The sequence below is a fragment of the Cyphomyrmex costatus genome, unplaced genomic scaffold (assembly GCF_001594065.2).
Source record: "Cyphomyrmex costatus isolate MS0001 unplaced genomic scaffold, Ccosl1.0 scaffold146, whole genome shotgun sequence".
NCBI lineage: Eukaryota > Metazoa > Arthropoda > Insecta > Hymenoptera > Formicidae > Cyphomyrmex > Cyphomyrmex costatus.
In genome coordinates this window covers 59,140-131,228 of record NW_017275457.1, presented here as the reverse complement: position 1 = coordinate 131,228, position 72,089 = coordinate 59,140, and the positions used below count along the sequence as shown (strand labels likewise).

Below are 72,089 nucleotides of genomic sequence, written 5' to 3'. Positions count from 1 at the left end.
GAAGTAACAATTAGCCACATATAACTCAACTTTATGCTCCTTCGATCACAATCTTTATCTATGCATTTATCACGCTGATACGCGCGGTATACAAAAGTATAGGTATGACGAGCGTAATTTGCGGGTGAACTATTAATCCATTTTCTTGACGCATCAAGATTTCTTGCGCGCGCCGCCGAGAGCTACTGTCGAGCGAATGGAAGGTGTGGGAAACTCGCAGACCAATTCTCATACGGAGTTGTTCCAGATTCGAATGTGATTCGCGTCGTCCTGTTACCGCGGCCGACGAATTTCGCGGATGCATCCTCTTGTCACCGATAATTTCCTTCGCACGCTTTCTCTTCCACTGCTTTGATCTTCCTTCGATCAAACGGAAGAAATATTCAACTTCCCCTTCGGAGATTAAATCTGTAGATCGTTTATGTAAAATAATTTTTGAATGACAGAAATTATATTACAATTTACAATAATCCAATTTATAATTTCGCAACCCACTTATATGATAGTTTTATACATACAATAACGAATAACTTTTTAGCGCGATAGTACATTGTAACTAAAATTTCACAGAAATTGTGTAAAGACTGAATTTATATTCGCAACATTTGACTGTCGCATTCCAGCTGACAACACAAAGTCCAAAATTGGGACATAAGAGACGTTTTAATCCTGAAATACAATTGGTATAATAAAGCCTTAAACCGTAAAAAATTAATCAATCATAGTCATTATTCTTCTCACATTCGACTGTGATTGGCCAATATCTTACGGCTTAAAGCTTACTGCACCTATTGTGTTTCAGAATTTAAAGATCAGTATTCATAATCGATTCTTATTTCAAGATCGTTAAGTATTAAGATGTTAATACGGCTTTATGGTCGCTATTCATAGTCCGTTCTTATTTCAGGACCGTCTTAAGTAATGTCTTAACATGCTACAGCTCTCTGATTGGTTCGTGATATTTTAAGACTATATACTTAAGACAGTTTTTTTCAAATTATAAGAATCGACTATAAATATTAGCTAAGGAAATATTTGCGAGAATCATCTAAAAGACTTCTTAAAGACATTTTAATGATATCTTATGGTCCGACTTTACATTATCTAAGATCTTTCTCGTCGCATGACACGCGATGCTGCGTGAAAAGTACAATTTCGGAATGGTGATTCAACGTTCTTCTATCTCGAGGATCGATGTGCAATCTAGCGACATATAAGGCGTCGACCTCTTCAGCCTTAAGATTGCAACTAATTGCTGCGATTAAAACGATGTCTCTCTTTTTTCACAATCTGTATAATAATCACTGCCCACACCGCCTACTGCCATAACACCTGTTATATCCCTGACGCGCCATTTTAATGCGTTTATTGCACCTTCACGACACCTCGGCACGAACGACCCTACCTCATTTCTCATAGCGCTGTACTTTAAATAAATCTTTAAAGAAATCTTATGGAAACACGCACGTGTAGAAAAATTTGTTCAGAAATCGTGTAAAAGATCGCGGGACGTTACGACGACTAAGGGACTAAGAGTCGTGCGTATTGTAGCAGAAACTCTCTCTTTTTTTTTTTCAAAATATTGTCGCTTTGTAAATATACACACCATAAGGAAATACGCGAACCTCAAAATGCTGACAACGTGACTGGAAATGAAATTTTCTGAAAGTTTTGAGAGGTTTTTAAAAAATCTGAAGAAAACTTGAATCGAAATTTTTATTCGCAACATATTGAGATTTATCTTGATATATTATGAAATATCTCGTAAAGGAATCTTGATACGTAAAAATATTAAAATAAAACAATCTTATACTATTTAGATTTATAAATTCTGTAGAAAACATGAAATAAAATAAAAATAGAACGAAACTGGATTTGGATGCAAATTAGTTATGATGAAATTTTGAAACAAATAATACTTCTGCATTCTTGCTCGATTATTGCATCTTCTTTTTCCACGCTTTGTCTCGTTTCCCTTCGATCGTTCACTCTAGCAAAAAAAAAACTAAATCTTAATAAATATTTGTATGAATAGTTCTAAGTAAATATTTACTAAATGCAAACGTGTATTATTTGAAACAAAGCCATTAATTTTATTTAACTGTTATTTATTTATTGAGTAAATATTTATTTACTATAAGTATATTTTTACTGTTCAAAGAAATACGTATTAAGAGATCTAGTCAACTTTTTTTTAGTACAATTTTATATTAATTTCGCTCGATTCTCTCTGGAAGAACCTGGCTTCTTATTATTGTCGTATTAGATGTCTCAAAACATCCGACAGGATCGATACGCTTTTCCATACGACAGTAAACAGAGGATAGCCATTATGTGTAAACCTAACGACAGTCGGGCAGCAACCAATAGCGTTCGTACCCTGTTGCGTAGTGCTCGCATGTACCGGGTGTCTGCTCTCGTACGGCATATCGCGGACGTCTACATCTCTTCCGCGACGATGTTTCGCGACACAGACGGCCGTGTGACGTCACGATGCCGATGCAAGCGAGTGCCGGAGCGTCGTCCGGATCACGCGCGATTCGATTCTCGCAATGCCGGCGTGCGACTACGTGAAAGTAATTTATTACCGCGAGAGAACCGGCCGGTTAAACGCCGCGTGTTTCAGCACGCAGAGACGCGTGTGCGTGCGGAGATTACTGGGTGTCTTGCGCCCAAGAGGAGTAAAGGCCGCGTCACGCGTATCTAATAGCAGGGATCGAAAGGATATAACGGAAGCATATGTGAGATGAAAGTCCGAAGGTAACAAGCCGAGAGCCGATCCTCTCTATTACGACGGTCGTTACATCAAACGTATTTGTTTTCTTTTTAAACGCGATATGCCTAACGTGCAATTCCATGTAGGAAAATTCCGTATAAAAGTATTACCTTACCTTACAATTATAATAGTTCACGGGAACGTTCTTTAGATTTTTTATGCGTTCGATCTAATGAAATGTGACTCATGTGTTAACATTAAAACTATCGATGATTAATTTCTGTTATTTAAGTATATTACATTATATTATATATACTAGAAATTAATCGTCGATAGTTACAATTATTAGTATCAATTACCTACTCAGTATTAGAGATCAATATTTTTGACAATCAAGATTAGAAAGATAATTCATAATTATTTTTAATATATATATATATGTATATATACATTCTTAAATAAATATATTTCTTATTCTTAAAAGAAAGAAGGACATTAAATTTAACAATTTTATATATGCAATAAAATCATGAACAATCTTAAAAAAACGAACTGTTAATAAATTTGAGTAATTTTTATAAAAACTTACAAACCTCCTCCTCCTCTACTTGCTACTTTGATTCGAGTGTTAAAATGACTAACGAATTTGCTATTTTTATGAGAAGGAATAAATTCAGTAAATTTCATATGCTCCAGTTCGAAAAACGCTTTCGATGCTTGCATGCCTGTTTCCATTAACATAAATGAACCTCCTTGGCAAAAATAAAAATCAGAACATAGGGTTATGTGAAAGTAAGGGGAGAGTATCGCAGTAGCGTAAACAAAGTTTCTAGGAGGCAAAAATTGAAATAAAACGTAAAAGAAGCATAAACGTAAGGTGTTTACGCTTTACTTTTCCTTTTTAGAAGTTCCGTTTACGCTTCTGTTACTCTCCTCTCACGTTCAACTTGCGCACCAATTTTTACTTTCGCTAAGGTTTAATCTCAACTCTTTCATGTTTTCCTAGTTCTAAAAACTAAAAAAGGATGAAGAGTTTAACTGAGATTTAAAGTTAATCTCATTTCAACTGTATTAGTGGAAACGAATATCATTTTAGAGTTAAGCCTCTTGTGTCTTCGTTGCATGATCGATATTTTAAGATTTAAGGGATAGCCTTAAGGTTTACTTCTTAAAACTTTTAGAGTGAATTCTCATTCTGAAAAATTAAATCTCACTCTTTTTTCAAGACCGGCTCAATTTTTAATTTTCAGAGTGCGATTCCACTCGTAAATAATTTAGAGAGTAAATAAGACCGATATTCGTAGTCCGTTCTTACTTTAATATTCGAAGGTTTTAAACAATGTCTTAAAATACTATAATATATACGACTTTGGCTTGTGACATCTCAGGATTGTACTTAAGACGGTCTTAAATATAAGAGCCGATTATGAATACCTAAATGTCCTGGTGAAACGGTGTGACACGGTCTTAACGCGCGCACGCACACGCATAATATTGCCGCACGGTGCGGCATACCTGCGGTGTTGGTATCGGACACAACGACCCGGCTCCCTATAGCCGGGGACCCGAAGCCGCCGCACTTTCTAAAGACCTTCGCCGGTTTCGCTGGGCTCGTCTATTACCGGCGCTGCGAGTACCTCTAAAGAGTACTCGCGCGTATACAATGCCATCCATTAATGGGCGCCCCTGAGATCGGCCTTTCTTTCGACCTATAGCCGAGCGGGTGTCGGATGATCCACGTTTTCGCTCGAGAAAACCGGTATGAGGCCGCGCGCGCGGTCGATCGACTTGCCTCCACTTTTTTAAACCAAACCGCCCGGAGGTAGGCCGACAGTATCCCCTCGGCGCCTGATGGCTACGACGCAACCAGGTCCGATCACGAATCGGAAATTGTGCCACTTTGGCCGTCAGAATGTAAAATTCGGTGAGACACGATCACCCATCTCTCTCACATACAGACACTTGGATACAGTATATATTAAATTCAATTGAAATGCTTATAGAATTTTCATAAAAATGAATACTGTAAACAACTTTTTTTCAATCGAAACGGAGATATTAAAGAACACATCAAATAAATGTATATGGAAAGATTTTACTAAAGTATTCCAAAATTTGACAAATGTCATATATGCAACGAAAAAAGCACTGGAAAATCATTGGGAAAAGAAAGCCGGATGTCTTACTCAGAATGACACTGAAGGGTTAAATTTATTGCAATCATTATTTGCAACGAGTACTCTCCTAGCAAATTTCGCGCCTTTTGACGTTTTCGTGGCGGCGCGGCGCCGTAAACGCGGGGAAATCGCGCCAGAAGAAGACATGGTATGCTGCGATGGCATAACTTCACGTTTCGACATTTTGCATAATCGTCGCGTAGGAAATCATCCTCGCTGTCCGATGCTCTCGCAAGGAGCTCTCGCAAGCGGCTAAACGCCATGCGGCCTTCACGTAAGCGTGAACGTCGCGTCGCGTCGAAGCGACGGCTGAGAGGAATGTTTGGTATGACAATTGTACTACGTATACATACAATTTTGTTGATATATAAGTTATCAAAATTTTGTTATAGTTTAATTTAAAAAACTGTGTCGTCCTAATCAAAATTTAGTTAAAATAACAAAATTTTAAATGGAACATCACAGTTTTTTTAAATTAAAATATAACAAGATTTTCAGCAAAATTATGATCGTTTATACAAACATATTTTTCAGTAGGGAGAATAAGAAATATTCCGAGATGCTTCCCCGCGCGCAGGTCACCTACACATAATGACATTTACAACTTGCACCGCGGTGTGAATTACTTACTCGAACTTGTACGCGAATAATCACACATACGGACTTACTCACGTCGCAGCCGCGCACGGAAAGAATAATTTTAGTGAAAATTCTAAAAATTTAGTTAGATACAGATCTGAAGATAATTTTTCTGGATTATCGAAATGATTATGAAGGAATTTCAAGCGTGACGACCAGTGCTCAGAGTTATCGCAAAACTGGTATCAGGGAAATCGTCAGAGGAATGCCAGAGAAATTGAAAGCTGGAAATTGAGAGAAAAAGTTGGAGAATTTTTCATGGTTCTCTAGAAAATTAAAACTGTTGACTTTAGAAAAGTTTAATATGCGTGCATCACACCTACGCAGTTTTGGAATACTACCAAATTAACAATTAAATGCGAACCATGTCATCAACATTAATAGTGATTTACGTTGCTACGTTAAATTGCTCTGTGCGACAAAATATTCGACGGTTTCCGATTCAGGATAAAAATACGAAAAAATTCAAAGTTTTATTGAAAACATTAGGGAAAATCATGAAATTTTATTTGGAAATCAAGGAAAAGTTATATTTTATTTTCTATAAGGAAATTTTAGTGTAAAGAATTTGTAGTGACTCTGAATGCTGCAAAAAATTTTGACATTCTAACAACTATATATAACTCGAGCATGCTAAATAATTATTTTGATCATGCAACAGAATTATTTTCAGATCGGTTTAGCTAAATTTGTAGATGCTTCAGCAAAACTGTTCTTTCCGTACGCGACTTATCTCGCTCATCATGGTATTCGCATCGCCGAGATGATTTCGCGCTGTTATTATATGTCGAGATTGCGCGAAACGCGCGGGAAACAGCACGAGCACCAAATTAAAGGGAAAGTAGGAAAAGGGTCCTGACTATCACATATGACCCCAAAATCTCTGTATCAAATGTTTAGAGAGCGCAAATCGGTAGAAAAGATAATTTATAACCCAGAAATTGGTTATACATTGTTATATTAATATATTATAGTCAAAATGTATGCATATATATATATATATATATATAATTCTATAAGAAATTACAATGTAATAAATTAAATACTAACGTAACGTTTAAGCAGCATGGAAAATAAATTAAAAAGGAAAAATAGAAGAAACGTGTTTTTCTGTTTTAAAATTCTCTTCGCAAATTACGCCCCCACTTCGTACTGATCTCACTTATTATTGTTAGAACATATTTCGTAAACTTATTGTCCGACTTGTTTTTAAATCTCCGAAGATAAAAATCGCAGGAATAATTGATTCGGAACAGAGACAGCGTGTGATTTCTAACAACGCGATAAGTACATAAGCTTTAAGATCGCTAATATGATTTAAACGATAAGCTACAACGCGAGAGGATTAGAGGCCATATTAGAGCACGCCGCATACCTCTTATCCGATAATAGAACTCGCATTTCACCGCTCGAGTGGACGAATTCGTCATGTATCGATAGAATTGCCGGTCGATCTGCGTATTACTATATTCTTTACAATTGCCTGTACCTTTTACAATTGCGATTTGCCGATTTCGCTCCGAAAGCCTTTACAGACTTAAATGTCAAATTGCAGAGTTCCTTTTTCATGGTACATATCTTTGAAAAAAAAAGGAGATAAAGAGGGAAGATATAAATTGGTAAATTTAATTATTTACATAATTCATCAAAAGTCACAGAAAATGTCAGAAAACGAACCGTTATAAATTTAATAAAAAAAATACAAACTACTCATTTCGATTGCTTTGATAGCTCCAGTATAAAATTCAACATCTTCTAATTAATCAGTCGATATATTACCGAGATAGGTATACTCTAAGAAGACTCCCTACTATGACCTTATCGTCGTCGCTTTCCATCGAATATCGAGCATTCGCCGAGGATGAACGAGAACAGGTAGAGAAGAGGTAGATATACCTGCCGCTTCCGCGTTTCTCCTTAGGTATACGTAAATCTTGTCGCGATCCGCGAACACTCGTGACGTTGATAGCGCACGTACGCAGGAATTCGCCGGGAAACCAGCGTCCTACACGCACAGGCACGCATACACGCCGGCATGTTGCTGCCGCTATTACAATGGCAGAGGTATTTCCTCTAAGAATTACGCATTCTTCGCTCCCTTCTCTGTTTCGCGTAGCCACTGTACGCGGGAATTTGGCCTCACGGAAAATAACGCGCGTTCCTAAAGGAAATTAATCAACGGTTTCGAATATACGCGGGGAGAGTCGTTTCTCTATTCTTATAAATTTGCCGTGCGACCGACAACGGTTTTTCCCGATGAAAACTACTGCGATGTTTGCAATGAAACGTATACGGTATCCGCAAATGAAAGCGAGATCATGGAGATTACGGCGGATTTATATTCGCACGCGCGTGTAACATCGGAATTTCGCCAGCGTCAAATATCGTAACAGATTATACCGGTATATATTCCCGCCACGGCACTCCGGTGTGTGTTAAATTACTTTCACCGACCGATTCGTACGTGCGTGGCAGCAGCGGCCACGCAAAAATCACGACAACAAAAATGCGGTCGATTGTCACGAACCTGAAGCTGCGAGAATGCAATTCTAAACAAGACATATAGCGAACCTTCGGAGATCGAAAAGCATCAATCTTCTGTTTTAACAATTAGAGCGGAACAACCGCACTTGAGATACCGTTTCGACTGAAAAAACTTTTTAGTAAATTTTTTGCATTCCTGACATTAGATATTTGAGTTTAAATACTGTCTGAATTATTATATACATAAATGTTTTGTATCTTTTGTCGAAAATTTAAATCTTCCGTAAATAAAAGTTATTTTTCATAATTTGCTATCTTTATATTAAATGCGTACGAAGAATAAACTCTTTTCCTTTTGCTTTCTTCGTGATGTCATTACTAGATCCAAGAATTTAGTCTCACAGAATAACGCAATCTTAAGGAAATTAATTAATTTAAATATAAATGAGTTATTTATATATGGTATAACAATTATATATACATACTATATTTATATAACAATTGTATGTACATATCTAACTATATTACTAAACTTGTACAAGAACAACATATACTTTACAATATCTATATTATCGCGGAAAGAATAAATATAAAATTTTACTGCGAAAACACACACACTGAAAATAATTGCGTTGAAAACTCAAACTGCTCGTTAGAATATTTAAATTATTTGCAGCACTACTCGTTTTTTTAGTTTCCATTATTCTAATATTGGAAAAACTAAAAAAATTATTTTAATTTTTAGTTTAATTCCAACAAAATTTCAGATTTTTCAGTATAAAATTACATAATAGAATTACTACATAAAATGCTAGAATACTGCTAGAATTATTAGAAAAAAAGTAATTCTGCTGATTTAATCTCCAATTTGTTAAGAAAACTTTTTATTAAGAAATCTTTTTTTAAAACATGTACTTTCCCATGTAACATTCTGCTATGTCAAAGATCTCTCTCTCTCTCTCTCTCTTTGCTTCTGTTTAAAAAAATTAGATTAAAGCGACCGGTCGTGAAACGGTCGCTCAGACCGCTTGATAAAATTTGCACGGAAACTTGCACCGCGCGACTTGTTACACCAGTAATTCATATGGAAAGTGTCAAGGCATGTAAAATCACTTTCAATTCCTTTCCCAGAACGCCAAATTTTTCACGTCGCGCAACTTTAAGCGTTAATCGAACGTGACGCGCAAATCGAACGTTCTAACTGGCATCAGAACGTTTATTCAACTGTCGTTTAAGCGTATCATTGAATCAAATAAATCGTAAGTTATCTCGATAGTTAATAAGAGAATTCGCTGGACGAAGGAAAAACGAACACGTATAGAGAGAATCAATGGAGACACTTTTAAAAATAGCATCAATTAATGCTCGAACTGGGATACTCATCGAAGTGTGAAGTGCATTCCCTCCTGTTTTTATTTTTCTGAATGACGTTGATTTATTGTGTTGCGATCAACTACACGATGCAATCTATCTTTTCTAATCGAAAGAACAAGATTTCATTTTTTCCAGAACAATATTTTCAAGTGTCATTTCCGAATAAAAAAAGATGAATTTTCCCGGATATTCCTAAATGCAGAAAACGTCGATACATTCTCGATATTTAGACGGATGTATTCGAAGACTACATATTCTTCACTCTTTTCCTGTTTTCGTGAAATCATTATTGAGTCCAAGAATTTAATTTTACAAAAAATTACGCTTAAGGAAAATTGACAATTTAAATATGAATGAGAATCATAATAATTATATATATTATATATAATACATAAAATATATAATTATCTTATGTTATATATTTTATACTTATTCTATGTTTTATTGTATGTAATATTTTATTTGCTACACAGAAAGAACGGTTTTGCTGAAGTATGGAAAAATTTAGCTATAGATACTGATCTGAAAATAATTTTGTTTAGATCATTAAAATAATTATGTAGGACGTACAAACTAGTTGCTATAATGTTGAAACTTTTTGCAGCATTATCACCGTCAGCATATCGAACGTTCTACATAATTATTTTGCCCGTGAAAAAAAAATATATATAGATTTAATATAATTAAATATAAATTTTATTAAAATTTAATATAATACTTATTAACAATTCCAATAAATGTGGTTTTATTAAAACCATATATAGATTTAATTTGGACTATATAATGATCCATATTAAGTTATTAATTCAACTTATTAAGACCTTATTAAAACTTATTAAAACTTGTTAAGACCATATTAAAACATATTAATTCAACTTATTTAAAACTTATTAAGATTTAATTAAATATATATAAATTGGACATTAATAAGATTTAATAAGGACTTATTAAACTTAAATAAGTTTATAATATAAACTATATTAAAAATATATATTTATTTATAAGGTTATATAAAGACTTTATAAATTCTTTATACGAATTTTGATGAATCTTTATAAAGAACTTATAAAACTTTTATTTAGAATATATAAATTTTTTTTTCGCGGGTGACGATTCAAACAAAATTGTTTCTAGACCTGCATCTATCTAAATTTTTAGATACTTTAGCAAAACTGTTCTTTCCATAAATTATTTTACAATTTATCTTGATAGAAATTTCATTGCACTTTTTAAGCAGCTAATGGACAGTTATATATTATATATTAATTCCGTGTCTAGTAACTGACCATGAGAAGTAAAACTACTTAGAATTCTAGTCTAAATATAACACTCTGCTTGCAGTTATTGCGCATGAAAGGCGAAAAAAGTCCGCGTCCGTTTACCGAACAAAAACAAAACAATAATGCCCTTCCCCAGCAATGTAGATTAACTTTAACCTCAGTTCAACTCACTCTTCATTTTTTGTATTTCTAATAAATTAAAGAAAGAGTAAAAAAAAAAAAATGTCTAATCGAGTTAATCAACATCGCGTTGGAAACGATGCACAGTGAATTACGCAGCGTAACTGCACTCAGACCATATATTTTGCAATTTATAAAATAATCATTATACGATAATTTATACGCGAAAATGCCTTCAACCATCCCTCCCCCCAAGCCTTCGAGAGCAATAAAAACAATGTTAAAAGTGTCTCTACCCTGATATCTACTTCTGCCAATGTAGATTAACTTTAATCTCGGTTTAATTTACTCTTGATCCCATTTTAATTCTTAGACCTTAGGAGAAGATAAGAAGCGAGTTTTAAAAACCAAAAGATTAAAGTCAACCTACATTTGTAGAAACGGGTATATAAATAGGATCAACAGGTTGAAAGACGAGACCGTCGAGAGACTCACTCTTATGCCGGCGCCACTGCCTGTAGAGAAGCGCGGCGACGGCGAGCAGAAGGATCGTCGTCAGAAAGGTCCCGATCACAGCTCCGGCTACGCTGCCCGCCCCGAAGCAGGTATCCTGCGCTGCCGTTGCTGATGGTGCTGCTGCGTCCTCCATGGCTCGCTCTCGGCACTCAGATCCGTCTCTCGCGCATATTCTCGCGCGCCTTCAACCGGTCGCGGCGTTCTTACCGCGAAATGCTCTCTGCGACTCGCTCTCCTTCTCTGCTTCTCTCTCTCTCTCTCTCTCTCTCTCTATCCTCTATCTCCTTTTCCTTCTCCCTTTCCTTCCTCGCCGTGTCGTCAATTTGGTCGCATAGCTCGCGTAGTTTCGCGCGCGCAAACCAATCTACCCGGACGAGACGCGAGCGCAGCGAAATTAACTGATGTCTGATTCACTGTACTATTATTTCTACCTTTCTCGCTTTCGTTATTTTTTTTTGTTCCTTTTCGTATTTCACCGATTGTCTGTCCAATGAGAAAATCTGAAGCCGCTTTACAGGCGGAAAACGGATCGATAATCGTCAATCACGAGTTTTTCTATCCGCGAACCCGCGTACGATTTGAAAACGAATGCTGCGTCGCCGAGGGTTCCCCCCCGTTGCGTCGCGACGTCAAAAGTGCGTCGCGGACAGTAAATGCCGATGCACCAATGCGCGAATCGCATCTCCTTTTGCGTTATCACCGGCGCGGAGGAAAAGGATCGCGATTCGCGATACTCGCGATCCGGAGATCGTGCGGACAGGGTCGATCGTCAAACTCGGGCCTCGCGACGCACATACGTGAGAAACGAGCGCGGATCGGATTTCCCTGCGTCTCAGCCGTCGGTCCGAGAAACGCCGGCGCGGCGTGGCATCCTTCCCGTACGGTTTCTGCGAATTTCGACACGTTTACTTGCGCACACGCGCAATCTCTCACGTACCGCGAAAGGATCTCTATCCCACTGTATAATCGACCTCCTCGCTGTAACGCCGCGCGACGTACTGTCGGAGCGGTGCCGCGGAGCGAGTAAAACAGGTAGGCGAGCAACAGGTGCTTCTGACTCTGTCGGCGGGGACTGGAGAGGGGAAGGAGATTGTTGACGCTTCTCGGTTTCAGGGCCGGCACTACGCGAGCGTTCAAATAGGGGCTTGTTAGGGGGGGACTTTAATGAGAGAGATAAATGTTTCTGTTAGAAAGTATAAACATCAAATGCAATTATATTTAATTTTGAAATGTAAATAATTTTAAGAAGTATATTATTATTGGCGAGTGTCGTGATTTGTACATAGCGAAAATTTGTATAAAATATTTGTAAATAAAGAAGTTTTTTAAATAGAGATGTTATAAATATACCATATAAGATTGAATCTCAAATAGCATTCACGGATTTGAAATTATAATTGGAATAATCGCGCACATTATTATATCTAAATTGCTTTAAAATTTTTTATAAAATTAAAGAAGTAAACACAAAATACAATTGTCTTTTTTTTTTTATAAATTTAAGTACGGTATAGTATTAACAATGACGAGTTTCGTGATTTTGTACGCAGCAAAAATTTATGTATGAATTAATATAAGTAAAAAGAATGTTTTTAATGGAAGTTTCTTGTAAATACTCCAGATAACAAGCTGACATTTGTTATTTTGATATTAGAATGACGTCTGTATAATTTTTACATCAAAATAATGACAGATAACATTTGGAATTTTCTTAAAACAGAAGTCAAGAGTATATCTATATATAGGATAATCATTACCATGTAATTAATAAATTTTAGATTATTTTTTATTGAATTTATTATAAATTATATGATATGTAGGTATAGTTTCTGAAATTAATTAATAAAATTTGTGCCAAAACCAATTAATTTTTCTATTATGTTAATCAATGAGATATAATAATAACTTTAATTAATTATACACTTTGAAGAGCATCCGAGTTTTTTTTAAGTAAAGTCCTAACCATTTTTTTGAACTCTTATATAGAAAACTCTACTAGCATTGGCATAATAATACTTTGCCCAAGAACATTTTTTAATTTAAATGGTAATAATGAATTATTTTAGAATTCTCTAGCTTGAATTTACTACTTAAAAATAATTTATTTTCAAAATGCTCAAAAATACTAAGAATTGCTAAGAATGTTAAGAATTATTTTGAAACTGCCCCGAATTTCATAAATATGTAGATTTTCTCTACTACTTTTTTTTTTTCTTGTAATCGCTGTCATCCAGACACCTTGCTCGTCTTTCGATCAATTGTTCATTCATCGTTTCTTGTGTTGCTCTGCACACATAGGTCTGGTTTACATCGTGAAATATTGGTACGCGTATTTTAAATTTGATGCGCACTAATGCGTTAGTTCGGGTGCGTTTACACCGAACGTAATACTAAAGCATCAAATTTAATGCGCGTATACTAATATTTGTAGAGGAGAAAAATAATAAGATTTAACATTGATTTTGAGATTACTGCGAACTGTTGACCGTTTAAAGCCCATGGCACATAGAAAAACCTAAGACCGTAAACGTAATCAATAAGCGAAGTGACCAATCACAGTTGAGAACGTAAGCGACGGCCGCCACTACTAAACATTTAAGTAGGCACGATGTAAACGCTGTCGGATTATTTTGATACGAGCGTATATCAAACAGGAATATCGTACTAAACTGATACGCGTATCAAATGATACAAATGGCGATGTAAACGCATGTAACACATTTAATACGCGTATCAATTCTTTCACGATGTAAACCAGGCCAATGTAAACACGTGATGCCTGGTTTATGCTTCGGTCTTAAGGTCTTAATCCTAAAATTCAGCCAATAGAGTTCAAATTTCGGTTAGACCTGGCAGCTTTATTGGTTGAATTTTAGGATCTTGGGATTAAACCTGAAGCATAAACCAGGCATGAATCACATTTTGAAGGGAATCAGGGGCTGCGTTCCGTTGTATGCATAATCCGTTATGCCATCCCATGCGTATAAAGCTCATTCTACAAATAGGCAGTAGCAGTATAAAGCCAGCGGCACACGGTGCTTGTTTTCCTGCTGGATTGCTAGCTAGATCAGATTCTTGCCATTGGATTGGCTGCGATATTGGCACTTTCAGCACCGCAGCCAATACGGTGGCAAGATTCTAATCCAGCTAGCAATCCAGCAAGAAAACAAGCACCGTGTGCCGTAGGCTTAAGTTATTAGTTAATTGTAGAACGGGCTTTAATGGCCGGAGCACACACTTTTGCATGACGCATAAGAGAATCAACAAATCATAATCCTTCTTTTCCTCCCACTTCACGGAAGAGAGCATTTTGATTGGTTGATTCTTTTATACATCGTGCATTATGCGTCATGCAAAAGTGTGTGCTGCGGCCATTACGGTAGCGCAGTGATGGGAAATGACAAGAATCCGTCTGCTCGGAGGAAACTTGGTGCGCATGCGTAAAGTGACGTGCTCGATCCAGTGATGGAACAGACAGCGCAGTATGGGTGCCTTCGGGGCTCTTATACATACGTGAAAAATCTCGCCGTTTATTTACTAGAGCTATACGAGAAAGAATTCGGTTTCGAATTCTCGATACGTAAACTCAATTTAATACCGAGCAACATATTATTATATAAGGTTATTATATAAGGTTTTCTACAGTTTTTTCCTTATTCTCGCAACAATTGTTGGTAATATGATAAATCGGTTGCACACGTAATAAAAGACATAAGTTTATTATTATTTATAATCATACTGTGTGTTTCTTTAATAAAATCTTCCTCTTTTCCCTATAACTTTCATATCACATTTGTTTTTGTTAGATTAGGGGCCTACGGTAATCAATGTATACATCAGTGAGGCTGCGCAGCGGTTTGCTTAGTGCGCATGCGCTTAATAATTCTCGCCATCTCCCATCGCTGAGCGTGACTTCGTCCTAATCCACTGAAGAATCATTGTCCATTGTCGACGACGGGGATTGACCAAAAACATGGTGCGAAAAGTAACGGAAAATGGTGACAGTCGCGGGTCTCATGGGCAGGCCTACAAGGACAAGAGCAAACCCGCGGATATTCGCAGTAGCAACATCAACGCTGCCAAAGGTAGGATTACAATTCGCGATCCGCAACCAACGATTTCTCGGATTGTGTCGGAACGTTCTTGCTATTCGATCGGTTATGGTGAACACGTGCGAAACTGAGGGAAATGTTACCTTATATAGTAATGAACGCGTTCTCGAGCCGGCGAAGCATCTAGCATGTTTGTCGAACAAATTCATTGAACGTTGTTTGTAAATATTGAAGAACTCGCTGCAACAGTGGGCTAATCCACATTTTGTAAAAACAAACTCCAAAATGAAGCGAGGGAAAATATCAATATTACATGTTTAAATATATGCATTGTAGGACTAACCCACGAGTAGTCAAACATGTGATATCGATATCTTTTTCATCACTTTAATTTTATAGGTATTTTTATAAATAGCCATTAAAATATGATACATCAAAAATAACAAGCTACAAGTAAATAAGTAGTGTGTCATAAGACAATAAACCCAGCAAGTACTTAGTGACTGCTTTGTGATGACCAAATTCTATTTCTTATGATTTTAGGCCAAGATTAGAATGCTATTTTATTTGTATATTTTTGTTGTATGACAAATGTGTGCAGGACAGAGAGATCCTTGGATATCTTTATCCTAGCCAACCAACAGGTTTGAAAAATTTGTCGTATTACTAAAAACGGATGCAGGTAATCTTGGCCTGACATAACTAATGTATTGTTATTTACCTTGAGAACTACTATCCTTCTAGGAGTCAATTGTATACTTTGAAATAAGGCAAAAATAATAAAAGTGAGCAAGTTCATTAGAATATTCATAATTTAACATAGAAATAATAAGAGCCAAGAGCTGCTAAACTGATTCTTGGCCTTTATTATTTCTATATTATTTTATACTTACAGAGCCTTATAATTATATTATATTTATAATTTAATTGATCAATATCTAATGAATTTACTCACTTTCGTAATTTTATAATATATAAATATGTTCTTTCCTTATTGTTTGCTTCTTTTCCCTCGCTTGACTGTCTATACTGACTACATTACCTCTTTTGACAACACAAAGAAAACATATTCTGATAATCGTAAAATATCTTACACAGTTTTATATTAATTAACTTCAAATAATTTGAGTCATGGACTTGTTGTTTTTTTGTATTTTTGACAAGGTAATATAACTTTTGTATTTATTTATTAATTTTTATTGTTTGTAATTTTATTAATTCGTATATAATTTTATTAGGATCAATTTATACTTATTATTTCAACATATGACTTAAGCTATACCAAATACTTTATATCAGAAGAAGAATGCGTTCACTATTCATTTTAATTCTATTTATTGTAACATTGAAAATGACCCGATCGGAGTCAAAACATCTGTCAATTTGTAATTTTATAAAGATCTTGTTAGCGATGCGATTCGCACAAGTCTTGGACCTAGAGGAATGGACAAGATGGTAAATTTCATATTTATTATTCCTATTTCACAAAGTTGTATGTATAATACTATTATGTGCATAATATTAATTTATTTTATATATATTTAAATATAACAGATTCAAGCTGGTAATGGAGAAGTTACTATCACAAATGATGGTGCCACTATCCTGAAAGAGATGAATGTGATCCATCCTGCTGCAAAAATGGTGAGAAGTAAATTTCTCACTTAAAATTTTATGAAATTTTATATTACATTTTATATTTCTTATATTTAGCTCGTCGAGTTATCAAAAGCTCAGGATATAGAGGCTGGCGATGGTACCACAAGTGTCGTCGTGATAGGTGGATCACTGTTAGAAGCAGCGGAACGTTTGTTGCAAAAAGGCATTCATCCTACTTCGATCAGTGATGCTTTTCAGAAAGCTGCATCTAAAGCAGTATCAATTCTGACACAAATGTCCATACCTGTTGACCTAGCAGATAAAGAATCCCTTGTAAAGGTTGCAGCAACATCTCTTAATTCCAAGGTATTTAATAATACATTTGATAATAATGTTAATCTAAAGTGATATCTTATGTATATATCATAATTATTAATATTTTTTTATTGATATATTTTAGGTTGTGCATCAACAATCTAGTCTTCTTGCACCACTAGCAGTGGATGCTGTATTAAAGGTCACTGAAGAAGGAAAGGAAGTGTCAGTCGATTTACATGTGAGCAGATTCTTTATATCGCTATTATATTTTTCAGCAGATTATTTAATGTATTGACATGAATTAACTTGCTTGTGTATTTCTTTTTATAGGATATTAAAGTGATAAAGAAGTTAGGAGGAACTGTTGAAGATACTGAATTAGTAGATGGGTTAATATTTACCCAGAAATCTTGCAATGTTAATGGCCCAAAACGTATTGAGAAAGCTAAAATTGGATTAATTCAATTTTGCATTTCTCCACCGAAAACCGATGTAAGTATCGTGATACATATGTATTTGTATCTATTGATCTTTTACATATAAATGGATAATCAATAGTATCGACTGGAGCAATATTGACCTTTAAATAGACTCGCTAGCATTTAGTTTGTAATTTCACAGCGATGGAGTGAAGTTCTCCATATTTTGCTAAAAATTGCATATGTGAGGCACAGATAGGATCGAACTCAAATTCAGGGATTGCTAATCTGTGGACCGAGCACTGAGCCACTTGACTTACATAGATGGATAATCAATTTCTTGCATTTTCTAGATGGATCATAACGTTATTGTATCAGATTACGCAGCGATGGATCGTGTTTTAAAGGAAGAACGTGCCTACATATTGAATATTGTAAAACAGATCAAGAAAACTGGTTGCAACGTACTTCTCGTACAAAAATCAGTCTTGCGTGACGCTGTTAGCGACCTAGCCATACATTTCTTGGATAAAATTAAGGTCATGGTAATAAAGGATGTAGAACGCGAAGATGTTCCTTTTGTGTGTAAAACACTGGGTTGCAGGCCAATTGCGTCGCTGGATCATTTTGTGCCTGAAAATCTTGTTAATGCAGAGCTCTGCGAAGAAGTTCAAACTGGAAATTCAAAATTTGTTAAGGTGCGTCTACGTAGGAAAACTTAAATTATCACAGTATATATCTTTTTTTTCATTTGTAATTGAACACATTTTGTAAAATATAGATTTTATATAATTGTTATATTTTTTATACAGATTACAGGAATTCAAAATCATGGAAAAACAGTTACAGTCCTTGTACGCGGTAGCAACAAATTAGTATTAGAGGAAGCTGAGAGATCACTACATGATGCCTTGTGCGTTATTCGATGTTTAGTGAAGCAACGAGCGCTAATTGCTGGCGGTGGAGCACCAGAAATTGAATTAGCATTAAAATTGGGAGAATATGGAGTGACCTTAGGCGGCATTAATGCATATTGTATTAAGGCTTTTGCAAATGCGCTTGAGGTTAGGTGTTTTAAATGCGTTTTTGTATAAAATAGTTGTTTGTAAATAGATTTTGTTTTAAGAATATGCTTATTTATATTACTTAAAAATTTTTGTTTTTAAAAAAAGAATTATCACAATTGATTTATTAAAAAATATTTTGACTCTTAACTAATCAATTTAGGCTGCATTACCCAGGTTTTCCCAAGTATCATCTTATCTTTGTTATTCATTCAATGTTAAACAAGGATAAGACGATACACGGGGGGTACTCGAGTGATATTTCCGAACGCAATATTAATGTATAATAAATAGTCGGAAATAATTAATACGATGCTTAATAATCACACATGTAATTTATAAATTATAGGTAATTCCATCGACGTTAGCTGAAAATGCGGGTTTAAATCCGATAGCTACAGTAACGGAACTTCGCAATCGACACGCGACGGGCGAGATAACTGCAGGGATTAATGTTCGGAAAGGCGCCATCACTAATATATTGGAGGAAAACGTGATTCAACCATTGCTAGTTTCTACTAGTTCCATAACTCTTGCTTCTGAAACTGTACGCAGTATACTGAAGATTGATGATATTGTCAATACAACTCAATAAATCATGAGACGTAATTTAAAATTGTTTTCGTGCTTGTAGTAAGTATAATTAACAATATATCGCATTTTATGTTTTCGTTATCTTTGTCTAATACTTTTCATTTTTGTTACAGATTTATGCACACCATCACGTTTGTTTCATTGATTACGAAAGTCTATACATTAACGATTAATCGTATATACTTTTTGCAAAAGTTTTACATAATGTATTAATATTTTTTTAGATACGTCAACACTGATTAATAAAAAAATATTTAAAAAATTTCAAATTTTAATATCTATCTTAATGAAAAAAAATCTTTAAATTTTTGTGATTCATTAAAAGGAAGAGGGGAGAAAGTGATTAATTTTTGGGAAATCTTGTGAACATTAATATTTATCTAAGAAAGAAATATATAATACAAATTGATTTTCTTAACAATTTAATCGAAGTACAATCTCACACAGAATTTTGGCTAAATGTAACTAAACATTAAGTACATTTTGCATATAATAAAATAAAAAATATATTTCACTATATTGCATCTTATATAAATCAACTGCATAATCACGTTGCTTTTAAACCCTAAAGGATTGTAATAATCATTAATGTTATTAATCATAAATGTCATTAAGTACATTTATATATATATATATTATATATATATATATATGATAGCTGCATTAGAAATCTCAAAATTAGTACATATTAAAATCGCAATCGATCGAAAGAATTATTTCATTCTATACATTAAAAATAAATATGCTCAATATCGTTGTGTTAATCGGCTCTTTTGGGAAACAATAGTTCATTGTTTATTTCTGATAAAAGTAAACACATAAATTCTTATTAAAAATATATGCGAAACATGTATCTAAAACAAACATTAACAAGTATAAAATTTTATTCAAACTAAATAAAAGACCCTTGGAATAATTAAATAATTAAAAGAAAGCCTATATGAGCAGTTATTTATGTATAAATTATTGTATTTAATTACAATAATCGATATTTACATAACTATGTAACTATCTCATACTGACATTTCAACTTCACATAAAGCTTTATATAAGATTAATTTTACAAAAGAATAACAAATAATATAATCTTTTCCTAATTTTTATCAAAAAAATCTAATATAAATTGTTCATTATACAAAAGACTTTTTAAATATTAACTATTCTTAATAGCTCTATTTTAATAATATTTGTATATTTATAATAGTTCTATATTATACTAATTATTAAACATGTAAAATGTTTTATAGTAGTAATAGAGAATTTGATTCACTGGTATATAAAAATAAAAATATCTTATAAATTAATAAGTATTCCAATTTTCTGGAATGTACATATTTTGTATATAAATTTTTACACACATTCTCACATAAGCTCAAGCGCAGACGTTTATATATTTATAATATCCATATAAATTACAATTTTCATTTAGAAACAAGTGTCAATTTTTAATAGAAATTGATAATATATAGACACTGTCTATGTATTATAATAGCAATCTTTATCGAACAATATAGAAGAAGTAATACAAAACCATATATATATATATGTTATTAAGTATTATTTTTTCATTATAGTTTTATCAGTTAGCGTAAAGAAGCAATATTTAGCTGAATAGTTTTATTTAAAAAATTACATATCAAAATACCGTTTTCTAGATACCGTAATATCTAAATGTAGTGGACACTTAAAGTTCATAAATTAAAGTTGATGCACTTCATAAAGTGCTTACCTCGAAACTTAACTTCTTAAAAATCTTAAAATCCAAAATTATTGTTCTTAGATATTGATTCGATGTCAATATTCGTCATTATTTATTTATATCACTTTCTAATATATATAGAGAATTAATCACAATTCACAAATAAGTGTTAAACTATCTTGAATTATATATTACTAGATAAATTTTGTTCTTGCATATAATTTTAAATAATTTACAAATTTTGATAAATAGGAAAGTTTCTTTTTCCATATTACCATCGTGGATGGACTTGATAAAAAGTCCATTGTTGATAAGCATTGTTTATGTCACATGGCATCAAGGATAACTGCTGAGTTTGAGGATGAAGTGCAATACATTTTTTATATACCCTATGTAATAATGTTTTTGTTTTCTGTAAAAATACGAATTAACATATATTGATAAATATTCATGTAAGATTTTTGTTTATCCGTTAAAAATTTTTCTTATCAAAAAATAATAAATTTACTTCGTCGTATTGCCATGGACCGTCTACAGTTCCCAGACGACAAAATGCGTATTTTATACGTTGGCCATCTGCATCAATGCATCTTTCACCGACACCCAACTGACCCTTTGCATTCAGTCTGATAAGCTAATAAGAAATGTATATTAAAAATTAATGTAAGAAATATTGGAGATATAGAAGTAACAAAGCATGGAATAAAGAAATTAATTGGAGAAAGATTAAGAATAAAAAAATTAAAATATTTGCAAATTACTTGATTATTTCCAAACCCATGACAGTGGGAAGTAGCCATAAGACTTGGAGGTGAGTGACCCATAGTATCCAAACATGATCCACTTGCCATATTACGTAACTAAAAAAGTATTGTTATTGTTAATACAAAAAAATTTGTTAAGAAAACAACCGTATGCATTTATTTCATGTTTTTGGTCAAACGTACCTCTCCCCAGTGAATATTTGGTGGCAGTTCTGGAAATTTATCTAGCACATCATATGCTACATTGTCGATGAACCACTGGAAGCTCTTACATTTCTTGCGTTTTTTAAAAGCTAATTGTTCGGATATATCACCGTGATCAAGCAATCGAGCTAGAGGTTCTCTAGTATAAAAGAACTCCTTGTGTTTCTCATCGAACCATGTTTCTATAACTCGTTTATAATTCTATAAAAATAACGTACTTTATAATGTTGTTTCTTTCGGTAAAAAAAAAAATATATATATTAATCTACAGATAATATGATAACTCACAATAGTTATCAATGGTCCTTTCTTTTTCTGAGCAAGTTTACCGAACGTGTAAGGCATAAATCCTCGATAAACGTGCCCGACATGTGAGCAAGGAACCCATAAAATACTTCCACCGCATTGCCATATCTTAAAAGATAATTCGAAATTTTCTCCTCCCCAAACGAGTAATCCTTCATCGTATCCACCCAATGATAAAAAGTATTGCCGACTTATCGCAAACAAACCACCAGCGTGCGTAGGTGATCTGTAAATCATACATGGATAAAATAACACTAGTGAAGAGAAACATTGATATAACAAATTAAATAAGACTATATCTATAGAAATAGAAATTGTACCTGTACGGCATACTGTCATGTGCACGAGTTTTGGCTTCTCGCCTTGGCAATTCATTCTCTTTGTACAACATTCCCCACTCAAATATTCCTCTGTACAAATGTCCTTCTTGATACACAGGACGATATTCAAAAGTTTTATGATCAATACCGTCTATTACAGGAACAGTCATTACATTTCTAGAAGAAAAAAAAATGTAAAATTAAAAAAAAACATTGCAAAGTTATATTATTTGTAAAGTATAAACTAAGAATTTATCTAACTTCTTATTCGATAGTATACTTCAGTTTTTTCTAGTTATAAAAACATTCTTTCATTTGCTAATGTAAATTATTTTACCTATTTTCAGCAATTGGCGCTAAAAGCGGAGGCAGCCAATTCACATTGACTTCACAATGAGCATCTAAAAATACTATTACTTCACCTTTTGCCTCACGTGCTCCTCGAGATCGCGTTCGTATTAAACCTTGTCTTTCGTGATTTCTAAGTAATCTAACTTTTCCTCCCCATTGTTCAATATAGGAATCTAAATCACTTTTTAAGTTCTCTAAAAAAGATTGCATTATTTATTACACATGTTAATTATCAAATACTTCCAGTACAAATATATTGTCACATTTTACATTGGAGTATACCTTTATCAGAAAAATCATCAACAAGAAGAACCTCTTCAAGTAACTTTGATGGAGAGCGATCTATAACGCTCTGGATAGTTCGCAGTAAAACAGACCAACCTTCGTTGTGAAAAACTATAATAACACTGGTACGTGGTAGCTCTTCTGGATAGTTCCAATGCTTACACCTATATTCCATAAAGAAAAAAAAACATGAAAATTAAAGACTAAAACTAATACTATTAGCTTTACAAGATGGAACTTACTCTGTAGGTCTGATATCTGGTATCGACCTCGACAATGAGATTTCATCAGAGCACACCATATTCATACCATAATCTGATTCTGATTGTTGGACATCGTTCAACTGATCATCTCTTAAAATATGTGGTTTACCACCCTCCCCAGGACCAGATCTAACTGAGATATCACGTGGTTCATAATTTCCTAAACCTTCTACAAGCACTGGCACCTGTGTAATGTTAAACAAAGATATAGGATGTTTTCTAACAAGAGACATGGACGATACAATACAATATAATAAATCATTACCTTATTTACTAATATTAAATAAAGATGAAATGATTCACCACATCATTTGTCTTGATAAAAAAACATATTTAATACATAGGAGGATAGAAAAAACCCAAAGGATTTCCAAAACATGTTTTAGCATAAATATTTACAAGATAAATTATAACATATTAATTAATATAAATTAATTAAAAATAATACATTTTACCTGTCTGTTTCCATGACTTTGTGACCAGTATTCTTTTATATTGTTCATATGACTGTCTGAAGAGAAATTAAGAAGAATATACAAAACTAACAGCGTCAGAGAGCTACCAATTAATATGTGGAACAAGCGATTTCTTCTAAACTGTACAATCCTCATTTTCTCTCCAAATTATATATCTAAAAATTTAAATACGTTTAATACTATTTCTGTAATTTTTGTAACTATTTTTTAAAATTCTGTCAACGCTGCGTATTATTTCAAGAATAAATCAAATTGGCAATTTAACCGCTGCATAATTTGTTAACGCGGAACTAACCTGTCCTATTTCTAGCTAATAATTTTGATAAATAAATGAAATGTACGGTACCTTTTGTCGGGAAAAAAGAAACTGAGACAATTTAAAGCCGGCTCAATGGCATGCATTCGTCAACGTGTCAAACGTCAATAATTATTACACGTTTGCAAACCTACATATTCAATTGTATCAAAACTGTAATACCTATGTGCATTTGCATAAAAGCAGTCAACGTGTCGCCAGCTGTATACAAAAATGTGGAGATAGAGACACTGCATTTGTAAAGCACAAAATTTCGCATGCTCGTCGCCATATTTGTGCAAATATGGCAAACAAGCAAGGAATACACAGTTTCTGATAGGTTGAAAATTTTATTCTCTGTTCCTTGATTATGCTGAGCCAATGGAGGCATCTGGAGAGAGTATGAAGTGGTGGAGGTAATGTTTTAATGGTCACTTTCAGCCAGACTCAACTATTGCGGAGCAGATCGAGAACGGATTGCTGCTATTGGATGATCCAAAAAAATACACCAATAGCAATGAGCATTCACTGATCCGCTCCGCAAGAATTGAGTCTGTTGAACGCGACCAATGTAATGGATATGCGTAATACAGGCCACTTTTCGTACAGATATACCGTCGCGGAATAAACTAAAATGGCTAAACTCCATCTAGACTCTAAAATATTCATGGTTGACATCGCCGCGGCGTGTTTACGTTTTGTATGTAGCTTGTGGCAAGGTGACACGGTTATTTATTACCCTTTTTTTTCGCTACTATGCTTAATATTATTTTTTGTTATATTATATTATTTCATATTATCATGATTTAATCAAATTTCCATTAGATAACATTTTCGGCTCCTACACGCACCTACACGTGTCTCGTTTCGACCGTTCAAAATTTCCCGCCCAACTTTTTTCCGGCTATACAGGCCATCGCGGTTATTATCCCCACCACCATGCTCTTTCCAGTCATCCATGAATGCATCGTTATCATAAGACCATAAAAGGCCGCAGCACACACTTTTGCATAAAGCATGTGCATAAGGAATTTCATTGGCCCATTTTCTCATGCATGAGTCAATGGACCAATCAAATTCTTTATGTATATGGTTTATGCGTTATGCAATAGTGTGTGCTGCGGCCTTTAAGGTACGTGGCGAAAAAGATATCGTTGCTGACAGCTGAAGACAATGAAAACTTAACCTTTGTTACAAGCAAGTAGGATGCTTGGATGGCTTGGATGCTTGCTAAGTATAATTTATTTCCTCACAGGTAACAAGATTATATCAGTTTAAAAAATTGATTATTTTGTAATATTTTCGTAACAATGAAAGCGATGTTATATCTTTAGTTATCTTAACACAGGTCTATACTTTTAACATTAACGTACTTGCACGATTCATCTTTCTTCCTTTTATCTCCACGTTGGAGAGAAAAAAATAAAAGATGAACCGTGTACAGAAAGTTCAGTTAAAAAGAACAGGCTTTTTGATAAATCACATGGATATTGACATGCATTATTTAACGTGTATCAGTAACTTAATAAATTATTTTATATGAAGGAGTGAAGCCACTCTAGAACACGAAAAATAAGTCTAACTTTATTAATTTTTTTCGGGAATGTAATGAAAAAAATAAACAAGTCTTCCCGAAAAGTACTACGCTTTAAACTTTCAAAAATGACACTTAGGAATTTTTCTTCGCTATAAGACCTTTTGTATCTTATTTCTAAGATCTTGCATCGTTTAAACAAAAAAATTTTTTGAAAATTTTAGAGTGGCTTTATCCCTTAACGTATTCTTTACCACGTGGATGTATATGTCCTGCATTGAAGATCTGTTTTTGTAACTGATACTGAATTAGTTTACTTAAAATGAAAAATTGGTACTTGTCGCTAAATTTGTGACCATACTTACGAACAATAATACAACTTCGTCTCGTTTATGTAACTTTAATTATGCGACAACTCTCAATTACAATAATGGTTACCTTAGGGAGCATAAAGTACGATTTGTCTTTAAATTCTTCGTTTATTTAATCTTGTGTTATTTGACAACTTATTCTTAATCGATAATGATCTTAATTGTTCTCTTAATTCAGTTGAGCGTCAATAATTTAATGATTAGTTTCATTTATTATTCTTTCAAAGAATTGTATTAAATCCTATATCAGATCTGTATAGTCATTCTGTTCTTGATAAGTTATTTGGCTATCCAAGCATACATAAAATAAGTTAATTTAGTATCACTTATATATATGATGGATATTGAATTAAATTTAAAAATGAAAATGTATATATCACTTATATTATTCGTTAAATATAAATTAAATAAAACTATCGAGAATTTATTAGATATATAAAATTTAAGTATCTATATTAATATTTATTTTTTCTTTATAGGTTTAGGGGCACCTTTACAAATATATCTCAATAATGACTGAATGCATTGACAATAACAAGCTTCCATCAAATAGTATGTTGAAAACATTTAATAGAATTTCATAATTTACTTATTGAAGAACGAGATATGAAATTGATAATAAAAATCTCATCACTTTCTTTAGATTATCGATTTGAGGTTGTCCGTTTGAAAAGTTTCTTTAACTGGCCACATGCATGGAAGAAATCAAAAGAATTTGCAGCAGCTGGATTTTATTATACAGGTGATAGCGACATAGTGAAATGTTTCGAGTGTGGTAAAGAACTGTGGAAATGGAAAGCAGAAGACAATCCAATGGCTGATCATAAACGATACAGTAGGAACTGTTGGTTTGTTTATAATATTCCATGCGGCAATGTGCCGATTGATACAGATCCTAGCACAATTCCAGCATTTTTGCCTAAAGGCGTGGATGAATGTGGAATTTATGATTGTACAAACATACCTAAATTTGATTCAAACTGTAAAGAAGTAAGTTATAGATTGAAAGAGCTCATGTCAAATCCACAGTATCCTGAATATAGCGAGTATTCTGCCAGATTGGCATCATATGATAAATGGCCTAAAGCATTGTCACAAAGTAAAGAAGAACTGGCAATTGCTGGTTTCTATTATTCAGGAAGTGGCGATGAAACATTGTGCTATTACTGCGGTGGAGGATTAATGGATTGGGAACCATTCGATGATCCTTGGATAGAACATGCCAAGTGGTTTGATAAGTGTCTTTATTTGCTTGTAATGAAAGGGAAAGAGTTTGTACACAATACTGCCAAGAAAACACATATAGTAAGTTTTTAACTTATTATGAAATATTGTATTTAGCCCAGTAAAATGAGAAAATTTGGAAGAAATAATGGTTACAGCTCTGAAAATTTGTGAACAGGCTTGTTTTGTACTCCCTTTGAAGTGTTCAAAAGTCCCCACCCATACCCCCCCTCTGAGAGAAATGGAGGGAGAAAAAGTGTCAAAAAAATCAGTTTTTCGAAAATAACTCAAAAAGTATCAATTTTATCAAAAATAAAAACGTTAAGAAAGTTGTAGCTGACAAAATTCCGCATATTTTTTTTTTTTTATTTGCCTCTACGACCAATAGGAGCCGAGATATATTTTTTTTAAATTTCGCCTTTTTTGATGCAAAACGATTACGCGTACGCGCGTCGCGCGTTATACGCTTGTATCTCGAGAATAGCCATTCGTATCGCAAAATGCTTCAAATAAAAGTTGTAGGGGATTTAATTACGAAGAATTTCCTTTTTTTAAACATTTCCATACGATTAATATTGACGGAGATATGATCATTTAAACATAAGACACAATCACTGTACGTTTTGCACAATAAAATCAATAATAAGTCGAAAACTGTAGATTGTACGCACTTAGTGTATGTAATGAAAGTTGTACAGAATCAAATTTTGAATCAAAATGTACATATACAATATCGTTCTGATAATCAGTATAAGATGATGCGGGAAGAAATCATGAAAAATTACCATTTTCAAGCGTTTCCTTGAAAATAAGTATGTTTTCACTGCATTTAGACAGTACTGCGCCAAATGATTTTTTGAAGAGAATTAATTTATCTAAAAAATGAGCACCGGCTGAACTTTCTACGATGAATAGTTCGCGAGTTACAGCTGTTTGAAGGTGTAACTAAAAATTGACATTTTATTGAAAATTCCGATTTTCGCTTAAAAATTGCGCTTAAATTTTTTTTTTAAATCGGTTTTATCCTATTTTCAGTACTTTATATATATACAAAGGTAAAACAAGATAATAAATCGTTCACAAGGTGCAGTTTGTTGTAAAAATACATCATTAAAAACTGTACATTTTTAGAAAATTTGAGTCGAAATTATTTGTCAATTCCGTATTTCTTAAATATCTTCGTTTCTGTTCATTTTACGACAAAATTTGATAGAAACTAATTGAAAGCTTGTAAAATTTCTGAAGCAGGGCGTCTTGGGTTCATATTTTTAAGATGGATAGTACATTCTGTACACACAAAAGAAGGGTCCGTAGGTATGCGGCCCAGAAATTTTTTTTTTAAATCGGTTTTATCCTATTTTCAGTACTTTATATATATACAAAGGTAAAACAAGTCAATAAATCGTTCACAAGGTGCAGTTTGTTGTAAAAATACATCATTAAAAACTACATTTTTAGAAAATTTTTGGGCCGCATGCCTACGGACCCTTCTTTTGTGTGTACAGAATGTACTATCCATCTTAAAAATATGAACCCAAGACGCCCTGCTTCAGAAATTTTACAAGCTTTCAATTAGTTTCTATCAAATTTTGTCGTAAAATGAACAGAAACGAAGATATTTAAGAAATACGGAATTGACAAATAATTTCGACTCAAATTTTCTAAAAATGTACAGTTTTTAATGATGTATTTCTACAACAAACTGCACCTTGTGAACGATTTATTATCTTGTTTTACCTTTGTATATATATAAAGTACTGAAAATAGGATAAAACCGATTTAAAAAAAAATTTTAAGCGCAATTTTTAAGCGAAAATCGGAATTTTCAATAAAATGTCAATTTTTAGTTACACCTTCAAACAGCTGTAACTCGCGAACTATTCATCGTAGAAAGTTCAGCCGGTGCTCATTTTTTAGATAAATTAATTCTCTTCAAAAAATCATTTGGCGCAGTACTGTCTAAATGCAGTGAAAACATACTTATTTTCAAGGAAACGCTTGAAAATGGTAATTTTTCATGATTTCTTCCCGCATCATCTTATACTGATTATCAGAACGATATTGTATATGTACATTTTGATTCAAAATTTGATTCTGTACAACTTTCATTACATACACTAAGTGCGTACAATCTACAGTTTTCGACTTATTATTGATTTTATTGTGCAAAACGTACAGTGATTGTGTCTTATGTTTAAATGATCATATCTCCGTCAATATTAATCGTATGGAAATGTTTAAAAAAAGGAAATTCTTCGTAATTAAATCCCCTACAACTTTTATTTGAAGCATTTTGCGATACGAATGGCTATTCTCGAGATACAAGCGTATAACGCGCGACGCGCGTACGCGTAATCGTTTTGCATCAAAAAAGGCGAAATTAAAAAAATATATATCTCGGCTCCTATTGGTCGTAGAGATGCAAATAAAAAAAAAATATGCGGAATTTTGTCAGCTACAACTTTCTTAACGTTTTTATTTTTGATAAAATTGATACTTTTTGAGTTATTTTCGAAAAACTGATTTTTTGACACTTTTTCTCCCTCCATTTCTCTCAGAGGGGGAGTACGGGTGGGGACTTTTGAACACTTCAAAGGGAGCACAAAACAAGCCTGTTCACAAATTTTCAGAGCTGTAACCATTATTTCTTCCAAATCGTTAAATTTCTTTCCATTTCACTGGGCTAATTGTATTATCACAAAAATAATTAGTCAGTATTTCATAGGGTTTAAATGGAATATTATAAAAGTAGTAATTTATAATATATATTTATATGCTGAAATATGTGTTCATATTGTGCGTTGTAAAAATAGTGAAATAATTGTGCTCTAAAGTACAAATGTTAGTTTCAAATTATTTTTTTAGGAAACCATAACATCTGCAGTTGATAAATTACTTGAAAAATTGGAGGAAGATAGTAATGAAATTATTGGTAATGGAAATACTCAAAACTCAGTTAATTCTGAAGAAACTAATACAGAAGCAAGTATCGTATCAGGCAAGGACAGTACCGAGCAAAAATCTGTCCAAATACAGAGTGACAAACCACATAACAAGGATTATGCAACATTATGTAAAATTTGCTTTAACAGAGAATTACAGGTCGCGTTTATACCATGCGGACATGTATTAGCGTGTGTAGAATGTGCCAATAATATGCAAGTATGCGGCGTATGTCGTAAGGATATTGATATTGCTGTACAAGTGCATTTCACATAGGGACTGTTTTTTCTTTGTAACAAATGTCATGTTAATTTTACTCCAGAATATTCCATTTATCATGAAAATCGACACTTTAAAGCAAAACTAAATGACATAGTTCATGTAGCATATAGATCAAGAGGTACGATAACAGTGACTGCATTACATAAAAAGCTCTTGTTAATGAAATATTAAATATTAACCTTATATGTTGTCGTATGATCTCGATAGAATAAATATTCTGGAAGTTGATTATCTATATCTTAAAATAAGGTGAAAATTACAAAAATGAGCAGTTTACTCAAATATTCATAACTTTATTGATGAATATTTAATGAATTTGCTCACTTTTGTAACTTTTACTTAATTTTGAGATACACTTTTGGCGCATTAAGTCTTGTATTACATCAATTTGATCGTTCATCATCATCACTCATATTTATGTATAAATTTTTGGATCTTATCCTATTTATCTATGGAGGCATGAGCCATTAAGTAAAGAAGAAGAAGAAGAAGGGAATTTCAAGATACACAATCGACCCCTGTTGTAATATTCTTCTTCTTTTGATTGGCTCCCGCATCCAGACAGTTACGATTTAGCCATAAATAAGTGCACCTAGCTGCAAGTAACATACAGTAGTACAAAATCGCAAAATGCAGGGAATAGAGTAACTCGTTACTTGTAACGAAGTTACAACTATAAGTTATTATTTTGGTAACTTTACTGGTAACTGCGTTACTTTCTTTTTTTGGTAACTGTAACGGTAACGAAATTTACAGTTACTTTTATCGTTACTTTGCATACGATTGGACACGTTATTCCGTTATACAGCAATTACATGTTATTAATTACGACAGTTATAAATGTGGTTGTAGGAGTGTTTTTATTTAATACAGGCGTACAAGCTAGATTTAGTTCAACTTAATTTAAACAACATGCACATTTTGTTCTAATTGAGCTGTACCGGCAGAAATGCTGTCCCTCGGCGTTTGGCCGTACACGTAATGTTGTAATTACACAACAATTTTTTACAATATTAAAAATTTTTATGCATAATTACAATATATTAGATTATTACAATATATATATATATATCACAATATATAGACACAATACATAGTATCAGTATTATACATGCTATATACACTACTCGCATTAATTAAAGCATCACCTTTCACACCTTCGAAAAATTTGTAAACTTTAAATGAATGTAACTTCTACAAAAATGGTCCCTTTGACTTTGACTGTTCATAAAAGACAAACGGAGTGATACAGCATTTTTTAAAAAACAAAAAAAAAGTTCAATGTTTTCTCCTTAAAATGTTTTTATCAATTTTTAGACACAGATAAGCTTTTTATGTAAAAACTTAAATGAAAGGTGAAGTTGAAAACTGAGGCAATTATCCGTTTCTATTCGACTGGATCTATTCTGGTCAAAGGAGAGAGAGCAACTCTGATAATTAACGTAATTTTACACTTTAGGGTCTACTAATCTCCACGAGACTCATGCGAAACAGTCGCGACATTTTTTAACTAATGTCCTTCATGTTCAAAGTTACGATTTTGGGCAAGACGGCATTCGCTGTATTGAAATTAATCTTATATCGCAGCTTGCGATCACACCGCTGGCATTAGCATTATCCGAAGCATACCACGTGGAGGTTGCACAGTCGGATTTTACGCTTCTTGTGTTTGCGTGTGTGTGTGTGTGTGTGCGTGCGCGTGTATGTATGTGTGCGTGTAAATAAAAAAATTAAATTTTAATATGAGGTATTGTTGCCTCTATTATAAATTACGTCTCTTAAACGTTGGTGCATGTTTATGCATTGCTGGATCGCTGCTTGATTTGAGGAATCGTACAACGTTGAATAAAAAAGCAAATTAAAGGTAAAGATTCACTCTTTCCAATGCTGCAAACCACATTTTCGTGTAATTTTTATCTCATGCCATAAACCTTTGTAAAGTTTGTAAAAAATTTTTAGATTTGACGGATATCCATTTGTGTCCGTATAACTCCGTAAAGTATATCATTCATATTGAAATTTCAATTATAAACTTCGAAAGTAGAGATTTTAAGCTACAAAATGCTTTCTTGAAAGTCTCATTTTGATCATTTTTGTAGAAGTTACACTCATTTAAAGTTTACCAATTTTTCGAAGGTGTGAGAGATGATGCTTTAATTAATGCGAGTAGTGTATATATATATATATATATATATATACGCACTACTCGATTAATTAAAGCATCACCTCTGTTAATAAAAAAAATATATTACTTTTATTAACATTTAAACAAAACATACTGCCAAAGTACATTTTCAGATTTATTTTTAAAAAGTAACGAAAAGTTACCTTTCTAGTAACGGTAATTATAACGAGTTTATACTTTTAAAAAGCAATAACTAGTAATGGTAACTCGTTAATTTTTTTACTCGGTCACGAGTAACTGTAACTTGTTACTTTTAAAAAGTAACTTTCCATTCCTTGGAAAAATGATACAATGCTCGCGAAAATGGTGTAGCCTGCTCGGACACCGAACGTTTGCGTCTACGACGTCATTACGTAGCAAGGACGTGCGTCAGGACCATGGTGGAAGACTTCCACCATGGTCAGGACGAACTTCTTCCTAAATTAATGATTCCCGCTTCCCGAAATTGTAGTATAGGAGGTCGATGTGGCCAGATCATGTTTTAAGAGAGTTATATTTGAGAGTTATACTTGATTATACTAGTGGAAAATTATGATGCAATTCCGCGAAAATGGTGTAATCCGCCCGCACTACACCGAGCACCAAATTCGCGGGACGATCAATTGAGGGGTAAGTACTTATGTTCAGTCTAAAGGGTACATTCTAACGGTGACCATATTTTTTTTAAAGAAAATAAAGAAAAATCTGAAAATTTTAGGGCCTTATGTTGCTACATGTTTTTAAACCAGTTTATGATCTGTCAAGAATCTGCGCTTTATAAAATTGTATTGCACATTATGATTAAATTGAGATATTAAATTGAGGTTCGACTGTATTGGAACAAATATCTTACTTGATCTGAAATAATAAAAGGTTCGAAATAATAAAATATGAAAACAACTCTAGTTTGAGTAAATTTCATTAAAAAGAATAAGTAATATAATTAACACAAAAACTAATTGTATTTATATGCAAAAGAAACCGTAAAATATTTTCCACGAAACTGCGCGTTAATAACATTAGATTAGACATTGAAAGATTAGTTAGAAAAGAAAATTTTCCTTAATGTCAAAGCAAAGTACAGTAAAAGGCAATATTGGAAAATAAAGAACAAAATTGCGTTTTGAATAAACAAATCTGAAGGACAGCTATCTAATAAAGGACTGTCCTTTACAATAAAAAATGTATGGTCATCGTATACATTTCAAAACAGCCTACGAGGAAAATTTTGTTCGAAATATGTAGTACACGTAACTTATTATACTATATAGTATATAGACTAAAATCTTCCTCGAAGAGGACATTTTGGAATTAGCCTAAGTTGGCAACATTTTTAAAAATATACAAATTAGATATAACACCCGAAGCGAAACGCGTTTTCTATTGTAATATTAACAAATGTTAAATATACTTTGTTGTTATGTGAGTAATAAATGTTTCTTACAATACTTGGGTTAATGTTTATTTACATATAGCAGAGTGAATCGAAAAATCCTGTACCATTTTGCAATATTTGTAATAATTAACAAAATAATTTCTAATTGCTGAGTAAGCGAGACATATGATATGTGGGAACTTGTTTTCTTTTGTCATCTTACGCAACTATTATTACCTTACGCTACTGGTATAGTAGACAACTTCCTGCGCAACAAAAAGATATATTTTCATGCATTTTGAAGATGATTTACATTCCTGAAAATAATTAGGGTAAAGCGGGGTAATTTTTATACATTAAAAAAATTTTCAAATTACATAGAAGATTGAAATTTTGTGTATATAGTGTATCAAATCAAATATATATTACTGATGCAATAGTGTACGTTTTGTATACTTTAATATGAATATTATAGTATGCAACCCCAATTTTTTGTACATTTAAAAATTGTTATAAATATAAAATAATGTATATAAAGAAAGGCAAAGAGCCGTCAGTAAATTTACTGGCTCTTTATCTTCTTTTATTGGTAGATATACATTGTTAAAAATTTCTGTAAACTTATCCAAATTATCTTCTTTTATTGGTATACATTGTTAAAAATTTCTGTAAACTTATCCAAATTACTCTGTTTTACCTTATTATATTATCATGTAAATGAAGATACATATAAATATTACAAAGAGAAATATACTCATATGTTTATATTCATCCAGACACACATATACTCATATATGCACTTAAAAGTTTCGAGTGCAAATAGTGCTATAAAATGCAGCTCAAAAGAGCAGATCAACCGTTTGTAACAATTTTTCTGTAATTTGCACACATTCTTTGTTAAAATGTTATTGCAATATAAATACGTATATATATTAAGTTATGTAAAAGACTGTGAAAAATATTATGACCGATTAATGGAATTGATGATGTTGAGCTTACGTCAAGGGCCAATTGCCACTGTACTTTGACCCCTGACTTGATTAACGAGTTTTAGAACTGCTATTTCTTGGACACTTTTGCTGATAGACTTTCAGTCTCATATACAATAATCATGTCAGACACCGTTAGCCCTATTAAATATTTCTTAAGCGGTGGGTTTGGAGGAGTGTGCACTGTGATAGCTGGCCATCCTCTGGATACCATAAAGGTGAGGTTATATTTTAATTGTCCAGCTTAATTAAATCAAATTGAGTGTAAAATTGACATATTCCTGCTTCTTTTTTTTAAATCTATATTTTGCCTAAATATCGCAGTCTGTACGAATTATGTGTGTTTTATAAGACATTGTTCTATATATTTAGGTAAGGCTCCAGACGATGCCAATTCCAAGACCCAATGAATTGCCTCTGTACACTGGTACGTGGGATTGTGCTAAGAAAACAATCACCAAAGAAGGAATACGTGGCTTATATAAGGGTATTTATGTTTGCACTGAACATCACATGAATATCGTTAGGTCAGGCTTTTTCCAATTCAATATCGAGATTATGAAGATATTTGTATTAATCCTTAAGTTATTATATATAAGATATAAACATATCGATTACATTTTGATAACTGTATCAAGATTAGTATTTTAGAATTTCTTAAACTTTATATAACATGATGTATAAATAGTATTCAAATAGCTCAACCGAGTCTTTAGTTGTTATAAGTAAAAATAAAGTACCTTATGATGTATAAATAGTATTCAAATAGCTCAACCGAGTCTTTAGTTGTTATAAGTAAAGATAAAGTACCTTATGAATTATTTATATCTTAGGGACTTATATATATATATATTTTTGAAAAGTATTATATTAATTAGAATTGGTTTTTGTTATTTGTTTAGGCATGGGTGCACCATTATCTGGCGTTGCTCCTATATTTGCGATAAGTTTCTTTGGCTACAGCGTCGGAAAAAAGCTGCAACAGCGTATCCCAGATGAGAAACTCACGCCATTGCAATTATTTTACGCTGGTGCATTTAGCGGCATATTCACAACTGTTATAATGGCACCTGGTGAACGTATTAAATGTCTATTGCAAATACAGCATGCAGACGCGAAGCCAAAGTATAGTGGACCTTTGGATTGCGCAAAACAATTGTATCGAGAAGGAGGCATCAGAAGTATCTATAAAGGCACCTGTGCTACGTTATTAAGAGGTATAATTCTCATATTTTGTTACATACAGTTCCCAAAAATCATATATATTTATAAAATTATGTTTAAAAATGTTACACTTGCATGTACCAAGTAGAAATTTGTCAGAAGAATTGAACTGGAAATTTTCACACTTATTACATATTTTAAAATGAAGGATCAAAATATATTTTTAAAGGAGACAGATTCTAAAAATTTTGAATGTATTTTTCTTTTATTAATCCTCTGTGTATTTCAACATATACATACAATTTGAAAAGAGAGATTAGCTAACTGATATTGTTATCCTCTTCAAAGTTTCTCGTTTTTAAAAATTTTCGGAGATACCTTTTCCTCGGGTTTCTGCATTGTAAACCACCTTTGCGCAATGCATAGAAGACACCCCAATTCTGTAATCGTTTCGGCGTTGAACAACGTGGAGCTGTTTCCTTATTTCTGTTTACCTAAAAACGATGTTGCATAAGCTATTGTTAACGAATTTTGTATGATTAATATATTAATATTTATTAATATATTAAAATTGATTTATTAATTCTGTATATGTATTTCTTTTCTATTTATAATTAAATCATTATAAATGGCTTTAAACAGTAGAGATCAAATATGATAATAACTATAAATTACCAGATTAGGATTCCAGCTGACCATGATACACGCACAATCCCAAGGATTATCGTCCAATCTTATATTTTGTACACGTGTTTGTTTATTTGGCAACCTCAAATTTCTAAAGAACTCTAATGGTAGCGAAGTTAATTTGTTCTTTGTAAGTATAATATCTCTCAATTCCTTCTGCTGTTGAGCAGTGAATAAACCAGGCGGTATAGATTCCAGATCATTATTTGATAAGTCAATTCTCCTAACTTTTTCCAAACCATAGAAAGCATCCATAGAAATTTGTTGAATATGACAATGACTTAGATCGAGATCCAACAAATTATTAAGATCGACAAAGGCATCAAAATCGATGCTCGTAACGTTTCCTCGCATCTTAAGGTGCGTCAACGATGGCAATCCTTGCATGATGAAACGTTCTAATATAGGTATCTCTAGATTGTACAAGTGCAATATCTCAACTCGACGTAGACCCAATAACGAGTTCTTCTGGAGTTTCAATTTAGATGCCATACCTCCGAGATACAATTTTATTGTCGTATTCATGATCTCGAAAGTACTAAAATGAACATACGATAATTTTCAGCTTTAATCATGGAAACAAATCACATGTAGTATTATTTATTACCTTGGAAAAATTGAATCCAGAGGATTGTCCGTGAAGTCAGCGCTCACGAGTGCTGGGAATGGCGGAAACGATAACTCCGACAGGAACGTTAAATTATTTTGTCTTAAATCCAGATGTTCTAGCAGAAGCAATCCTGCCAGGTCTACGCTTTTCAGTGTCAGTAATTCGTTACTTGCCAGTGAGAGTGATCGTAAATTTGGTGTGCCGTAAAAGCAAAATTCAGGAATGAATTTCAGGCCGTTTTTTTCTAGTGAGAGATAAAGCAGACTATTGAGGCCGTCGAACATGTGCCAAGATATATCTTTCAGAGTACAATCATAAATTCTTAGATGCGTTAAAACACCAAGCGCAGCAAACAGCTCAATATTTTCTCTATAGCCTTCCAATTCTTGCTTATAGAGGTCATATGGCAGTATTTCTTTATCTTCGTTATTCTGCTGACTCAGAAAAATAAGTCTGTGACCTTTATATTGGCTGCTATTGCTTACAGGCACCTGGTTTTCGTCGACTGTTTCAGTCTCCTGCGAATTCATCGGTTTGATCACCAGATTTGCCTTGTCCTTGTTTGGTAAATTTAAGTTCGACAATTTAACTCGTTCCAAATTTAGATATAATAAAGTAGATCCGAGAAGATACAATGTGTCAGATGCGAGAATAATGCCGCCTTTTTCTGTACGATTATTCGCTTTCGTGGAGGAATCGCTATAATCTATCCCTTGAATGTCTAACGATATTAATTCGGTGAATCGTTGGAATGTAGTAGCTTGCAGAAGAATGTCGACATCCCCGCTACCCGATTCGAGTAATGTCAGAACCTGATGAAACGCCAAGATGAGAGAGTTAATATAAAGAGATATGTAAACTTATGAAATTAGATGTGCTTTTCATATGACCTGTATATCTGAAGGAAGTTTAGCCAAAAGTTCTTCAGGGTTGTCAACAATCACGCATGTTGCGATTTTCATCAATTCATGAACCATTGAATTGTCATTTATATTAAAATCAGCATCGTCAGAAGATATGTCCTATTTGATTGAGGACGTATTAAAATCACGGAAGCGAATACGTTAATTGTCATTTGCTCATACCTGATTATTATCTTTGTTTGTGTCAGCCCATTGATGTAGAGACAGGTCGGAATACTTTTGGATCTCACAGGTACATCCCTGCGGGCATTTAATCTCCCACACATCACCAATATCGATAACTTGTCCTATACACTGATCCTGAATACAACGCAATTCGAATCAATGATTTTATATTGCGACTTATAAAATTCAAGCTTACAGATTTCTTATGGTTTTTAATTTATCTTACAGCGTTGAATCTAGTTTGAGTTTACAGTAGTCATTCTATGTATATATCAATATATTAAGAATGATTCATAATCGGTTCTTATTTTGAGTATCTTAAATGTCTTAAGATGCTGATACGTCTCAATGGCCGATATTCATAATTCTTATTTTAAGACTGTTTTAAGTAATGTTTTAAAAAACGCTAATGTGGTTCTCTGATTGATTCATGATATCTTAAGACTGTACTTAAGATGATCTTAAATATAAGAACTGATTATGAATATCGACCTGAATGTGTCGATACGCGTCACGTGTACAAAATAATTACATAGAAAACGAAGTTGGATTTATTAACGGAGCGCACAAGGTGTTAAAATTTGTATGTACCAATGATAAGACGGTGAAAAGCAAGATAACAAATGTCATGTTGTTTCACTTTATAACGATTTGGAATTGGAGCACGATACTTGGAACCAGCGGCAGCACACTGGTCCGAAGGAAACTGGATTTTGTTAACTGTTATCTATATGCTTTGATGTGCTTCCTATCAAACAGGATGCCTTCTATCTGCCAACCCACACGCTATCTACTCGCTATTATTAATTCTACATAATGTTTATATGCCATCTTTGGTTCGCACAAGGATACTTGAGCGGTTCCTAATTTATTGTGCCTCCATGCTTTTTTTCAGATATTCCAGCCAGTGGAATGTACTTTTTAACATACGAATATCTAAAGGAACGGTTTACTCCAGAGGATGGGAAACTCAGCTTACTGGCTACTATAACGGCTGGTGGCTTTGCGGGCATCGCAAACTGGTTGGTGGGAATGCCACCTGATATCCTGAAAAGTCGCCTACAGACTGGTACATATATACTTCTAGAGTCTTTTTTCTTTCATAATTTTAATTAAAGCCTATTAAAGTTATAATTAATTAACAGGTATATAAATATGCAATGTAATATTTATCATCGTACATTATTTTACAGCACCAGAAGGCACGTACAAAAGTGGTATACGCGAAGTATTTGTTAAATTGATGAAAAACGAGGGACCATTAGCGCTTTATAAGGGTGTCGTACCTGTTATGCTACGAGCTTTCCCTGCAAATGCAGCCTGTTTTATGGGCTTCGAAATTTGCATGAAATTCTTGAACTGGATTGCGCCAAGTTTATAACTTAAACCGAACAATATAATTATATAGAATATTTTAAAAAGATTCTATTTCTCGAGATCTATTGCTCCCCTTATAGTACAATTCAGAGACTCGATAGATGCAGAGCGATTAATTTTACCGCGACAGAAATAAATTGCATACATTTATTCTTGCCTCAAAGCTTTATATATATGTATATGTGTGTATATATATATATATATGTGTGTATATATATATATATATATATATATGTGTGTATATATACATATGTGTGTGTATATATATATATATATATATATATGTCTCGAGAATTATATAAATGTCAAAATGATGATCTACATGAAGTATTAGAACGATAAATAGATTTTGACTTTAATTTTGCCATGTATGTACGTAAGAAACAAACAAATGAAAGTATAACGTCAGGGTATAACATATATTTGTGTACAACTTGTTTTGTAAAGCATTATAAATATATATATATATATTCAATGTTGTAAACATATCATATGTCGTGATATGAATAATTCTTAAGTAGTACATATTGAAAAAGACTGCTCAATAACCTCAATGGTACATGTGCAAATTTTAATATTACAAATTTATTATATATTATACAGTTTGAATATAAAACTTTATTAACGTAACAGTATATATACATTAGTTACATTCGTATATTGTACACTTTATTGCATATTAGGAAATGTACAATAAGGATTTTAATGGACTAATTTTATCTCTAATATACTTTATATACAAGATTTTTTTTTTTTGAGGAAGATCGTACACAATATACATATATAACAAATGAAATAAATATATATGAATGTAAGTAAATAATTATAATCTCTGGGAAAATGTATTATCGTACAAAATAAAATTTTCTATTCTGTTAACTTATTTTTTTCACAACAATTTTTGTCATCCCTAATTTTGTGAATTGTTTACTTGTAAACAATTGCGTAATACTATTTTGTTCAAACTATTGTGCGTGTTGTCAAATTTTATAAACACAGAATACAAATTATTTTTTCGTAGAAAAAGATTTGATTAGTAGAATTACGGGATGAAAGTAAAATTTAACAAATCCAATAGTTTTTAGATCTGAATAAAGAAATGATGTAACTAGATCTGTATATTATGATTCTATCCTCATGTACTTCATTGAATTTATCCAATAAAAAATTCCCCTGAGTCTCTTCATTTGTTATGATAATTTACATAATAATACACAATAGCACGCTGTTCTTCTATCAATTATAGCAGCAGTAGTGATCACTCTTCCCAATCATCCGTATCAGGTTGAGAGTCATATTCGCTGGTGGCGGAATTTCTGTCCGATGCAGACGCTTCAGTCGGTTTTGGAGGAGGCGGTATTAAGCTTGACATTCTCTCCAAAGCGCCTACCGTAGAACCAGCGATACCTTTACGTCTCAACGCTAATTTTGCATGTAGATCCGCCATCAAATCACCTCCTACCGAAGCCGAAGACCACCGATCACGCTTCTTTTCGTCCGGTACAGTAGGCCTCAATTTCGCTCTGCCTATTCCGCCAGCGTCTCGTATCGCCGCCATCAAATTAGAACGATCATCCGTTATAGTTGTCGCAGGCGGACGGTTTGGTGTTTTGTCCTTTTTCTTCGAACTATCATTTGACGTAGGCACGGCCGGTTCTGCAATCGGTGGCGGTGGCGGTGGTGGCGGCGGTGGTGGTGGCGGAGGAGGTACCATAACTTGAAAATTGATTTTTTCGTTGTTCGCAGCACTATCTGCATTTATCGTGACCGTAGGAGGTGGTGGAGGAGGCGGCGCAGGTGATGGTGCAGTTATGGCTTCAGTTAGAACAGGTAAGTGTGGAGCACTATCTTCAATCTTCGACTGAGAGTCTCTCTCATCACTGATTGGTGTCGGTAGATCTAAACGAACGGTAGGCGTCGTGACCGCAGATGATGGTGCGATAGGACTTTGAGAGTTAAGATCGAGGACAAATTTCTCATCATCCACAATGCCAGGTAGATCTGGGAGCATTAACGGTACATTAATTTGAGGAACCTAAAAATACACAAAAATCTTCTGTAAGAATAAATCGTAAATTCAAGAAACGTAAGTATAAATGTTTTCAAATTGACATGAATTATATTGTTAAATGAGTTTTATTATTATATATTATATTATTTGATTAATTATATATTATTATATTTTATATATTATATGTTAATTATATTATATATTATTATATATAATTAATATATATGATATGAAAATCTGACCTCTCCAAGAGTCGGAGTATACAAATAACTGGAAGACGCGTCCATTTCTGACGAAAGCCACGGTTGTACAATCGAATCCGGAGCGTCCTCAATTTGCTGCTTATCGACAGATTGACGTGACGATCGCATGGACGTTTTTTCATATGGGCTATCCATACTATCGAACAGTAGGAGGGCACTAACTGAGGATAATTGTGGTGGGAATGGTTCTACATCATCCTCAAGGTTATCTTTTTTGCTAGGCTTTGATCGTACGTGATAAAATTGGAGCTTTTCTTGGAGGCTGACGTTCGCGGCATATTGGCCGTCCTCCGTCTTGCAATTAGAAGATAAATATGCTTCGGGGATATCTTTTATAGGCACGGAACATTTGTAAATGCTTGGTATAGCAGCGGTATGCTCGCGCTGTGGCGGTATGGTCATTTGATACTCCTTGTAAGTATGATTAGCCGGGTACTTAGCAGCAGAATACATTTTTACTGCTTTCAGATTTAAATTAGTTTGTAAATAGTGCAATCTGTCCTCCAGCTTCCTGGCTCTTTCTTTAATGTTGGTCAATCTAGGGACAAATTTATTCTTTAGTAAATATTATCAATGAATCAATCAAACTTAGAATTAAGCAAGATAATAAAAACCAAGGTATTTTTTTTATTTTACCTTTGTGTGTTCTCTGAAAGCCTCCTGTCAATGCAATCAAATATATATGAGACAGCATTTCCTAGATTGTCTAGAGCTTCTGTTATTTGAACTATAGTCTCTTCGTGCCTCAAATTATTTGGAATAACACCTGAAATTTAATAATATCAGATAATCAGAATGTAATAATAACACAAGATAATAAATGAACAAAATGTATAATATAATGAACAGATATATTTATTAATATCTATGTGTTACAAGACAAACAAAATAAGTTAATAATAATTAAATACAAATGTAGAATCCAATAATGATTATAAATAATTACAATCATTGTCAAACTATACATACACATTGTTTTCAACGAAAGTGTTTCAAACTCAAGAAAGTCATTTAGCACATTTAAATTAAAGCTTTAATTATTTTAATTTTTTCTTTGTCCTTAATATGAGATTATATATCGTTCTTTTATCTCCTCCTTTCTCAATCAAGTCCAGATACCATCTGGACTGCTTGCTCATATTTTTTAAAATAATCCCGTTATTACTTTTTAAATTCTTTGGAATAAAATCTCACTCTAAAGTGTAAAAATTGAGCCAGTCTTAAAAAAAAAAAGAGTGAAATTCACTCCCCAAGTTTTAAAGAATAGGTTATGTTGCATTGTGTAAATAACGTAACATGCGGATTTGTATGTCGCGAGCGGAAAGTACCACAAAAGCCGGGATTACACGTACCAATCTCGATTCTTTCTGGCATCCTGATCTCGCGGGAGAATCGCAAAGATAGTTGTCTCACAAGGCAATAACGCACATCACATGTCACGCGGGACGTCGACGTGCTGAGATGCCGACGTGTCCTGAATTACAGACACGTGAATTACGTTAACTCCTTGGCTATCCCAGGTGTACGCCGCATGACATCCACCTCAGATCAAATTTCTTAAATTCAACGACGGCCGACGAAGCACTGTGAGATAACATCGCCTACGTCCAGCATTGTTAAATTGCGTTTTTATTACTTGCACTTTTTTTAGTTGCACGCTGTACTTTTTATGCTTAAATGACAAGATATATAATTGGAGAGAAGAAGAGAAAAATAGAAAAGGAGTTCAGGTACAAATAACTTCTGCTTTTCCCTATGGGATGATGAGGGTGGGTGGCATTTGACATCAACGCCTCAATATACTTTGGACGATGAAAGTGTGAATCGAAACGAACTTTAAGTTTGGAATCAACCGAGCAGGTTCGTTTCTAAGATAAATAACTCGTAAGTAAAAAAAAAAATACTTGCTGCATACCAGAAACATAAAGAAAACTCTGGTGAAAAAATTTCAATATTTCATATTTTGTACGAATTTTTTTATTTCAAATTTATGAACAAAATTTTTAAAGAATATTCTTTAAACTTTCTCAGGTTTTATAAGTTTTCTTCGGAAAATATAATAGAATACTTAATTTATTTTATATTCGATTTTTATTCATACGTATAAAAATTCTAGAAAATTTAGAGTATTTTAATATCTAATTCATGTAAAAAAATTTGAGAACTTTTTTTAAATTATAGAATAATTGTGAAAAATTCCCCTTAACATAGAAAAATTCTGAAAAATTATCTAAAAAGAATTTTAAGAAAATTTTTATTAGGGAATTATTTGATTTACACATATATTATTAGTATATAAAACCATTTCTTAATTTTGCATTTTTAAAAATATTTTAAATGCATGGACCCTCCCATGCATTGCATACTTTTGTTCTTGTCTGGAGCGATATATTATAGTTCTAGGATATCGCAAGTAAATAAAATGTAAAGGAGCAGCGAAATATGCAAATAAATAATACAATGAATATATGACCAACTTATCGTGTTAAAATTAAAATAATGTATAGTTATATTACATATAAATTTTTTTACACGAGCATTGTAAATTTTCTTAGCTTAGCGTTGGGGATCACGATAAGACATTTACAAGAACATAAAAACTTTATTGTGGTCCATAATATCAGGTATAGTAATTACACGAAGAATTGAATATCTGCGATGTTTAACGCTAGTAAAATAAAAGATCACAAGAATATACAATGCATAATTCCAGTAAGCAAATTATTCGTCAATATGCCAGCAAATTGGTAACAAATTCGATGAAAAATTGCTAGCAAATTGGTATCGATTGTATCCACATTAAGCTCGTGTTTCGCCGGCTGAGCCTGCTAACATAATTTGACAGTAAATTGGCGATAAAAATTGAATAGAATCTGTCAAATTCTACTTTATTTCTGGATATTTTAGTTCTACGATGAATTGTATAGGAAGTGTTAAAATTTACTTGATTTCTGTACCATCAATCTGCCATATTATATTACATTGATAAATTTTGCTAATATAATAAATGTCTGCCAGCATTTTGCTAAAAGCATTGTATATATATATATATATATATATACCAGATCCTGTATCAAAGTATTTAGCTTTTGTGTCGAAAATTTATTGCAGACACTTTGTAAAATTTGTTCTCGACAGACTTGGCTGTCCGGAATCTCTTTTTTTTTTGCTTCTGGCTACTTTCGATGGCATTGATCAAGATAATGTCATACGAATCGATTTAGCTTATGGTGACAATCATTCTCACGATGATCCACAACAGAAAAGTACAGAAAACATTGACAATACTGGACGGACTAAACACTCTCGCATTACGAAGCGAACAGACAAAATACCTAGCGATTTTAAATTGTAACGTAATTAAAAAAAAATGTTACATTAATCTATTTACTCGCTACAATTATTTACACGATGAACAAGAGTACACGAATATGTTACGCAGATATCGTCGCAATTTTCGCCACAAAATGAATTGACTTGTGAAGCACGTTGCTATTATTAAATATTCTCAAATTTAAGGATTAGGCTTAAGTTTCCGGGGGAGACCTAAAAAAACATACGACGTACTTCTCAATCATCCGTTTGTTTAATTCAGTCACTCCGTTTCCGCATAATTTCCTGCGGAGACAATGCAAGAATTAGGAGTCTAATATACTTTTTTACACAAAACTGCACTATCTTATTAATAATAACAGTATAATTCTCCTTTGCTCAACTACTGAAGTGAGCGGAGGCCCGTATTTACATGACTTATTTGGAGTCGCAATTAAATCCGTTTCTGAATATTATTTATTCAGCAAGAAAAAATTGCATCAATGTGAGATTAAACAGGGTTAAAATCGTATACCTGACTTTGAAGTTGAGAGAAATGCCAGACCGAAGTCTGAGAATTTAGGGTTGACAACGTTACCTCATAAAAACAACTAGTTACCATTACCGTTCTTTTTCCTGAAAAGTAATTCGTTACCGTTACTCGTTACTGATTTGCAAAAGTAACTCGTTACCGTTTCTCTATTAAAAGATGTAACGAGTCGTTATTTTTTTCGTTACTTTTTTTATACTTATACAATATTATATGCAGATTTTTGCACTAAATATTAAAAAATATAACAGAGAATTCTATCTTCTAGTAGAAGAATAAAGGTCAAAAACTGAAATGTATGTATATATATATAAATTCTCAAATAAATTATTTACAAAATCATTACTCACAAATTAAACAATGCAGAATATTGCGTCTTGCAAAATCGTATCAACTGTCATTACATGATACGAAATATGTACTCGTATCGCAAACTACAAACACATGCAAGCAGCAGAAAGTTACAATAAAGCAAAGAACCTAACTTACATAAAGTAACGATAAAAGTAACTAATGAAATCGTTACTATTACCTCAAAAATGTAACTGCGTTACCAAAAACGTTACTCAGAAGAAAATATAACGCCGTTACCCATTCGTTACCGAAAAAAGTAACTTGTAACGGTAACGACGTTACAAATAACGCGTTACTTGCCAACCCTGTCTGAGATATTTAAAAGTGCATTGGATAATATTATGCAAAATATTACTCATGCTTTCTTTAACGAAGAAATGTATATATGTATAAGTATATCGCATATTAAAAAATAAATACGGTAAGAACACAAAAATACTTCGGAGTAGTAACAGACGCGTGCAATCGCTCGGGCTCGGGAACAAAAATCATCTCGAGGAAATTCAAGTACTTGGAGGCTGTGAGCAAATCGCATCGATATCGATTGTCGTTAAACGTCGATTGTGGTTAATGAAGTCTTCTCTCCATCTATATATTACAAGTAAAAATTACAGCTTAAAGAGGGAGGGGCAATGGAGTCATAAAGTCAATTGCTGGAGTCACTCGACCCGAAATGCCGATTTCGTGCAACCGATGTATCAGTCTATATCACAGAAACGGAACTCTCCATTTCGCTTGCAGTCTTCTTCTCATCGCCGTCGTTGCCATCGTCGTGATCCTCGCCGTCGAGGCGATTGCGGTCGCCGATCTGTTCATCAGGGACTAGAGGGGCGTCCTTCGATAAGATCAAGGAGTCCTCGCCGATAGGTGCAGCGGCTTCGACTAGATTTTCGACGGACGCCGCCGTCGTCGGTGCCTCGTGGCAGAAGCTCCTACGTAAGGAATGCTGCGTCCTCGCGGTGCCCCTACGTATACTGCTACGCAGTAGATTCGCCACGTCGGCGGCCGTCAAGTTCGAACCGGACATGGTATTCGTGGCAGCGTTCGCACACGTTCGGCGACCACGGTCGATCGTCGAGTGAGTGCGTTCGATCGTGCGCGATCTGCTTGCGATGCCGATCTTGCTGGCGCGGTCGATGGTGTTCGGCCGATGACGACGCTCGATCGCCGACACGTCCACGCTATGCCGACTGTCGCCAGTATTTGTCACGTCTGGTCGTGGCTCCGACAACACGTGGATTGCGACGTGATCGTGCGACAGCGGTACGCCACTCTGATTCATCTCCACCAGGACGGTCGCATAATCAGGAGGCGGTGGCTGCAACGCCGGTCTTTGTCGAGGCGCGCTGCTCTCCCCCAATACGTTCGCGATCCTTCGCACGCTTCGTCGGAAGCTCTGCCGTAACATCTTCGCGATTCGTGCTCCGGTCGCCGTTGTATAGCTTGGCGGAGGTGTGTACTTCGGCGGCGGATCTTCGAAAGGTATCTCCGTGGTTGCGGTGGGTAAGATTCCGTTCCCATGCAAGCTGGTGCTGGTGTCGTTTCCAATTTGAGTCTGAGCGTCGCGAGGATCCTCCGAATCCATGGGCCGACAAAGCAATTGAATTCTCTGCAAAAATAAAACGGATTGTTTCATTGAAGATGAATACGGTGCATTTAATTCAATATGAGTATTTTTATACATTTTACTTACAACTTTATGTATAATTGCTTATACAACGACTTATGATAAATTAATCCCGATAAACATGAAGAAATATTACATCAATATTATTATTTCTTACTCAATAACACAAACTGTTATATGTTACATTAAATTTATATTGTTGAGTGAGAAATTATAATTGCTGTAATGTTATACTATACTGTTACTTTGTGTTTATAGAGATATTATTAAAGAGCGTATTAATACACATCGTAAAGTAATGTCGCTACAACACCCGCAACATTAACACAGAAAGAAATTAGTGAGAACTTACGCCGTTACATTGTTCACAATGATTTATTGTTACTTCCACCTGTTCGCTCTATTGTCAGCAAGAACAGAAAGATAGTGTGATAGATATGTGTTAGTCATTAATTAGTGTGTACTGCTAATACTGCTAATAGCATACAGACATTGTACACAGGAGGGAGTGTCTGGTATAATAACCGTATCATACTCTACAAACAAGAATACTTACATCGAATATATCGGGTGGTCCGTTATTCAAGTATCGACACGCCTGTATGACAGACACCACCGGTATTATGAGTATCGGTGTCAATTGAATCGCCGTCCCGAGTTGCCTTGCCCACACAACCCAGTAATCTTTGCTCGTCCGACGATAAGAATACAGTTCCCAGAAGTCACCGCTCTTGAATACTATGATACTCAGAGCCTACGGAATACAATAATGATGACACGCACCGTTAACTGCGATTCAATAGCTTCGTTGTGTCTAACAAGAACTGCACTTACCATCAAAGTAAGAGGGAGAACAACGGTCCATGTGAAGGAGAGGAGAGGAGCGACCCAGTATTTGAGATATCGTCCATTTGGTGAGAATAACTCGGCTACGACTGCCTCGCCAGAATGTGGTCGTCCGCGGACCGCGAACAAAGCGACGATTTGTATTAGATACAAAAATATTATCCACCATCCACCACCGACGGTATAATCGAGATAGTATACGACATAAATACCCAACTGCAAACACATAAAATAACATATAATGAAGATAAAACTTAGAGAGTATACATTTATTAAAATTATTTATGAAAATATACATAGAAAAATAAAAATATTTTTTTAGTTTTAATGGTAAAATGATAATTAGAGAATTTCTATTATTTTAGTAATAGTAAAAATATATAATAAATATATATGTATTATATATATATATATATACATTTTCATTAAAATGATTACCATTTATTTCACCATTAATTTTGCCATTACTCTATCATTAAAAATATTACAGTTTATTAAACTACACTAATGATATTGTCGAAGCACTTGTTTTTATATCCTTCACTTGTATATCCAAAAATATAACGTTATTCTTAGTATAACCGGAATATCTGCTCAGTGTAGTATGGGGAATAAACATGTACAGTCCAGATTCCTTATCGGGATCCGAGTCACCCTTATCTCGGCCCACGGTTTTCACGATTTTTCTAACATCGTTTGCAGGATTATCTTGGTCTCGTAGGTTGACGACAGCTCTAAGAATACAGGGCCAATCTAGCAAGGGATCCCACTTTCCATTCTCTACGCGTAAACATCCGATAATGTGACGATCCTTCCACTGTCCTTTACCGTTCAAAAACAATTCCATTCTCAGAGTGTAACCATATTCCTTGTTGTGAAATATCGGACTATAGAGCGCGCGATCGCCCTCCTTTGCCTCGTTCATCTTTTCTTTGTAACGATCGATTCGCCATATAATATGGCCATTCGTTGAGGCATTCTCCACACCTTCGCAGGAACATAAACTCAACGATGGTTCCGGTCTACAATTTTCTACGATTAGTTCTTCGATATATTTCAGATTCTCCTTCATTTGAAATTTTAGACCTTTTATCTCCGATTTCCGTTTGGCCACGCTCTCGGCGTGCTTACAGATTTCTTTCGACAAATTATTCACTTTTTCTGATAAAATATCATGTTTGGATATTACTTCATTCGTATTCTTACATCTCATTTCCAATTCCAATTTCAAATCGTTGATACGTTGCGAATGTTCCTGCCATATATCGCTCGTGCGTACGCTCTCCTTAGCAACGAACGTCTTCGTGTCTTTCAATTCTTGGAACCAATTGTTTGGCGTGCACACGTGTTTACTTTGCTCGTCAGTTAATTCTCCCTCCAGTAATTTTAGCTGCTCAGAGATTTGTCGTAAATTCAAGGTAGTGCAATGCTGCATATCGTCAGTGATCATCTCCAGAGTATTCAACCTCCGATTCAGTGATGTGTGATTACTGCGAAATTCTTTGATCGCTTCCTCGATATTCAACTGCAATGCGGCGAAAGATTCCTGCTGAGAATGCAGTAGGCTTAAGTTCCTAGAGAGATCATCCTGCAAACGAATCCGCTCCTTTTCTCCCTGATCGACAGCTAAACGCAATAAGGTCAGTATCGAGAATACTTTTTCTTTCCACACCGAATCTTGGATGTCCTTTATTTGATTGTTTCTTATCGATGCTCCCTTGTCGCACATTTTCTCGTGTACCTCCAGGTTTCTGCGAGGAACGTAAACCCCACATTTGTTGGGGCATTCCTCCAAGACCGCCGCGCAATGTGTTATATGTTCCGTTAAATATTTCTCTTCCAAAAATTCATTGCAAAAATAGCAAGGCACGCTGCGACGCACTACCGAGTGAACGTTATTACTCATTTTTCGTTTTAATACGGACGCACTTGCGATACTATAATACGTGCGCCGGAGCGAACTAAAATGAAGAGCTGATAACAGTTCTCTGGAATGAAAGATTGTACGCTCTATCTGATAAGAGCTGGGAACCTTATCCAAAGACAGAGATAATATTACAGGTATACCCAAGTTACATAGCTGAATCACGCGCGTAACATATTAACATATTGCGTAAATGAAAATGCGTATCTTCGTGTGACTCATATATGTGTAATTAATAATGTAAATATTTGCGTGCGTTCGAGTATAATCGCGTTTTCTGCTAAATATCCTATTGAATTTAAAGAATTCCAACATACCTCCGTAGCCATAGGTAATCCAAGTATGTAACCACAAGCGCAGCTGAAAAACGTGATCGTGGTTTCCCAGAGCTTCATCATTTTCGTATTGATCGCCATTATACCAGTTATTACACAGTGCCAGATCGCCAACTAAAATATTGACAAAACTTTCAAACATATTTCCTTAATTATATATTATGACCACTAAGATTACGACTGTTTTTTTATCGGATGTTAGAGAATTCTATTTTTAGTATCTCTTACATCGAGAACGGGAAAGGGTTTACGTACCTGTTGTGCGATTCCAAATAAGATGAGAATGAAATAAAACAGAATTGCCCAGAACGGTGACACCTGTTCAGTACCTAACAATGCCAGTGTCGAAGGCACCAATTCAGTGGCTAACCGTAGCACCTGGTATCCGGACTCGGCACTTGTGTCCACGCCAGGTCGAATTACACGCTGTCCAAGAAGAAACGATGCGTGAGACATGAATCTTTCTGGCGTGGTGCTGTATCCTGGCGGTGCTGGTTCATTGGCAAGCCTCATAAACGTATACCCTGATATTCTCTCTGTGAAATCATCCAAGAATAATAACTTGTACGAACGCTTTCCGTGCAACGTTTCCGATTGCTCGAGGTAACACAAAACGGCAATTTACCGAAAGAACTAGTAGTGTAGATGTAGCCGTGAAGCCTGAGGATTTGTACGCAGGTATTCGCGAGGAAAGCTGCGAGAAGGAGAACCACAAACGTCAAGATCACCACGAGACTTGTATCGCGCTGTAGAAGATGCTTGTGCTTGTTATGAGCTGCTATCTGAAATTGGCAGTGTTCCAATGTATTCCAATGAGCAACTACCGATTGCATCGTTTAAGTGTTACGATCAATCGAAGAATAATCATAGGAGAAAGGAAATTGTGCTCGTTAAACAATCATCATAAGATTGTAAGCGATGATACCTGCATAGCGGCTGCACCGAGTAACCCCCATGTGAGGAAGACCTCGTTTGAGGCAGCCACCCATGACTTCCCATTAATAAAGAATTCGCTCCAAACAGTGGCAGGGAAAAGTTGGTGGAACGAGCCCGGTGGAATGAGTCCAATCAGTTTCGCGCAAAGGACTAACGTGCCAAATACAGGCGCTAGTGTGAAAACGTACACAACTTTTCCGTAAGATCTCAGTCCTAAATTAAAATAGAAATGATAAAAATTAAATCTTTTGCGACATATTGAACCAAAAGATAATGGTTTAAAGTTTATGTGAAATATAATAATGACAAAATTTTCTTTCTGACGCATCATACTGAACAAGGACATAAATGTTTGCTGATTTCAACGTTTTCGAACAATTACTTCAATATATATTCCTTATTTTGTTTTATTTTATAAAAATCAATACGTTAAAAGACTGTCACAAAAAGCTAGTGAAAGAAACTAGTATAAAAAAATTTTCGTAGAATTTCTCTTTTCGTAGAAAAAAAGATTCACCTTTACTCAGTGAAACAAACACAATCATCCACACGACGGCTAAATTGAAAGCCACTTGGAACTTCAACGTGACCACACCAGGATTAGAGTCAATCAAATGATGTCTTTGTAATACAGCACCGCTGAAGTAATCCGGAACAGTCTCGTGTAATTTGTACGAAGCGGTGGTGTTGTGTGTAAAACGGTTGTCTTCTCGATAGAGAAGAAACGGCTCCGCCCATCGATACTTGTCCTGCTTCGTTATGAATGAATCTCTGCAATCAATGTACCACGCATTTTGTCCTACTTGATCAACAAGGCATGACATTTCGATATTGTATCCACCGGCGGAGGAGCCTTAGAGACTCGAAAAAGTTAATGAGATCATTGCATCGTAAATATATATTAATTTCACGTTGTTTCCAGGACGTGTCTCTAAGGGTTTGCGAGTTCCATTATTTCTGTTTGACCTACTAAACTTAGAGTATGCAGGTTCAAATACAAACTCGTTCGTTTTGAATTTCATCAAAACTTAAAATGACATCGATCAAATTAACTTAATCCAAATCCAATTAACTTAATCAAAAGTATCTTCAGTATTTTATTAACTTATATAGAATTTAAAATTAATATATAGAAATACAAATAAGTAGATAAAGTAAATAGTGTAGATAGATAGTTTCTTGAATATAAATAACATTTATACGATTAAACATGAATCTTGACATATCATATAATTAATAATAAGAAAATTATCATATAATAACGTTATTAATAATGTTATTATATGATATAATGTTATTATATCATATAATAACATTAAATTGATTGATTTACTGTAATCCGTGTTTTTTAATTTTGTCCAAATAAAAAATCGTTAGTAATTTGATATGAATGTAAGGTAAACAATGACTTGACAAATATGGTCATTTAAACTGTTCGTAAATCTCATACAAATAACAAATTGCGAATCTCGAACCATGAACTGCACATAGTGCAGCGTTAACTTAATCCTTTTGCATTCGTTTTTTATTCTCTCCATTTACAATCTGGGTCTTTTTTGTACAGTCCAAGTTTTGATTATTCTATTCTCTGAAACTTTCAGAGTGAATTGTCACTCTGAAGAGTCAAATCCGTCAAATCTCACTTTTAAAGGGGTATGTTAAGTTAGCACCCCAACTATAGTACTCAGGAGTTCTGATTAGAGTTCCCACTTCCTTTTGACGAGACGAAGAGTTCCCTATAGTTAATAACAAGAGTTCTGCTCAATAAACCGTTGCGTTGGCCCAATCGCTTTTTCACCTAACAGTTTTCGATAGAACTCGTCGAGTACTATAAGAAACGCAACTCAGAACTACTCGGTACTCTCAAAAAATTTTCAAAGATTTCTACTATTTTTTTTAAACTTTATTATTCTTCAAAAATGTTTTTTATGTATCAAGAACTCTAGGTATTCACAAAATACTTGATATTGTTAAGCTGATCAGAACTATGCGACCTTGAATTTCGTTAAAAAGCTAGCACCCCATTTTTTAAAAATTATTAAATATGATTATTAAGCGCATATGTCATTAAAAATCATAGAGAACTCTTCGTATCGTCAAAAAGAAGCAGAAATTATCATCAGAACTATTGTACCTAAAAATTAATTTTTCAAAAATTTTTAATTTTTTTTTTAATATTCGAAAATTTCTTTTACATATCAGGAACTCTAGGCAATCGCAAATTGAAGCTATTAAGCCGCTCAAAACTATTCCACCTCGAAATTCGATAAATAGTTAGCACCTCATTTTTTAAAAATGTAAAAAAAATGTTTATTGAGCGGAACTCTTGTTATTAACTATAGGGAACTCTTCGTCTCGTCAAAAGGAAGTGGGAACTCTAATCAGAACTCCTGAGTACTATAGTTGGGGTGCTAACTTAACATACCCCTTTTAAAGGCTATAAAAATTGTGCCATTCTTTTTTAAGACACTGACATAATTTTTACACTTTAGAGTTAGATTCCACTCCAAAGAATTCAGAAAATAGGTTTTCAAAATGTGTGGAAAAATTCAAAGTCACTCTTCACTCAACATCTCTATATAATTACTGCAAATAAATATTTTAAGATATTTTAGGAGGGAGAACCGGATTCTGCCCTCTTTTATTTCAAAGAAAAGGAGTAAAATTTATCTTAAATTTGCAAAAAATATCCAGATTAAAAATGAAGGGTTAAGAGGTATGTTTTAAAATGTAGTTTTACATCAAAAATTTACCTGAAGAACACAAACATCCACGATACACCGACTATACTGTAGATACCGATGAATGCCTGCGCAACGAGCAAGGCTATTCCGACGCCTTGACAAATCGGAGATATACTCCACATATCTACGGAACCGGCCGCCAATCTTTGTCCAAGACATACTTGTAGTGTTAACAGCGGGATGCCCAATATAAGAGACAAGATCAGGAACTGTATCATGAAGTTTGCTGCAAAAAGAAAAGGAAGTAAAGAATAAGTTAAAATAAATTAAATTATGACTTTTAAAATCCAGTACAAGTGAAATGCTTATGTATGAGTCTCCGTGGTTGTTACTTGAGTTACATTTTTTAAGAGAATTTGCAAAAAATTAAAACGTATCAAATAAAGTTAATTTCTGATATTTGTTCAGCGTGCTTGAGATTCTTACATAATTATTTTAACGGTCCAACAAAATCATTTTCAAATCTGTATTTAATCAAATTTATAAATACTTCAATTAAATTGTTCTTTCCGTATAGCATCTTACACTTATATATTCTACTAAAGAATAAAAGATTAAAAACGTCGGCAAATGGGAAGGTAAAGAAAAATTCCTCACGCGCGAGGGACGAAGGAAAACGTCTCACGATTGAGAAACGTTGCTGTAAGTACGTTAGACGTGGGTATCCGACCGTTTCTTCAATAAAATCGGTCATTATTCTCGCAAATAACCGTGGAACTAATTATTGACATTACGGAGAGCACGCTGCGATATGAATTAATATCAACACGGCACGACGCGGTAATTTCGTCGGTTCTTGCTCGTTCTGGAAGGTCTTATTTCGCGTTGGCGCCGCATACGTCATGGGGACTCTACAATTTCGCGGACTGAGAGCCGTACACGACCCAGCAATAAGAATTCGATTGCCAGTAGTGCGCATAAATTTCGCCAGTCACGAGTATAAGCACGGAGATCGCGTTTTCTGCGTGCTAAAAACATCGAAACCGCGATCACGTCGAAACGGAGACCGGTCTCAGTTTCTCGCTGAAATCGGTCCGCGAAAAAGTTACGTGCGTCAAAAGTCTTCTCATCTCGCACGTACGACTCGCATCTTATGTCGCGAGAGAAGAAATCCGAACTTCTAATGAAGTCCTCCACGTGAGGGTCATTGCACGAGTATTGGGATAGAGTCTTATTCTATTTTATGCCAGAACCTTGCATTGCTTCAACGTGTAGCCATCTGTAAACAACGTACAAGAAAGAACAAAGCATACTCTTATCTTTCTTAGTGATGAAATCTCATTCTAAAGAATGAAAAGTCAGTCTTGATAACTCAATTTTCATACTTTAAGAGTAAAGTTTCACTTTTCTGAGTGATAATTCATTGTAAAAGTTTCACAGAGTAAACTTACCACTTCTGGTTACGCTGTGTTCTTTGTGTGTTATTTACGTTATGTCTTATGGGTATAATATGTTAAAGGAACGTAAGACTCGTAACATAAGACGGATACAAGGCAATATTCGTGCGGTGGCCCTGATAGTACATTTGTGGCATCTTTTTGTGGTTGACGCACGTGTTATGGCACTCACCTCCAAACTGTACGCTAAGAATAGCGAATCTGCTGATGTTAAAGAGTCCCAGAGTGCAGCCGAGGCACGCGAGGGTCGAACTGAGAGCGTGAGGCCATTTTCCCAGAGGATTCTCGTCTTCATCGTCGTCCTCGCTCCTCTCGTTATGCCTGTTGGCATCTCTCTGTCTCTCGCATGGCCTGGAACTGATATCACAAAAATGTACGATTATTAAAAATAATTAATTAATTAAAAGTAATTCTCGATATCTCGGATAAACACTGGAAACTATCGACTTTACAAAATTGTTTTAATTCATTTTAAAACAGCATGTAATTTAATTTCATATTTGAAAGAAAATGTGCGAAAGCGCAACTAAATCTTTAATTGACGCAGCAAGTCTCATTTACTTTGTAAAATTAGCAGATTATAGAGAGTGCGAGGTATTTTATCGTATACATCTCCATTTCCGATCGTAGTCTAGCTGATGCTGAAGATTTCTGCGGGATCATGTCAGTTCGCGGTGAAACTAGGTCGAGTGGAATTTTATCGCGTGTTGCTGTCTTAATACGGAAAGAGTCTTATCGCGTCTTACTATAAACTTATCCATCTGATCCTACAGAGATACACCCAGACGAATATACCCAGCGGAGCGTACATCCTAAGCTATGTTCAGAATTCCCATTCAAGTGCCACGAAGATATCATTTTATCCTTGCTGTTCACCGAATGTTAAACAAAGATATAAAATGATACCATAGGCGGTAGGTACTCAAGTGAGAATCTGAACGTGTTTCTACGCAGAAGACCGCGCTAAAATTAGCAGGAGTGAGAAATCTTTGTATCCCCGGCCTAATCGCTGTAACAAGCAATCGCACGAATGGTAGGGGTCCTCGTAAATCCAATAAGGCGGTCGTCGATGATACACGAAGGAAATCAACAGTGAATTACGAGCCGGGGGCTCTATCGTGTACTTAACGTGATTATCCCACCGGGGATTTAAATCACGCGGACACACCCGGTAGATCGCGCGCCTAATACCGATAACAGATGGACCATCCAGATTGGTACCGTTATCATGAGATGGAGAGGCTAAATAGAGAGACGGAGCGTATCACGATCGTTACGCGTCGAAGCGGAGATTCCTCCGTTCGAGAAGTTTCCGCCAAGTTTCGTCGGTGCGTCATCAAGCTGCTCCTCTTTATAAGGGTTGTGTGTTTAGGTGTGAAATATAATAATTTTCCTCTACGTGTATTCAATGTAAACTACGTAAATTATATGTTTTACGTGTCATCTATGTAAACAAAGTATGGATCATCGAAGCTTATATGTTCTTTCTCATTGCACTGGACTGCACTCAAGCTTCTATCTCGCTTATATTTTTATTTATCAATATTAAAGTTAAATATATTAAGAATCATAAAACTTAATTACCTTTTTCTGTACTGTGTTAGCCAATTTGTAATAATTTATACATTTTACATTGTTTGTATATTGTTTACATAGAAAAAATTTGTATGAACTTAACGTAAATAATATGTAACATTTCATGTAAACGTAATCTTGAAATATACGATACGATATGCTCACATGTATTATTAAATATAAATTAATGATTGTCGACTGATCAAATTTTTTTTTGTGTATATACTCGAAAAAAAAAGATCTTGGTAATATATAAAAATTTAGATGAATACAAATCTAAAAATAATTTTATCAATCCATCAAAAATAATTACGTATAAATCTCGAGCATAATGAATAATGTTATAAAAAGATTTGATATTCTATATAGACATCAATTTATATAGAACGTCTTACATAATTATTTTGATGGTCCATCAAAACTATTTTTAGATTTAATATAAATGTTTAGATAATTCAGCAAAACTATACTTTCTGTGTATGTTTTATGTGTATATTGATGCAAAACGTCAGATTTGAAGAGCAAAGACTTTTTAATAAGATATGTATATCTATCATTTATAATCAAGATTTTCGAATTAATATATACATTGTGCTCTTGGCATGGTTTTTTAAAACTAATTCTTGTTTCTTGGTAAGTCCCGGTTTTTACTTTGAAAAGATTAAACAAATAGAACAGCTTCAAATTCTATGGACCGTTTCTCTGGTATGAAATTTGCTGAACCATTGTTGATGATCCGTACCGTTTATTAACACTATTCTCCTCAAACTCCAATGCACATGTAGCTCAGGCAACAGAATTATTCTCAAGTTTAAATTAACACATCGTGATGGTCGAAACATCTAAATTTTCAAATTCTATTCAATTTAAAATAAACTTATTAATAAAACAAATGATCACTACTTTATTATACACATCGATTTTAACTCATAAGAAACGAGGACATGCACAACGTATATACAATATAATACCTGACTTACATTTAACAATCTCTTCTCGTAAATAATAAAATCCGAAATTTTTTGGCCTTCTTAATAATAGAGCTATACTGTTGAATAATCTTTTTTAATCTTTACGTAGATACGCAAAGAAAGTAATATTTGCTACTATATAATTGCATGATAAAATAATTACGGTTAAGAGCTCTATTTTTATATATTTATAATTATTACTGCCACAATCTTGTCTAATAACATTATAACAGTTATTAACTACAATTATTTTATCATGAAATTATACTCGCAAATATCAAGCTCTCTTCTCACAATCAGTATATAGATTCTGTCTTAATAACAATGTCATTTGATATCGAACACCATCTTGCAAAGCAAAGAAAATGAACGAAAGGTCATATAGGAGCAAATAATTAGATCACTAACTTGTAAATTATTTGATAATACATGTACGGATTGACGTCACAGCAATCTGTGCTGCATATTTATATCACAAAACATTAATAAATTTTGGAATTTTTCATCATCGATCGCCCACGTACGTATCGGTGCTTGAAAATTGAGAGTGGAAATCACGTGCCGCTAACTCCACGGCACGAATATCACAAATACATGTTAATTGTATGCCAGTTATAGCATGCCTGAACAATAAAAAAACAAACCGCTTGCATTAATAGCTATATAATAGATTACATAACATAGATAATAGAGTACATTCTTATCGATTAATTATATAATACCGCGAGTTGTACCATTATTCAATGTATATATATATATATATATATATATATATGGGGCATTGTTATCTTAAAGATTCAATATGAATCGCACGTTCCATGTACATAGAACATGTTTTAATAATAATCGATGTTAACGAATAATACATCTTCGAATTATTAAATTATTTATATGCATTTACCAATTACTTGTTAAATATAAACAGAAGCCGCTGAGTAAGATGTTAGTTTAACATTTAACTTATAAGATCTACGATTCTGTTTAATTACGAAAAATTACCATTTTAACATGGACTTTGTCTTTACGGACAGTTAACTCTTGACCAATCTATAGTATTATTTGCAGTTTCCCAGAAAAGCTTTATAAAGATCGTCGACACGGAATTGTTATCAGCTCGGCATCGTCGACGCAGTGCACCGAGTACCGAGAAAGCAGCAAAGTCGCTTTTTAAATTGACGTCATTGATATTTCGGGGCGCACGAAACGCGAGGTCCGAAGGTCGTTAAAAACGAAGGAAGTGACAAAGGGCGAGGGATCGATACAGCAAACCGCCGTGGTCACCGCTAATGACCGCGAACCCTGAAGCCCCTTCAACCGATGCCGCTCGCGATTAGGAGCACGCGAGCCGCCACATATTCTTGACACGATAACCACTCTGGTCTCCTTTCCTCTTTCTCTTCCGTTCACTCGGCACGACTGTGTGCCCGATTTTGCGTGGGTCAGTCCGATCGATCGAGGCTGACCACTTCGATGAAAATATCCCGCGAAACAGTTGAACCGGTGTCTCGACCCGATTACTCGATTAAAACGACAATAAAAACAAATTGGAGTATACCATTGAAATGCCGAAACGCAGAAAAAACGATTTAGCTGAAGTATCTAAAAATTGAGCTGGATACTAGACACGAAAAATAATTTTGAGAATAATCTCTCTAAGATTTATGGAATATATATTATAGAATCTAATTCTCTAAACTCAGTGGAATGTAATCTTCTTACGGACTCTTTTCTTCAACAAAAATTCTCTATAAAAAAAATTCAGTAACACATGCGCCACGGTACGGATACAATGGCAGCTCAAGAATCGAATGGGTATGGGAACATTGTTATAGAACTTTTAATAGGACCTACAATATAACGCCGAATCCGAATGGCATTGATGATCATAGACCTTTTAATCACCAGATGGAGCCACATTTTCGGCTCCTTAAACGCGAAAAATCGCGTTTGGACGCAGGTGGGATTGAACTCGGTTCTATAAAATCGCGAGTTAATCGCACTGAGTGATGAGCCACTCGACGCTTAATTCTCTAACGAGCAAAATCTCGCTCTTAGAAATTGACAATCGAGCTTTTTTTCAATATTGGCTCAATTGTCATTTTTTGTCACACTTTAGAAATAAATTCCACTCTACAGATTTTAGAAAGCTCGAAATAATCAAACGGATATATGATGGATTTGTTTTTCTTTTGCGCTCACTAAAAATTTTCTATGCAATAGAACTTGGAAATTCAAGCGTAATGAGCAATACTACAAAAAGTTTTAATATTCTATCTTGAACCAGAATTATTCTGTTTAACATTATTTTCAGATCTATATTTCTGATATTTCAGTGAAATTGTTCTTTCCGTGTATTTTTCGTATACAAAATCAATGCGGTCTATACGTTATACATCATCAATTATTAATTTTCGCGAATATCTCTTTCCACGAGAACTGAAGAAAATCTGTATTCGTAAAAATGGATTTGCAAAATTCTCATAATGGTGAGATCACAAAGAATTTTTGCTTCTAATATAATTCAGGATATTTTTGGGCATATCTTTCAATTTTTATCTGTTCGTTCTTACGTCAGTCAAGTGATGAGTTTAGCTCGACAAGACTAACTCAAAGGTTTCGCCTCATACAAACACTTACTTATTTAGAAGACAAGGCATTCCTGTTAGTGATTTACGGACTCGGGAAAATATTGATCGCTCGCTTGGTCTTTGATAAAATCCATAAAGTTTATCAAGGCAAGCGCGTCATATTAGGAATTTGATTGTGAGTAATTTCAGTGACATTGCCTAGCAAGGCTGAAATACATACGCAGAGAACGAATTAATCCTTGATCAACTAGAAACACCGCTTATACAAAATCTTAGTGTCCGTTTAATTATAGATCTGTTTTTATAGCTGAACTAGTATACACTTTTTGCATTTAAAGTGAAATAGGTTTATATTTGATATTTCGCAAGAGCGAGAAGAAAATTTCTAGTGCAGCAAAAGAAAAACAAATCCATTATATCCGTGTAATTGTATTACAGATTTTGATTCAAATGATGCATTTCATTATGGATTAAGAAATCAAAAACCTTCGAAAAAAATATAAAAACATTTTTGTCTGTTATTTCCTCCATTTTGTCTTTACAGTGCTATTAATATACATACAAATGCAAAACAAACATCTTATTTAATTAAGTTACACGCAACTATCTGATATGCCTTAATATGCATATATATTTTTATACAAAAACCGCACACTAAAAAAAGCTGTGAATTTAATTGTGCAATTTCTATAGCTTGAATTAATGCCCGTGATACTTAAACTTTTAAATTAGAAAAGTTCTTTATACAAAAAAAAAGGATTAATAATCAATGAAAAATATCTCAACAATTGTTACGAAAATATATGATAAAAAATAAGATTTCTGTTTAAAAAATTTGAAGTGATCTTCACTTGTCTCTGTGAAGTTCTTGATCGGTTTTAGTGACACTACCTACCTTTTTAATATGTTTAAACAATTTTTCGATCCGTGCGCTGGAAAACTTAAAAAATTATTTAAACGTATTAAACGAGGAGTACTCAAGTCGACACCTGCATATTTCTTCGGAACTATTGTAGTACTGTCGGAAAAAGTCGAAAAATCGGCCAGTACTGGCCGTTTAGGGGTACTTTACTCTTGACGTATGGTGCCAGCGCGCGGATTGAAAAATTGTTTAAACATATTAAAAAGGTAGGTAGTGTCACTAAAACCGATCAGGAATTGTAGTATTCTTCGAGTATTATAAAATGGCGCAAAAAGAATAATTTTTTTGAAAGTTGAGGTGCGAGCTCTTTTTTTAAAAATTTATTTAAAAATATTTAATGGCCGGTACTATTGTTATAATCGATCAGGAATTGTAGTACTCTTTGAGTACTGTGAGATTCCGTCATAAAAATCGGCTTTTTCAAATCTTGCGATGCCACGCGAAGTTAGCACCGCATATTTTTATTTTTAAAAATTTTTGGCCTAAATTAACAGTACTGTTGATGAAACCTATCAGGAACTTTAGAACTATTGCGGGTGCAAGCAGTACTGTTATTAAAATTTCCAATTTTTAAAGTTGAGGTGCTAACTTCACAGAGACTCTTCACTTGACTTAAAAACATCGACATCTGACATCTAACAATTTTTGTATCAACTTATATAATTTTTTCGTATGTTTTTAATCTTATTATTGTTTAACATTTTTCTTTAAAATGTTTCATTTTCGGAATATTGTGTCGTTCCGAGATTTCTTAAACATCCTATGTATGTAACAGATGAATCCAAAATATACGGGAATACATATATCGTAATTTTACGTCAATGAATGCAAATCAAAACACGAAATAGGCAATAGCGATAAAATTTTCGATCGATAAATTGGAATTTGGTGTCTATTCCTATCGCTGCTCTTATCGTTGTTGCTTCGTATTACGTTTACAGCTGTAGAGATAGAAACAGACAGGAATCCAACATTCGGGAATGCAGGGACATAGAATAGAAGGCAATAGCGATAAATTTTCGACGAGTTGGAATTCTGTGTCTATCGCCTTATAGCCCACCAATCACCATTCAGATTTTTCATTTCGTTTATACACGCTATAATCTTGAAGCAGGAAGAGCCTATACGCGATCAGATTGGTTGGCCTTTTTATTTCTTTCGGCATTGTGCAATGGGAAGTGACAATTGCTTACACATCGCTTATTTCTGTACTATTCCTATCGTCGTTCTTGTCGCTGTTGCCTCGCATTGTGTCTAGCTTTATTCTCGATAAATAATTGATAAAATTTTCTCGTCCCGATAGGCAGATATTCTCGCTCATAGATTCTCGAATTTTATCTCGTTTGAGATTATCGACTATTTCGTTTTATTTATATTTTATAATAAAAATTTATACAACCAGATAGCTCTTTAATTGTAACTGGCATTGATTTCTTGGATTCTTCGAGACGAGACAAGACAAGAAAAATCAAATGAGATAAAAAATTCTGAGACGAGATTCTCGAATTTTTCACTAAAATGTTCGGCATGAAAGAATTCCTGCAGCAATGTTGTAGTAACATTACAAATGTTGCAGCCATGTTGCTACAAACTTCTGTTCTGTATAAGGATATACGCAGCACGTGTAAGATGTCTGGCATTATTAAAAACACTTTACAGAACATCACACAAAGTGTCATTCATAATAGTGAACAGTTATCAACTGAAGCAGCTGCGTATACATAGTAAAGGGAAGAGGAACAGAATAGAATAGTTGTAACTGTTAAATTTGAACAATTCTAGCTTTGTAACTACCAAGAATAAAACATATGTTCAAGGAAATTTTTTTCTTTCCATAATCCATATTATCTCACAAAACATTTCCATTTCTCCCTGCGCTCTCTAAATTCTTTGAAGTGGAAAATCACTCCAAAGAGCGATAGAATTTTCAATCTTTAACGAGTGAGATTTTAAAGTGAGATTCCACTCCAAAGAATTTAGAGAGTACGTGCATCTAAATATTTTACGCTTATAAATTTTATAATCATGCGCTTCAAATGCATCTGTTATTTTATGAATCTCATGCGTGAATTTCAAGGATAATCGCACAACAGCGCGATCTCATAAAGTCTCAGAAAAGAATCGCATCGCAATCGCAGAATACAAACACCCGCGGCGTTTCGCATTTATGCTCGCCGGGCGTATCGCCAGGCGCTCATTCAGAAGTAGAATTGACAAATATTTGTATTTACCACACGAATTGAATATTTGCGCAATAAACCCGTCTGGTACTGTCCTTGGTATGACCGATTCAAAGTTCGACGAATGCGTGAAGTTGTATTTCTGTATCGCGTGCCACGACGAAATAAGGAATTGATGTGAACGCACATTTCTCCGTGGTTCGTCGGGAAATTGGATAAAATTATTCGGCGGATTACATCTCGAGAACGTAGAAAAATGTTTAATAAGCTCTGCTACTGGATAAGTAGATATTTAAGAAAGTGTTCCGTCTTTGTAGATACATACATATGATAAATAAACAGCCGGCGATAATATGATAAGCTTGTGATGTTGATGTTCGTTTCAGTATTTTTAGTAGATTTTATCGTATTTTTTTATCGTAGAGATATATCAACATTTTTTAGATTGAAATACATGGTGATTGCAATTATTTAATACTTCGATAACGCTCGTAATTTCTAGATCAATCTATAATATGATTCTAATCGCAATCAAATTGTGGAAAAGAATATGAAAATACGCTTCTTATGAGAGCAACGTGAAAGGAATCTCTAGCAGTGAATATCCTGATGAATATGACATTTCTTTAACATGAATATGATCTTTCTTGTTAATTATGAGTCGCATATCAATAATAACATATCCAACATAAAAACAAAATTTATGTAACATTGAGGAGCAGAGGAGATAGGAAGAAAAAAAGAGGGGGAGGAGAGAAAAAAGAGATAAAATGTCAAGAGAACAAGATTGATTGTGAGAAAAAGTATTGAATGTTTTGCACTTGGTATTTTTCGCATTGATATTTGTCCAAAGTTATATATCATTCATTTGCTGCACAATGACATAATTCAGAAAACGAAGTTTTTAAAAATGACAAGTTTAGAGTTGGATCAATTGTTGTAGCGATATGTCATTATATATAGACGTATTATTTTTACATATGCATTGACATGCGATAAATTTAAATTACATGCGATAAACTAATTACTAGCACAGAATCTCTACTATGTTATTTTTATCGTACATACATTGCATATTATTAAACACTTTTATAAATATGAGAATATTAAACTTTTTATCAATATAAATATAGATCCTATGGCAGATATATAATAAGATAAAATTGATATAATTAATTCTTGATTATAACCTGAGAAAAAAAAGGAATAACACGTCATTAGGAGTGTTTTGCTCGATCTCGATGTAATTTTCTAGTTAATCCGCGAGGGTCTGCTCAATAATCTCAAGGAAATACGAACTGTGAATATGATTTACGTCCACAACATTGAAAATGTATCTGTTAAAATAACGACTGTCTTTAAACAGATATACGCGTGTAAGTCCTTGTGATTTTATTATATAAGCACGCGCAAATAAACGTTTCTGCAGCACCCACATAATTCGCGCTGTCGAAAATTGCTTATGTAATTTTATGATTTTGTGAAATAAAATAAAAAAGAAATTACAGAAGAATTGCATTCATAATGATCGGCTATTAAATATATCCTACTTTAATCGCTCACCTAATTACCTTTCGATTTCTTCTTATTTCTCTTCTTATTTTGATGCTCGTTTGAGGGAACTATTTAATTTTCTAAGAACGTTTAAACTGTTCAGACACGTTTTTCAAGTATTACGCACGTTACATAAATTATATATTTCTTCTCTCTCTCTCTCTCTCTCTGTCTGTCTCCACTAAATTTTCGCAAAGAACATTACTCAGTTCTCTAAAGGCTGGTATTTATCGTTATGTGCACGCTTGCATTATCCTTGCATAAAGAACTAACAATGTTACAGGGTTTAAGTTCGCGAATTGTAACGCACTCATCGCTCTGCGTCTAAGTCATTCGTAGATAAACTCTAAACAGTAATTTAAACACTTAAAATGAAGCAATTTAGACTCTTACGATAAATGTACCACCTCCATCCTCCCTAAACTGGCTGATCGAAGTACTCGATCTCTAAGGTATTGAATCCGACAGTCCTGATTCACATTAGAGATATCTCGAGTTGTCACTTGATTCAATTTAAGTCTATTTAAATCATCGGTGATACAGACGGTTTCAAATGATATAAGTTTATTTTATTAACCAACTCTCCCCGGCTTAAAAAAATTCTAACCGTGTATTGCCAAATGCGATTTCGACTTCGATTTTCTGCCGCAATACGTTACGGATAAGATCTGCGAGAGACGTCGTCGTGCGTGGAGATTTGCAACATCGAGACACAGTTGTCATGAGAAAGTCAACATTGTCGTCTCTGTGGAAGATGTCGCGTCTCCTTATTATAACAAAGAAGCGTTAATTTCTCGCAGGACAGCTGTTTGCGACACACCGTTCATGATGGGCTGCAAACATTCGTTTTTCTCTCTTCGATTAGTCCGAGTTGGAAAATTAACTCCGGCTGAAAGATCTCCACGTATGTTATAAAACGAAAGTCGAAGTAGAAACGGAAAGCGACAGACATCGCGTGAAATAAGAAGTGAAGTATCGCGTGCTTAAGGGAATCTCGATTACTTCGGACAGACGATCGAAGGAAACACTGCATTATGAGGCACCCTCGTCTCTCGTCCGCTTCCTCCATTATTACGATATGAAAAAAGCAACTGGCATTTTCGATGCCGCAAGTGGCGTATCCCACTTACTTGACACACATTACGTTTTTATCAAACGTTACCTACCTCCGCGAAATTACACGGCGTCGACGTCACCGTGTAATTTTTTTCAAGGAGAGGTGCAAGGTCGAGATACGTTCGTTTTATGAGATGCCGATGACCGCTCGGTTTTCCGTACTTGCGTGCAAAAGCGTGCTGTCGTCGGTGAGACGTTAGAGAAGTCGTTATTTTCGTTTTTTCGAATTTTATTTATATTTGCTGAAACTTGAAATACGAATCCACTCTCTTTGTGTTAAATTTCTGAATTGGCGCCAGACACGACGCGGTTATTTTTTGTGAATATACCGCAAACGCGAGCGAATACTCGTTGCGACCTTGACACAGAATGTCGGTCAATAACTTCCGAAAAATTTCGCAAGATTTACAAGATAAAGCGAGGAGTGATTCATCTGAGTCGTCATACACGGTTTTTCTTTCCGTTAATCGAGCATTCAGTATGTGTCAAATTTCTGAGTAGTGATCCTTTTCAAAAGCTAAAAAAAGTTTCTGGTTAAAAATAAACGTATACCAAAAAAACTCTAAATACATAAATCAAAAGTCTGATTATCTTAACTAGAACTATAATAGATTCAATCAGAAAATTCTCTAATTTGTTTATTTTCAATCAGAATTCTAATTAATGAAACCTTATTTTTTTTTAGTGTAGATTTATTAAAGTCTCAATAATATTCCCATATAAATTTTAATTATTGTTATTAAAATAAACTTAGTATTTATTCCTTTTTATATGAATAATGTTATTTTGATTTCTTGAAATTAATTAATGTCTCTTCTAATACATTAAATGAGTCTCACAGACCTAACAATTGTGATACAAATTTTGACGTCAGCTTCAAAAAGCTAATTCCATATCAATGCAAAATGTACGAAGTTACGTCAAAAAATCTTTAAAGATTCGTCAAAGATTTAATTATAAATTAACTTCATTTCCGTCAATAATTGTGATTTTTAAATTATTTTAAAGATACAATCGATATTTTAATTGTAAATTTTGGAAGATAAATTTAAATCTGCAAACGTAAGCAAATTAAGTAAAATACAGTCCGACTTCTGTGATGGTAAAAACTCGTATTAAAAGCTTTGACAAGTATACCAGAATTTTTTCAATTTTTATATAATCCAGAACAAAAAATTCGCTCTGTTTCTCAACATCCTCTATTACTGACATAGCAATAAAAAAATAGTACAATTGGCTAAATTAATTTAGTTCGTCTCTATTTCTTTCGACGAAGAGTATACATCAATACCGTAGGTATGTATTACGTATTTGAGTCAAACATATTACCTACATTAAACTTAAATACATACATTTTCCAACAAAAGAAATAAAGACAAACTAAATTACTTCAGTCAAACAATTTTTTTCTCAGTGCAGAAGATTTAAAATTGCCAGCGGAGGGTTAATTTTCTGTCGTTTATTAAAGTTTAATGAATGTTTGCCGTGCAAACTGATCGTTCGTTAGCTGTCGGATGGCATCTTTGCAAATAAACACCGTCGATGCGGAAACGTCGTCGAGTCGTTTCAGGTGTAAAACACGCCGGCCAATTTGACGGAGCGCCGCACCTGACGTTACAACGACTACGACTCGATATGGTTCGTTAAGTCGATGTCGCGGTGTTGGAGCGCATTACACCGGGATTGTTGAACGCTGTAAGAGCGACGTTACAGCCGCGCGAGAGGAAGCAAGGAATCATCTCGCGGCTTCGCTAGCCGCTCAAGTGTACTCGGACGGCCGTAAAACCGTAAGAAAAGATACCACGGCGAATGAAATCGTAATCGCCGTCCGTCCAGCCCCTCGAACGTGAGTTTGCACCTCGGATCTTCCGAGAGCAAACAACTCTCGCGGTAATAAATTTCCCTCCGCGTTTTCCTCTCACATCCTGCTATTATCAAGTTCTGACGAACGTTGCTACGATACTAATTTTTTATTTAGCGTCGAATTGTCGATGACGTTAAATAAAGCGGCGCTTATACGTGCGTATAATTTAAGGAGATTCTAATCTCGATGTCTCTCTAATAGCGAATTCGATCACTTATAAATTAGTAAATGTAAGTTAAATATAAAAACATATGAATATTATAAATATTTATTATATGTATATTTTATTATCAATCTAAAAACGAAAAATGCAAATCATCAACATTCACTTCAAAATTAATTTCGGAGTAAATCTGGAATCAGTAAATTAGTATACTTAAAAATTATATATGGATAAAAATATATATTGAAATATAATACTTCTACTACTTAGAAAGATTATATATATATCGATATACAAAATATTATCTATGGATAAGGTGATATTGATAGATTCGCTTAAAAAAATTTTGAGCCAAATCAATAAATAAATTTTTCTCACATCACGATTCCTAGAAAGTGAAATACCCAATAACAATTATCATATTATTTACAATAACCTACATGTTTTATTACACTGTCAAAATTAATTATGCCTTTTCATTTAAAATTATAGAGAAAGAAGTCTTTAGTATAATACACTACAGCGTGAGCGACGGAATTTACCATAAGATAAAATAACGTGAAATATTTCAAGCTGGTCTTCCTTTAGGTAGTTTGCAATTTATTTATTATTAATCGAATCGAGTTACAGAAACATACCCGTATACTTATATTGTCCGCGTTCGTTCATTAATCAATAGTTGACCAACAAAAAACAGGCGCAGTTAATTGAAATGTGATGGCATATGTCGCATACACGAAGCACGCCGCGTTTCGATCGAAGCCACAAGCTTACAATTAATTATTCAAGCGGAGCGCGATTCAAGCCAGCAAACGAGTTTCACAATCTGGGATTGTATTTTCGAAAAATATCGCATACGAAAATGTACGAAAATGCTATACGCTGCATACATTACCGATTTCCCTACTGCTTTCGTACGCAATATTTATCGAGAATAAGGTATCAAATCGAAATAATGAAATGCCAAACGTTCACGTTATATTTTTATAAATTCACTGAAAAAAATACTAATAATAAATACTTGTTTTCGAGTTGGTTTTAAGTAAATCCTAAATAATATTTACTAAATGTATTCTCTAAATTCTTTGAAGTGGAATTTCACTCTAAAGAGTGAAAACTGAGTCTTGGAAAAGAGTAGCTGAATTTCCAATCCTTAAGAGGGAATTTTTACTCTTCAGAATGACAATTCGCTTAAAAAATTTTAGAGAGTAAACATATATCTAATTGATACAAAGACCATTGATTTGTTTTAACTATCATTTTCTTATTAAGTAAATACACTGTAAAAAATAAAATGTTAATTTCAACATTTTTGCATGTCTCGGAAAATATCCACTCAACGTCTTTAAGTTAAAATTAACATTTTATTTTTTTACACAGTGTATTGATTTACTCACAGTATTACTATATTCAAAGAAATATGTATTAAGATTTAGTATATTTTTTCAGAGTGTCTCGCGCATTGTTTACGAATGTTTTAATACCTGACGCGATGCCGACGTTGGCTGCAATAGAAGTACTGATGGCAGATCGTTGGATCGTGGCTCATCCTCATCGCATGTCACGTTAACGTTACTACGTTAATAATCGTCGTTCTTTACATTAACGTCATCCGCCAAAATCGATCCTGCTGTTCTAATCTCGCTTTCCTGGTTCTTTTACTCCTTTTCTTTCACGATGCAAAACAAGGAGATGTAATTTCCTCGAGCTGAATTCGTTCTTCTCCTTTCCCTCACTCGCGCGAATCGTACGATCTTCAGGTGAAATAGTTCTGATTTCCAAGGTACCGCAAGCCACCGCTCGATTAATTTCAAGTAACAAGTTCCGCCTTGGAATAAAAGATCATTAATTATTCTCGCTACTCCTTGCCGGAGGGTTTACCACGAAGAACAGATTTCTTCGTTCTTCAAACGTGGCCGAGATCTATATCCGATTACGGCGTATCTTCAACTTAGTTCTTAAATCTCAAACGAATAGAATTCGTCCTCGGGATAAACGTATATCAATTATCTTATTCCCGTTCGAATGTTTCGCGGTCCAGCGAGGTCACTGAATAAAGGCTCTCCTAATTCCTCTTCCTCCCCTCTGCCGTATTCTCCACGTTTGGCACGTCGCTTTCTCCCCTCGTTATAAAGGGAATTGTAATGTTCGAGGAAAACCGCGCGCGAAGTATACACTCCACGACGATCGGCTCAAGGTTCCACGACGGCTGCTTTAACGAGCTGCGAAACAATCGAATTTCGAAACGGTCCGTTTCCGCGGCGCCGCGCCGGTTCTCTTCTCTCCGCCGCTATACCCTTTTATCCGGCAGCGTGTCGGAAGCGTGAAGTCACGCGCTTGGTTCTTTATTTCGCTCACGCGCCCATACCTCCTTCGCTTCTTTCTTTTCCCGCGTGACACACAATCGTGTCGTACACCCGCGACCGGGACACCCGTTATTTTTCACGTCGCGCGTTTTTGCCGCGGCGAACAATGCCCAGGATTACTTAATCCCGGTTTAGCGATTTGCAGTTTCTCCTGAGAGAGAGAGAGACTACGGTCTTAAACCGTAATCGCAGATGATTATCGCGCGAGCTCACCTCTTGACACGCGGAGACTTTGCCCTTCTGTACCTTTCAGACGCTCACGAGTCACCGAAGATAGTTATTTTTAGTTTCCCTTTCATTTTATACACGTCTGATGGTATCTTAAATAAGGAATCTTAATTGCTTGAGTTTAAAAAAAAAAAAAACAT

The 72,089-nt window shown here is 34.2% G+C and overlaps 7 protein-coding genes across 7 annotated transcripts in view; 3 read left to right on the top strand and 4 right to left on the bottom strand.

Annotated features, from left to right (window-relative positions):
* LOC108783239 (uncharacterized) overlaps positions 1 to 12,001 on the bottom strand; it is a 36,162-nt gene extending 24,161 nt beyond the window's left edge. Inside the window, exon 1 of the mRNA XM_018551763.1 lies at positions 11,286 to 12,001. Coding sequence (XP_018407265.1) covers positions 11,286 to 11,439 — 154 coding nt within the window. The 5' untranslated portion in view covers positions 11,440 to 12,001. The remainder of the gene's footprint in view (positions 1 to 11,285) is intronic.
* Positions 12,002 to 15,259: 3,258 nt separating this feature from the next.
* Positions 15,260 to 19,520, top strand: CCT4 (chaperonin containing TCP1 subunit 4). The gene is made up of 10 exons (XM_018551777.1): positions 15,260 to 15,391; positions 16,761 to 16,813; positions 16,913 to 17,002; positions 17,072 to 17,323; positions 17,418 to 17,513; positions 17,606 to 17,767; positions 18,048 to 18,392; positions 18,507 to 18,758; positions 19,108 to 19,391; positions 19,466 to 19,520. The coding sequence occupies exons 1-9, from the start codon at positions 15,280 to 15,282 to the stop codon at positions 19,351 to 19,353; spliced, it is 1,608 nt and encodes a 535-aa protein (XP_018407279.1). The 5' UTR covers positions 15,260 to 15,279; the 3' UTR covers positions 19,354 to 19,391; positions 19,466 to 19,520.
* Positions 19,521 to 21,322: 1,802 nt separating this feature from the next.
* On the bottom strand, positions 21,323 to 24,607 carry Pgant7 (N-acetylgalactosaminyltransferase 7). The gene is made up of 11 exons (XM_018551732.1): positions 24,499 to 24,607; positions 24,000 to 24,055; positions 23,524 to 23,729; positions 23,279 to 23,445; positions 22,983 to 23,190; positions 22,646 to 22,822; positions 22,308 to 22,551; positions 21,999 to 22,220; positions 21,813 to 21,911; positions 21,560 to 21,685; positions 21,323 to 21,463 (listed from the first exon to the last, which is right to left on the bottom strand). The coding sequence occupies exons 1-11, from the start codon at positions 24,605 to 24,607 to the stop codon at positions 21,323 to 21,325; spliced, it is 1,755 nt and encodes a 584-aa protein (XP_018407234.1).
* Positions 24,608 to 26,716: 2,109 nt separating this feature from the next.
* LOC108783272 (death-associated inhibitor of apoptosis 1) lies at positions 26,717 to 30,782 on the top strand. Its single transcript, XM_018551805.1, has 3 exons — positions 26,717 to 26,772; positions 26,864 to 27,525; positions 30,310 to 30,782. Exons 1-3 carry the CDS (start codon positions 26,733 to 26,735, stop codon positions 30,661 to 30,663), a joined length of 1,056 nt encoding a protein of 351 aa, XP_018407307.1. The 5' UTR covers positions 26,717 to 26,732; the 3' UTR covers positions 30,664 to 30,782.
* A 4,408-nt stretch (positions 30,783 to 35,190) lies between these two features.
* Positions 35,191 to 40,264, top strand: colt (carnitine/acylcarnitine carrier protein colt, mitochondrial). The gene is made up of 5 exons (XM_018551776.1): positions 35,191 to 35,415; positions 35,570 to 35,684; positions 36,100 to 36,414; positions 39,642 to 39,815; positions 39,940 to 40,264. Exons 1-5 carry the CDS (start codon positions 35,320 to 35,322, stop codon positions 40,125 to 40,127), a joined length of 888 nt encoding a protein of 295 aa, XP_018407278.1. The 5' UTR covers positions 35,191 to 35,319; the 3' UTR covers positions 40,128 to 40,264.
* Positions 40,265 to 41,179: 915 nt separating this feature from the next.
* On the bottom strand, positions 41,180 to 44,007 carry LOC108783256 (WAS protein family homolog 1). Its single transcript, XM_018551787.1, has 4 exons — positions 43,750 to 44,007; positions 43,034 to 43,163; positions 42,377 to 42,935; positions 41,180 to 42,158 (listed from the first exon to the last, which is right to left on the bottom strand). Exons 1-4 carry the CDS (start codon positions 43,769 to 43,771, stop codon positions 41,382 to 41,384), a joined length of 1,488 nt encoding a protein of 495 aa, XP_018407289.1. The 5' UTR covers positions 43,772 to 44,007; the 3' UTR covers positions 41,180 to 41,381.
* Positions 44,008 to 47,129: 3,122 nt separating this feature from the next.
* Positions 47,130 to 70,904, bottom strand: bdg (sodium-dependent transporter bedraggled). Its single transcript, XM_018551771.1, has 12 exons — positions 70,840 to 70,904; positions 56,595 to 56,773; positions 55,035 to 55,251; positions 52,799 to 53,052; positions 52,271 to 52,494; positions 51,971 to 52,127; positions 51,601 to 51,881; positions 51,328 to 51,459; positions 49,652 to 51,100; positions 49,075 to 49,302; positions 48,797 to 48,994; positions 47,130 to 48,222 (listed from the first exon to the last, which is right to left on the bottom strand). Exons 1-12 carry the CDS (start codon positions 70,902 to 70,904, stop codon positions 47,317 to 47,319), a joined length of 4,290 nt encoding a protein of 1,429 aa, XP_018407273.1. The 3' UTR covers positions 47,130 to 47,316.
* Positions 70,905 to 72,089: the final 1,185 nt, after the last annotated feature.

Excerpts from the sequence above, each read along its gene's own strand:
- CCT4 (XM_018551777.1), top strand. The coding sequence starts at position 15,280 with ATGGTGCGAAAAGTAACGGAAAATGGTGACAGTCGCGGGTCTCATGGG. Across the intron at positions 17,324-17,417 it reads CAACATCTCTTAATTCCAAG|GTTGTGCATCAACAATCTAG; the intron begins GTATTTAATAAT and ends GATATATTTTAG. Across the intron at positions 17,514-17,605 it reads AAGTGTCAGTCGATTTACAT|GATATTAAAGTGATAAAGAA; the intron begins GTGAGCAGATTC and ends TTCTTTTTATAG.
- Pgant7 (XM_018551732.1), bottom strand. The coding sequence starts at position 24,607 with ATGGCGACGAGCATGCGAAATTTTGTGCTTTACAAATGCAGTGTCTCT. Across the intron at positions 23,446-23,523 it reads CCAGATATCAGACCTACAGA|GTGTAAGCATTGGAACTATC; the intron begins GTAAGTTCCATC and ends TATGGAATATAG. Across the intron at positions 21,464-21,559 it reads GTCCATGGCAATACGACGAA|AAAACAAAAACATTATTACA; the intron begins GTAAATTTATTA and ends GTATTTTTACAG.
- LOC108783272 (XM_018551805.1), top strand. The coding sequence starts at position 26,733 with ATGACTGAATGCATTGACAATAACAAGCTTCCATCAAATA. Across the intron at positions 26,773-26,863 it reads TAACAAGCTTCCATCAAATA|ATTATCGATTTGAGGTTGTC; the intron begins GTATGTTGAAAA and ends CACTTTCTTTAG. Across the intron at positions 27,526-30,309 it reads CTGCCAAGAAAACACATATA|GAAACCATAACATCTGCAGT; the intron begins GTAAGTTTTTAA and ends TTATTTTTTTAG.
- colt (XM_018551776.1), top strand. The coding sequence starts at position 35,320 with ATGTCAGACACCGTTAGCCCTATTAAATATTTCTTAAGCGGTGGGTTT. Across the intron at positions 35,416-35,569 it reads ATCCTCTGGATACCATAAAG|GTAAGGCTCCAGACGATGCC; the intron begins GTGAGGTTATAT and ends CTATATATTTAG. Across the intron at positions 35,685-36,099 it reads AATACGTGGCTTATATAAGG|GCATGGGTGCACCATTATCT; the intron begins GTATTTATGTTT and ends TTATTTGTTTAG.
- LOC108783256 (XM_018551787.1), bottom strand. The coding sequence starts at position 43,771 with ATGCCAGAAAGAATCGAGATTG. Across the intron at positions 42,936-43,033 it reads CTTTCAGAGAACACACAAAG|ATTGACCAACATTAAAGAAA; the intron begins GTAAAATAAAAA and ends ATTTGTCCCTAG. Across the intron at positions 42,159-42,376 it reads ATACTCCGACTCTTGGAGAG|GTTCCTCAAATTAATGTACC; the intron begins GTCAGATTTTCA and ends GTGTATTTTTAG.
- bdg (XM_018551771.1), bottom strand. The coding sequence starts at position 70,904 with ATGAGCCACGATCCAACGATCTGCCATCAGTACTTCTATTGCAGCCAA. Across the intron at positions 48,995-49,074 it reads TTCTCCCTCTTACTTTGATG|GCTCTGAGTATCATAGTATT; the intron begins GTAAGTGCAGTT and ends TGTATTCCGTAG. Across the intron at positions 48,223-48,796 it reads GACCACCCGATATATTCGAT|AGAATTCAATTGCTTTGTCG; the intron begins GTAAGTATTCTT and ends TTATTTTTGCAG.